This window comes from Plectropomus leopardus, chromosome 19 (genome assembly GCF_026936395.1).
Source record: "Plectropomus leopardus strain MGB_pleo_1.0 chromosome 19, ASM2693639v1, whole genome shotgun sequence".
Classification (NCBI taxonomy): domain Eukaryota; kingdom Metazoa; phylum Chordata; class Actinopteri; order Perciformes; family Serranidae; genus Plectropomus; species Plectropomus leopardus.
In genome coordinates, this window is record NC_142194.1 from 27,432,521 (window position 1) to 27,504,609 (window position 72,089).

The window sequence follows — 72,089 nt, forward strand, 5'->3', positions numbered from 1 at the left end:
GAGGTTGCTCTGATGTTGGTTTAAAGCTAATGACTGGTGTATGTGGAGATGGGGACACAGTGGCCATCCTGACAGTACAGGGCATGGTAGTTCACTGAGACATTCTCTCCTTAAAACTACTGTGTAATATCTGCAGAAGCAGTAAGGGGTCATGCTTTGCTGCACAGCTGTATTATAAACTTTATTGGCAGCCCTGTCTCCTAAACTAGGTTTTAATAAAACTAATTTGAAAAAGGCAGTGGTTTTTGAGGGAAACATAGTGCTGTGCAAATCATGTTTTCTATTAACATTATGAGGAAATGTTGTTGATTAATCATAGGCTGTAAAGTGCTGTTCAAGACTGCATTTTTCCACTGGATTTTGAATAAAGGCAAACTGTGGCAAATACATGTTTATGACATTTACACGTTTTGTTCTGTAAGAAAATTTTTCCAAATGGACACCACTTTTAGGATTTTTGAAGTCTAAATGCAATCGCCAGAAGTAAAAAGCAATTGCTAAACAAACCACGCGGTCAGGGGATTTAATGTTACCAACATAATAAGGCTGTAAAGACATACTCAGCATGGTTTGGCATCTCATGTAGCCACTTGTTAGCACCGCCTTTTTTAAGATAAAGAAAAGTTTTCAAAATTTACAACTTTATGTTTTTATTGATATATTTGATGTGGTAAAACAAAAAATGAAAGTCTCTTCAGTTTGTCTTAACCACAGACCTTATTTCAGGCATCAAACCAAAAAGTCACTCAAAAAACCCATTGACTTCAAGACGAGGGAACTGAAAGTGCAAAAATGCTAATTCATCTTAAGGTTTTAGGACTGTTTATCTCTGCTGTAAAGCAGGGCATTTTAACATAGCTATGGGGATTGACTTGTCTTTAGAGCCAGCCTCAAGTGGCCATATGAGGAACTGCATTTTTGCCACTTAATTTTTCTACTTATAATTAATGTAAATTGCAAGTTGCAAAACTGTTGATACTGAACATATCAGCAAAATTTTCATTGATTTAATTTGTTTTTCACCAAAATAGGCAATGGTCTTGCAATGGTTTGTTGTCTTTTCTAATTTTAGGTCTGTTTGGTCTCTGCCAACTACTGAAAAAAAAATTAAGAGCAAAAAGATGCACAGTTGGATAAAACAAATGCTCATAAATTAACCACTACAAGCTACTCTTTACACATTTGCAATCATTTATATAAAATGGTTATTGTGGTAATTTTAATGTAATTATGGATATCAAATTGTAAACCCTGAGACAAAAAGTTACTTGAACAAAAGTAATCACATTACTCCAAAATGCTTAACACCGATCATGAATCCCAATAGTGTGTACACATGCAGCTTACACAACTACTGATGTTTGGAGGGTCTTCACATGGCCTACGGCTGCTCTAACTCACTGAGAATACAAACAGAAATACAAAAAGCTGTGAATAAACCATCTGAGGTACCAAACAGAATAGCTGGCAGAGATATATTTAAAAATAAATCAATAAATAAAACCTACATGCTCAGCAACATTTCCTTTTTGGAAGAAAAAGAATCATTTTAAAAAGCCAAGAGAAGAGAATGTCACTCAATAACTGTTTAGGGATGTCTGGCTAGAAAATTGCCCTGAAAAGAGAGGAAAAATGATGGGCTAATTTTTTTCAGTAAGAGTAAGGAATTAGACTTTAAAGAGCCATTGACTGTCGTAGATGTTCTCCTTTTTATTCTCTCTCTTAAGCTGCCTGTCCAGGTTCAAGGCCAGAAAGAGCTGTATGCTACAGGCTCTGTAGATCTGTCATCTCTCCTTTATCTTGTTTCCTTTCTTTCACACTTTTACAAGCATTCTAGTCATTAGTACTATATATATTTGATAGATAGATAGATGGTAGATTGCATTTCATTTGTTATTTACGACATCTATTGCACATCTGTCCGTCCTGGAAGAGGGATCCCTCATCATCCTCTGCCGCTCTTCCTGAGGTTTCTTCCTCCCCCCCCCGGGGTTCTTTTTCAGGAGTTTTTCCTTGGGTGATGTGAGGGTCTAAGGGCAGAGGGATGTCGTATGCTGTAAAGCCCTCTGAAGCAAACCATGTTTTGTGATAATGGGCTCTATAAATAAAATAGTTTAAACTTTTTTCTTTATAATTTTTCAAGCATTTTCCCTTGTTTTTGAAAGAAATCAAACTATCAAACTAATCTGCTTTAGGTTCAAAGGGTTAAGACAAGAAGGGCTTCCACATGCCAAATCACCAACTGTTATTGTTTGTTGGAACATACTCAAGGCGAAAGAATACATCTCTTGATTTCCACCCAAGACAACAACTTGAAGACAAAACCCAAAATAAGCATCCCTATTAAGACATAATAAATAAAGTAATTTTTAATCATTTTCCAAACTCCATCTATACCTCTCTTGATCCTTACATCAACAGCAAAGTGGTTTCATGGGGAGGTATGTGCTGAAACTATTGATGTACAACAGCTTATGCATTCACTCAGTATTACTGTGCAATGTCTCTGTTGGTTGCTTGGCAACCTCACTGTGATGACAAGGCTTAGAAAAGGCACTGATGAAACTGTTACAACACCCGCCTAGAGTCAACAAACTTAGCTGATATCAGGCAGAATTGTCAACTCGTTGCACTCCATTTCTATCTTCAGTCGGACAATGTGTCCACCCTAACCAATTTCTGTGGGGCGGTGGATTCAAATCATAACTACAGAGCAATGTATCCACCTGAATCTAAAGTCATTTTAAGTCCATAATGATAGCCAGCTTTGCCGATATACTGGTTTTAGGGGTTTTGAATGTTTAGCAGAGCAAAACAAAGTATGATGTGAGGTGATAATTAGAAGACATGTAGATTGTGGTGGGAGAAGTATTCAGATCCCTTACTAAAGTAAAAGCACTCCACACTGAAAATACTCAAGTAGTGGAGTCCAGCATTGAAAATGTTAGTTAAGTAAAACTAAATAAGCATAATAATGTCCTTAAAGAATTAAAGGTAGAAACACCAGTGTTGGTTGCCATGTGCTTTTGTTGCCTAAACATCACCACACATACTATCATCCCACTTGGTGCATCAACCTGATTCACGAACGGGCAGTGTCACTTGAGAACGAAACCAGGCGGAACTGCTCATATTGTTATTATATGCCATAGAACGGCATCAGGTTGAAACACTGCTGGTAAAGCCATAATATAGGAAGTGAGAGGGTGCCAAAAGGGCAGGCAGGAGGGTGGTGGATGGGTCAAACTCAAGACTTTCATGTGACAGTCTGGTGTTCACTTCCCATCTGAATGTGATGGGGGGTTTTCTCTACATCTTACCATGTGCCCCATTTGTCTAAATCTAACCTTTAATGCCAGCATGTGTGTTTGTTGACACCCCAGTGTTGGTTGCCATGTGCTTTTGTTGCCTAAACATAAAGACCAGATGCAGAAGGATACTTGGAGCATAATATGTAGACGCAGAATTCCACTGCAAAGCAGCCATAAGTGACAACTTGGGATGGGTATAAGTTGGAAAGGTTAAAAACTGAGTAGCAGGTGGCCACCAGTGTAGGAATGTGTGTTTGATTTATGGTGTGAAAGCACTTTGAGTGTCAAAAATGACTAGAAAAGCACTATACATGTGCAGGTCTATGTACTATTACTGTACTGATGATTCAGTAGGGAGAGTTTCATGTCTAACCAATTGCTCCAATTTCCAGTCAACTACCATTGTCTAGGTAGAAATGAAAAGGGCTTTCTCTATTAAAAGCCCTGGAATAAAAAATAACTCCCACTTTGCTGCTTCTTGGTACAAACTGAACTGATTCATCTAAACAGTGTATCTATAGTCATGCAGCATGAGCACATGCTAAGACATGTTCTTAATCTATCCACTGCTAATATGTGATCTAACTATTGGTGTTCTCAGCTCAATCAAGCAGCTGTAATCCAAACAACCCCCCCACCCCCCCGAGGAGAGGAAAATGCTGCCAGGGCCTCCGCAAGACACTGTGATATAACACCATGTTAGGTGTGCCGCAGCTGGGATGAAAGAAGTGTACCTGCTGTTCTCTTAACAAATCTTATTTGCATAATGTGATAATAAAGGAAAACAACAGTTAATTGCCAAAAAGGGAGGGAGAAAGAGCTCAAATAATCGTATGTGTCTGAACTTTGTTCTTGTAAATGTATTCACAAATGGACAGCAGGAAAACAGCAACATAATTAAATGGTAACTCTCCATACATAAAGGTAATTAAATCACAGGAGTTGGTACTTTAAGGTAATTGACGAGAGCAGCATGGTAAGTGAATTATTTAAAACAATGCTCAAACCTCACTGTTACATAATTGTTTAATTGTTCTTGTGTGTGTGTGTATGTGGTGTGTCTGTCTTTTGTTTTGTCATTGGTATGCTCTAACCAAAAAAAAATTTAAATTTTTTAAAATAAAGCTAGTTTGTGTGAGTGTGCTTCTTTTGCTATCTTTGTGAGGACCACTACCAGTAACAATAATAGTGAGGACATTGCTGCATTGTTAGGACATTTTGGCTGTTTCATACTACTCCAAAGAACTGCAAGAATTAGGTTTAGGTTTTGGCTAGGGAATCGTTATGTCAATGGGGGTCTTCACAGGTGTAGATAGACAAATGTATGTCTCTGTGTGGGTTGTTAAAATGGGAAATTCAAGGGTAATTAGTGTTTTATGAGGCTATTTGGCTCCTTACAGTTTCAATAAAGATATATCTGTGTGTGTGTGTGTGTGTGTGTGTGAGTGTGTGTCTTTTTGTTTCGTTATTGTTAACAAAAGCTGGTATGCTTAAGCCCAAAAGAAACTTAGTAGCAAAGGACAGTCAGTACTTTATCCCAAAACATTTTGGAGCTATATTTCATTTCATAACTCATATTATCTTCTAACAGACAACTAAGTCAAGCTTATTGACTGTCCCTGTGGAAATATGGCTGCCTCAGCTCCTTTCTGATCAGCTCAAAACAGCCCACAGCTCAACAGGAGGGAGACAAACTGAGTTAACTTGCTGCAGAGGCACCATGGAAGAAAAAAAAAAAAAAAACTTCTTCACAAGGCCTTCAAGCTCTTATGCAATCTTGATATTGTATTTTTCTTTTTCAGTAAGAGAGTCTCATCCAATGGAGAAAGGTTTCCAATGTAACTTTTCCAGTGTTAAAAATTAAACAAAAAAGAAAAAGTTAGTTACAGGGCAGAGTGAGACTCCTCTTTTCCAACATCAAGAAAATGGTTTGTGAATATTCATGAAACGAGCTGATTTAAACTGGAAACATGAAGTTATTTCATTCCTTTGGCAGTTTTTTCACTTGAAGTGTATGAAGAAAAGGTAATGCCTGCAAACTAACTGTGTGCTACTAAAAGTTAAAGATGTTTCAATCAAACATGTTCTTCTCCCAAATCACCAAGTGTTGCCACTTTACAGTGAACTTCTGCATCTACATATTATGTTCAAGGTATCCTTCTGCATCTGCTTTTTACATTTTAAGATGCCGCTTATGTGTAGACAATGCCTGCATGTCAACAAACACACATGCTGGCACGGATGGTTAACATTAGAGGAAGGAGGTTCATGGTAAGGTGTAGAAGTTGCACACCATTAGGCTGACAAGCTCTATGATAGCAGGTGTGGTTAAAAATCTAAACTGCAGGATATATATTAAAAAAATGACAATAAATAATTCAATTAAATACATAGAAAATGATACAAAAAACTGAGATGTTAACATTTCAAGATTTTTTTTTTAAAAAATTGGTAATACATCAAATGACTGTGTACTTAAAAAAGTCAAGGATCTGTACCATAGCTGACAACGTAAGCAGCCAATCAGGGACTGTGTTGTAGTTAATGATTTAATATGCAGGCTAATGCTTGCAGAACAGTAATGGCAGCTCTTGAAGCAAGAAGCGCTAACTGTAACCTTAGTAAATACAACATTTAGTGAAGTTATTGCAGAAATAGAGTCGATAACAACCATTTAACAACAAAAGCATATTTTTCCATTTCTTATGGATGTGAAATGTGTGTCACAAAAAAATACTCACAGAGATTGTTTTTGATGTGGTACACGTCACATACAAATGGTAAATATTTTAAAAAATTTAATTTTTAGATATACTGTTACTGTCTAATGAAACATCAAATTTGTGTAATAGAGTCTAGTGCCATTGTCAGGATTGGTTGAAGGAGTTTGTCTGTCAGGGCGAGAACTCCCACAAATGGAAAATGTTTAGGGGAAACGAGTCCAGACTGATATGCAGAATGATAAACAATGTTAAGCTCATGCCATCAGGATGGTCTTACTAGGGTTACTGTCTACTACTTGCTCAGACAGAGAATTGTATTCCGTATTTTCAAGTTTCATTTTTTAATATTCAGACCATGTATTCAGAATTTTATTTTTTTTATTTTATTTTTTTAAATGTATTTATTTATTTTCCAAGGTCAATATATATAAAGTTGACCTTAAGAAGCAGAAATTACTCAGTGAACTGAGAAGAATTTACTGTTTACCGTGGTTTCACTTCCTCTTTCAATTAAGTTTGCCTAACCTGGGGGTTTGTTTACAGCCTGTCTGATTGTTTGACTGCTCATGCTCTTGCCCTGTCTGACTTCTTTTTCGCAAATTACCTTGTTTCTACATCTCAGCCATTACTGATAAGAATGATGGGATTGAATGGAATGAGGGAGAGGATCTTCCAAAAAAACAAGACCTATGTTCCAGGAAACTGGAATTACCTGTAAAAACCACAGGACTGATTAGTATGAATACTTTTTTTTGCAGTGGTTTCCTGGAATGCCACCATGGGCAGCACAACAGCAAGCAGCAAGCCTGAATGAGAATACTGAGCCTCTCGCTGTCCCAGGGTGTTAGACTGCTGTGTAATGCATTCAGAGATATCACTCTAAAATTGTTTGGGGGGTCACTGGGAGTCAGGGTATGAGCCTTCACAGATTGGAGAGATTGTCAGACTCCAGCAGACTGTGAAATGGAATATGTAGTGTGTGTGTGTGTGTGTGTGTGTGTGTGTGTGTGTGTGTGTGTGTTTTAGTCTCCCTCTCCGTCATGTGTTTGCACCAGAGCAGGAGTTTATTGTATTGGACACTCACACCCACTCTGCTGAGAGACAGGCTGATCGCCTGGACCTGTCATTGTGTCGGTCAAACACAGCTGCAGCCATTTTGTAAAACACTACTCCTTGATTTAATTCTGATTTGCTCACTTTTGCAGAGCTACAGTGATAAGTTCATGAAGGCAGATAATGGTATTTTGGGACTGAGGCCTGTTTTGTTTCCTATACTCTATTGGCTCAGTGGTTTTATATCTGTGTAGAGAAAAGTCTTTGGAACAATTACTAATGAAAAAGAGAACAGCTTGAGTTGTTTGTCCAAATTCTCACAGTTGACATATATGACAGTGATGGGCGAAACTGAGCAAACTAGAGATGTCCCGATATAATCTTAAACATTTGTATCAGGGGCCGATCAAGGCATTGACTGGGATTGGGAATGCTAAATTTATAGAGCCCAATCTAATCCTTTGTTTTATGTCAGCTATCACACAGGTGTTTTTACTTCAATGTACAGCAACATCAGCCACAAAACACCACATACCATAAACAAATTCTCATTACGAGACTGTTTATTTACGTTTCTTACTGAAGTTATGAACACTCATTTAATTTCAGCTCAGTATTTGAGTCTTGTGTTTTGCCTTCAACTATAGTGATGTTTCTGCACCCTGCTCAGAGGAGAGAGGAGGAGAGGCGAGCAATGCAGAGCTCACTACAACCTCTCTCAGCATTGCAAATTTGTGAGCTCTGTGAGCAAAAATCCAACATGGCTCATGTTTTAATAAAGTATAATCCACCCAAAATATATGCCCACGACAAAACTAAACACTCAGTAGAGTTCAGTTCATTTAGGTAGCTCAGACATAGTCTCCACAAAAGCAACAAACACTCTTTTACTGGGACAGAAACTCCCCCGAGACAGGACAAAAATATTGAAGGGAGGGTTTGTCATTTTATACTTTATTTTGTGAAATAAAAAAATAATATTAATAAAATGGCTGATGCATTGCGGGACTATTCATTTATTCATATTGTCAAACATAGGTTATACATTGGATTGGTTTTAATACATTTAAAGAGGCTTATTCAAAGTGTGCACTGTGCAGCTGTATTATCTAGAAAAATAGAAGTGTTTTCTCCTGTTCCCCCTCCCTTTGACCCTCAGTGTCTGTGATTTTCTCCAGCTCCTGCAGAGGAACACACCTGTAACTCATCCCAGCTCATCACTGCAGTTCTATTATTCCCAGGCTCTCCACCACTCCTGTGCCAGATTGTTCCACTTCATTGTGGTAACTACTCAGGCTCTCAGTTTATTCACTTAGTGTTATTTTCCTCGTGCTCATTTTTCAAGTGTTTTTGCTCCTTGGAGTTTTTTGTCTCTAGTGTTTTTGGCTTTTGGACTTAGCCGCGTTTCTCTGTCTCCAGACTCCCCGGTGTGAATCCTCAGCTCTCCCTGGCTCATCCACTCCACTCCACTCCTCCAGTTCAAGTTCTCCGGTTTGAGGTCATCTCCTTGATGGGCTTTCCATGTCTGTCTTGACCACTCTACCTCCACCCTAGTTGTTATGTAAATAAAGATTCTTTACTAACCTTTTCCTTGGGGTGTTCCAGAAAGGAGTTCCAAAAACTCTGAATCTAACTCTATCACTATCTCAGGGTTAACATACTCAGAGTTTTCGCATAACCTGCTTTCTGGGATACCCCCCTGGTCTCCTCTTCTAACATTTTTGGATCCAAAAGAAAAATACACTAGCCTTAACACTCTTTGGGGAAGATTTCCATAACAAGCTGCACTGCATGTGGTTGCTTTCTTATGGCACCATAAAATGGCTAAAATGTCAGCAAACAGTTGCCTACAGTATATGCACATCCAACAGACACAGAGCAATTTTAACATCCAGTTTGTGTTAACATGTCCAATATTCACTTTTGGAAATGCTCTGCAAAAGTGATGCCAAAACATCTTGCTTGTCCCTTGTGGCTGGTTGTAGTAGCAGTAATAAACCATACCCCCTTCCATGAAAGCAGATGGGATATGAGCCAAGTACACATAAAACATTTTTTTTCTCCATAATTGGTTTCTGTCATTGTGGCAGAAATGGAATATAATATTCAAATCCGTGTTTTCATTAGTGTAGCCTATAATCACCTGAAATTAAAAATAATTGTGTTTCCATTACCTCAGAATAGGGGTTTCCCTAGAATAAGCTGTTTCAGGTCCTTGTCCACTGTCTGCCAAGCTGTTTCTACAGTAGGTCAGAATGGACAAACCACTGACTGTATATAGGGCCTATGAATGGCCGGCCACCATAGTTGATGCTAGCACATTTCCTTCTCTTGCCACAACAACACATTGCATAAAACACTTTTCGAAACATTCCTCTTTACAGACACTGAGGCTCTAGAGATAACATCACTGACAGACAGCCAAACTGGTAAAATAAATAAAATTTTCCACAACTTAAAGATAACTCTAAGCGACATCCAGTCATTGTCAGATATAAAGATGAAGAGCTCAAAAGCTCTTCTTCTGACTGCACTATCAGCCACTGTATCACGACAATTTGTCACACACTCTCGGTTCTGGTTTGATCACTCGTTGTGTGTCAGGGCGAGTGTGTTTCCGTATCAGCTGCACATTATGTTACACTTGACTTCCTGTCAATCACCTGAGACCCACAAGAAGGGGGAAGTCTCCCCCTTGGAATGAAATGTAACTAAAAAGCATGTCACCTTACACACTGTACTGTCAGATCTGTGTCTTCTTATATACTGTGCCTTTGTAAGCTGACCCAGCAGCTCAGAGTTTGTGTTAGGGCTCAGACAGAGTAAGACAGACTGTCAGCCAGTGCTGGATAGTCACTCATTTGTAAGTCAGAGGCTGTTTGGCTTATTCAGCATTTTGATTAGCAGTAGAAGCAGACAATCGCGATGACTAAAAAGGAAAGGTCAACGGTCACCAATATTATTAGCCATATCCTATGGGGACTGTGTATGTCTACAGCAAATTACATTAAATCTGGTTATTATTTGGTTTAAGGTCATGCATGACATTGTTGGTCAAGAGAAAACTTGCCCTAAAAGTGGTAGAGAAAAGGTCAGGGAGTCACTCAAAACATCCAATGGTAGCATTAATACAAATTTCACAACAAACTGGCCAGTACTGTAGTGATCTCCACTTCCTATGGACCAAAGTGTTGGACAGAAGAACAGGATGAACTAATGTTGGCCTAAAATTTTGCTTACAGTTAGGATGGCAGCATTTCAACTGGAAGTTGTTCAAAATTTATATTTGTTCACCAATTTGTATAGGTCTAATGCTGTGCTCATTAGCACCTGGTTGGAGAATGTCAGCGGACATACAGTACTGTGCAAAAGTCCAAGACCGACATAAATTTGTTGTTTTAACAAAGCTGTAACATGGATATGTGTCTTGAGTCTATGAGTCTTTGAACCGAAGTCAATATTTAGTGTGAATCATGAAATCGTACAACCATAGCAAAAGATAGCCAAAACAATCAATATTAAGCTTTGGATATGTCTTGAATGCAACCTGATGTGAATAAACCAGAAGTTTAGAATTGTAAATCTCAAATCGTCTGCCCAAGAAGTTCAAGACTGGAAAAGGAGGTCACAGTACAACTTCAACCTATTGAAGTCGTTTTATTCTGAAATGTTTGTGTTTTTAATGCTCAATACAGATTTCCTGTATGTTGTGGTTATATTTTTGTAATGAGACTACTGGGAAATCAATATTTATGACTGTTGTAACATTGCAAAGTAAAGTTTAAGGTGGCCTAAGACTTTTACACAGTGCTGTATATATTTAGCTGAAAATTTGTAATAAGTTACAGTTACAAGATACCTCTCTCAAAAGTAATTTTACTACTTTGCCAGTTATAGCATATAAAATTATTGGTTACCAGAGGTGGGACCAAGTCATTGTTTAGCATGTCACAAAGTAAGTATATGTTATTGCACATTCATAGCATATGGCACTTTTAACCAGTACCACAACAGATGGAACTTCCCATGTTTCTATCCTGTCTCTATATATTTATCTAATCTTATATTTGAAAAATGTCTATAATCTTCTATTCCTAAATTAGTAAGATATTTTCTCTGTGATTATTCTTCCTTTAAAGTGATATTGGATGCTGTTGAATGTTTTGCAACTTTCAAAAAGCAATTACAGCAAATTATTTGTAGCAACACTTCTTTATGAAGGCTCAATGAACAGTTCAAGCTCTACTGTACTGGAGGATCTATGCATCCCAGTCTGTATTTCCCTTGCAAAGATTTCCCATAATTGCAACTGTATTCTGCAGTATTTTGTGATTTTTGGCAAAATTATGAACAAATACATCAAGATACGAAGCCCTTCCCCTCAATACTCAAGACACCCAGATGGTTCAGTTTCTTATCCGTTATGGACCTGAGACCTGAGGTAAATTTTTATCAGCTTCAGCACTGAAAAACCCAGTAGTCACTGGGATCGTGACTGCTATTTTGCAGAGTGTGAACAACTCAGAAAACACTTCTTTATACGGCTCGATGAACCGTTCCAACTCCACTGTACCAGAGGGTCTCTGCATCCCACTCTGTATTTTTCCCTCTAAAATTCAGCTCAACTGATGTAGTTCATGTCCCAAGTCATCAATATTTGAATGATACAATCTTGCAAATGAAAAACACAGCTGTCTCTTTCAGAAGTGCATCACTTTTGGGGTTTAGAGCTTGGATGCTATTCTTTATTGTTTTTGAAAACCGTCTGGTAAGCTTATTAAGCGTCTAAATGAAGGAGACAAGATGGCAGCCGAGGGTTTGCGTGGATTGTTGTGCTCCACTCTCACATCGGTGAATGCGAGGCCCAGGGTTATTTCCTCAGATATGTATATCTTGTAATCTATTCAATTTTTAAGTTAAACAGAGTCCCCTACGACACACCAAACAAACAAAACACTCAGAGGAGAAGCAAGCAGCACGCTCATCGTGTACTACTGATCCAGATTTTATTTTTATAGCAATCTTCTAACTACTCACTGGAACGGTTACCAGCGGGTGATCTGGCAGGTTGGCGGCTTTTGGCTGCGCATGGAACGATCAGCGGAGCGCACTCGCTTCAGGGCCTGCCAAGGCTGACTGCGCCGGATGCACCTTCTGGTGTGGCCAACCACTGAGCTCTCAAGCCACATGTCGGGGTGGGCTCCCACCTGGAGGGACATAGGGTGTCTGGTGAGTCCAGACTGGCGGTTTCAGCAGGAGCTGTGCGCTTTGGGGACACGTGTGGTCTGAACAGAGGGGAGGACTCGCCCTTGGGCCAGGCCGGGATGACTGCAACAAACGCACCTGGTGTTGTGACTGACCGAGACCTCATGTTACCAGTCAGGGTGGCTTTGGCCCAGGGAGTCACGAGGTGTCTGGCAATTACAGAGTGGCGACCTTTGCTGGCGTGGTGGACTCAACTGGGTCCGCAGAGTATGCGAATGATTTGATTGAAGTAACAGACTAATTATTAAGCCTGTCAAGGCCACCTGTTGGGATAGGTATCCATCCAGAAGGACATGAACCGTCTGGTGAGTCTGAACAACTACATTCTCCCAAACTTTCCACACCACTAGAACCAGTAATATATGCAGCGAACGGGCTCTTCAAATCAGACTTTAAAAAAGGAACTCATGCAACGCAAAAACAACAGGAATTAAGATTTTTCCAGGCTGTAAACCATGCAAAGGTGATATAGGACTCAATGTCAAAACCTACGGGCATCCTGGGAGGACACTTAAACATTTGGATCAAATTCAACACCTACTAACTGCAACTCTCTTCTGGCAGGCCTCCCTGCATGCTCATTCAAACCTCTTCAGATGATCCAGAATGCAGCAGCTCGTCTGGTCTTCAACCAGCCCAAAAGAGCACATGTCACCCCGCTGCTAATTTCTCTTCACTGGCTTCCAGTGGCAGCCAGAATCAAATTCAAAGCACTTCTCTTGGCTTACAAAACAATCACAAGAACTGCTCCAGCCTACCTGGAATCCCTGATGCAGGTCTACTCTCCTTCTCGCCCACTACGCTCTGCATGCGAAAGACACCTGGTGCTTCCAGCCCAGCACGGCTCTAAATCTCTAGCTAGACTCTTCTCTTCTGTTGTTCCCAAATGGTGGAACAAACTTCCAAACTCTGTGCGTTCTGCTGAGTCCCTTTCTACTTTTAAGAGACAATTGAAAACTCATTTGTTCCGAGAACACCTAGGCACTTAACCTGACTCTTCTCCTCTTTGCCCTTTGGGGTAAATTAAGTCAGAAGGTCCAAAACCCAGCACCTATTGATTATCTAGCACTGACAAAGTTGTGTGATGTTGTATGTTGACTGTCATCGTAAGTAGTGATACTGAGATTGTTGAATCTCAGATGCTGAGATCGCTACTGGTTATTACTTTGGTTTAAAAAAAAAAAAAGGGGGGGGGGGGGGGCTGTGCGGCAATACCTGTGACCAATCACACCTGAAGCACTTTTTGCACTTACTAAGGGTTTTTTCCTTAAGTCTAAATTCTTGCTTGTGTTGTACATCGCTTTGGATAAAAGCGTCTGCTAAATGAAATTGTAAAATTGTAGAATTGTAGAAGATTTTTCCAGGCTGTAAACCATGCAAAGGTGATATAGGACTCAATGTCAAAACCTACGAGCATCCTGGGAGGACACTTAAACATTTGGATCAAATTCAACACCTACTGACAGACTCCAATCTAGATTTTTTAGCTATGAGTGAAACTTAATTGTAACATTGCACCCAATCTGACTGATGTTCCGTGCTATGCCTGCTATAGAAAGGACTGAACCTCAGGCAGGGGAGGGGGTGTATTATGCTATGTCAAAGACAATTTAAATGTAAGGAAATTAAACTGGATGCTTCTCTTGAATGCTTAGTCTTGAATGTCATTCCAGTCAGTACTATTAAGTTCATTTACAAATTCTGGTATTCATCTTGTCACCCAAGATGAATACTGATGAATGAATCATTTAATATTGTAATCCTGTATAATCCACTATCACATGACATCTCATTTTATCATGACCTAGATGACTTATTTAAATTGACACCTTTTTGCTCTGAAAAAATCTTTCTTGGAGATTTTAATATAAATTGGTTAGATAAAAGATGCAAACAAAAGCTTAAAAGGGATATTTTCAAAACAGAATTTTCACCAGATGGTAAAAGGACTAACAAGAATCACCCGATTGAGAAAAACCTTGATTGATTTGATTACCACAAACAAACTCAAATGAGTCACAAGGACTTATAATTTGTTAACGAACTTGTCTGACCATAACCTGACCTTGGTTGTCAGAAAACTAACAAAAAAAGCTTAACAAGAGTATGGAGCGATTCCCAATAATACAATTCCAGAATTTGTAAATGAACTTAATAGTATTGACTGGAATGACATTCTACAGTCTAGTGATGTAAATATCTGCTGCAAGACCTTGATAAAAAACACTTATGGAACTGATTGAAAATTTTAAACAAATTTTCAAATGCAAGCAAAGAAAAATCTCACTTACCCTGGAGGTATAATGATATTCTCCTGTTAATGAAAAATGAGACGTTGCACTAAAGAAGCCACTGACCACCAGACTAAATACAGACCTTCTTATCTGAGAAATGCAGTAGTTAGGGAAATGCGCACGCAGCTGATAGCTGAAAGTTAAGGATATAGCACCTCACTCTGGAAACATTTAAATAGTCTTACTAAACTAAAATTCTATCAACAAAAGTCAATTACAGAGCTAGAAATAAACAGAATAGTTAGCAATGATAGTACAGAAATTGTGAATGGATTTAGTAAATACTTAATATAAGCTGAAAATTCTGACCCAGTAGACTTATCACAGAGCACTATGCCCAGCTCCCCAGAATCCTTCTGTATTGACGAGACAGACCAAGAGGAAGTATGCAAAATTATTAATAAATTAAGCAATTCAAAAACTAAGGATGTGTTTGGGTTTGATACTGTTTTTCATTAAAACACATATAACACATATGATAAATGTTTCCATCAGAACAGGTATATTCCCACAAGGATGGAAAACAGCGATCATCGTTCCAATATATAAAGCAGGAGCACCAGATCAAGTATGCAATTATAGACCAATTACTATTTTACCTGTTTTTTCTCTAAGATTCTGGAAAAAGTCATTGCAGGACAACTGGTTGATCACCTTGAGAGCAATGAACTTATTTATCCTAAACAGTTCGGATTCCGGCCAGGATACTCAGCTGAAATGGCAAACTGCTATCTCTCTGAAAACATCAACAGCTCACTAGTTAAGGGCAATGTAGTGGGAGCTGTCTTCTTAGACCTGAAAAAGGCTTTTGATACAGTTAACTACAACATACTATGGAGCAAACTAAACCCCTTTAATCTTTTAGAGGAAGCAATTGGCTGGTTTGCATCATACCTAGAGAGCAGAGAGCAACTGGTCAAAATCAATGCCAACTATTCAACCTCCTGTTGATCCAGAATGGGAATCCCACAAGGCTCGATCTTTGGGCCCCTGCTATTCAGTTTATGCATAAATGACCTTCCAACAAGCTGTACAGCAGCTGTTCGTCAGATGTACACTGATGACACAGTCATTTATATATTGGCTAAAACCACTAATGCAGCTGGTGAGATTTCAACAAATGAAATGGAGGGTGTTTTTCAGTGGCTTGAAAAAATCATATCACTTTAAAGCTCAAAAAGACTGTATCAATGTGTTTTTCCATAAGAAGAAAAGCTGAAGACAAGCTCACAAATTATGTAAATTGGAAGAAAATACAAGAAGTTAGTGATTTTGAATTTTTAGGTTAGGTTAGGTTCAACTTAAATTTGATAAACATGTTAAAAAGCTGTGCAAGAAAGTTAAGACAAATTTAAACTACTTTAAAATGATAAGACAATGCATTCCCATAAAGGCAGCCTAACTGTTCATGCATGCCATGATATTTTCCTATATATCATACTGGGTTATTGTTTGGGGCCAGGCCTCACAGTCAACTATCAAACCTGTTACTTGATTGTATAAACAAGCTCTAATAATAATGAAATGGTATCATTGTACAATTCTGAAATATATATATATATATATAATATATAATATAAATTGCTCAGCTTTGACAGCTTTATTACATTTTCTTTTATTAAATTAATATTTAAATGTGCGAACAATCTTGCACCAGCTGCACTTATGTTTGTATGTATGTTATGAAAAAAACACCAATAGAATCACAACTAGGGGATAAGCAAATGGCAACTGCTGAGTTGCACAACGCAAAACTACTCTTGGACAGTCATCCTGTTCTGTGAAAGCAATACTTCTTTGGAACACACTACCAACAGAATTAAAAACACAAAGTGAGCTGAAAACATGTAATGGAAAGTTGAAACACTGGCTGAAGCAAAACCAAACCTGCGATCATTGGTTACTGGTTATGCACTCAGGTACGCATACACAAACAGGGACACAGACAGCATAACTGACACTCACAGACAGATGGACACACATTATTTTAAAGACAACACTCCTGCTTATAGAAACACATACACATTAAGTAAAACATACATTTCATGAAATAGTGAACATACACTCACACACACATAACTACACAACATTAATTTTAGTGTGATGTATTTATTGTCAATTCTATGAGATCATGAAATATATTAATGTAACTATTTATTATGTGCCTAAGTTGATGTATGTTTTTAAGATGTTATGTTTTGTGATTTGTTTTGTTTTATTCTTAGACAGAAAAGCCCAACCAGGGACAGGAGTTGCAAATTAGCCTTGGCTAGAAGCCTAATATGCTACACATGGGTAAATGTTTTTTCAAACTTGCTACTATGTTCACTGCATTGTCCCTGGCAAATAAACTTATAAATAAAATAAATCAGTGATGAGGTTCCAAAAAAAGCTGTACAAAACCCCTTTTTATCTGGTTCTGACAGTCTGACCAGTGGTGTAGTAGTAATTCTACAATTCTACAATTCTACAATTTCATTTAGCAGACGCTTTTATCCAAAGCGACGTACAACACAAGCAAGAATTTAGACTTAAGGAAAAAAAACCCTTAGTAAGTGCAAAAAGTGCTTCTCGGAACAATTGAGTTTTCAATTGTCTCTTAAAAATAGAAAGGGACTCAGCAGAACGCACAGAGTTTGGAAGTTTGTTCCACCATTTGGGAACAACAGAAGAGAAGAGTCTGGCTAGAGATTTAGAGCCGTGCTGGGCTGGAAGCACCAGGCGTCTTTCGCATGCAGAGCGTAGTGGGCGAGAAGGAGAGTAGACCTGCATCAGGGATTCCAGGTAGGCTGGAGCAGTTCTTGTGATTGTTTTGTAAGCCAAGAGAAGTGCTTTGAATTTGATTCTGGCTGCCACTGGAAGCCAGTGAAGAGAAATTAGCAGCGGGGTGACATGTGCTCTTTTGGGCTGGTTGAAGACCAGACGTGCTGCTGCATTCTGGATCATCTGAAGAGGTTTGAATGAGCATGCAGGGAGGCCTGCCAGAAGAGAGTTGCAGTAGTCAATGCGTGAGATCACAAGAGCCTGAACCAGAAGCTGTGTGGCCTGTTGGGTCAGGAAGGGTCTGATCTTCCTGATGTTGTAGAGGGCATAACGACAAGACAGAGAAACTGAGGCCACATGAACCTTAACGGTCAGCTGGTCATCAATCATGACACCCAGGTTTCTGGCTGAGTTTGTGGGCACAAGTAGGCTCGAGTCTAGTTGGACACTGATCCGAGGCTGAACAGATGGACAAGCTGGAAAGACCATGAGTTCGGACTTAGACAGATAAACTAAAGCTTAAACTGAATCAACAGTATTTGAATCAAGTGACTATAGAAGGTCCTGATTTCTAAACACTTTACTGAGTGTAACAAGATACACAATGAATTCAAGATCTTTGTGTGCCAGCAGACCTTGAGTTTTAATAGATCTTCCACCATTGAACTCTGGGGTTATTGCTTGAATTTCCTGAAGTGAAGTTAATATATAATTTTATGCAGTGCCATAAACTGACATACCTATTGACATTAACTTAATTGCTGGAGTCCTCCTGTATAGTTCTCTTTGTAGTAGTAATAGTTAGCTATTGAGGATAGACATATGACTCAGATGTAAACCCATATAGTTGTAAAGAACAGTACAGCTTGACTGTATTTCCCAAAACTAAGTGTGGGCACTGCATTGGATGTCAAAAGCATATTTCATTTGATCTTCGATTCTAGCCCGAACTCCTGAATGTTTACCAGTCATGCGAGGAGCTCCATTAAATGCTTGCCCTACAAGGTTGTTTTTGTATTCTAGTGCACAACTTTCCAACATGTGGATTATTTTTTTCAGTAAGCCCAGCTGTATCTAGCCTCTCAACACATTCAAAGTGAAGAAAATTCCCATGGATAGCTTCACTGAATTAGTACCTGAGTACTAGAGAATGTTTTTTGTTTTTTTTTATGAAACATCTCTTTTCCATCTGCCTAGATTACAAAATACCCCCTCTCTGTAGGTTGCTTTCAGTTTTTGAATCCAGATGGTGAGTCAAATACTGTTTGTGTGTGCTATTTAAGAGGCTTTGTAACAATATACAGAGTCTTTTAGTGTGGAATACAAAAGCCAGGGGTGAGTGTTGTACAAGACCCCGTTAAAGCTCCCTCTGCCATCCCCCATCAAGGTCCTTGGAAACAGTTTCAAGTTGGTCTTCATCAGTGGGCCTCCTTTACATTTGCTGATACCTGCAATTAAAAAATAGCAATTAAAAACATCAGTGACATGAGGAGACCTTGATAAATCTCAATTATAAGACTTTTCCATGGAAACACCATATGAAGAGTAATTATGCTGCTTTTCAAGCAGGCAAATATTTTTTCAACATTACAAGCCTGATAGTTCCAATGCCTGTGAATGCACATGTATCTTCTGTCTGTCACCCTCAGCCTCACTCTTGGGGCCTTCATCTATTTCTCAACCCTCCTCCAAGCCCTCACTTTGAAAACTAACAAGTCCTCTGGCTTTTTCTCGGTGGCACTCACAGCTTCCTGCTGTTTCCCTTCAGCTCTCTCAACACCTGCATCTGTCTCAATGTCTGCCCCCTTATTTTCCTTTTTATTTCTGGGGGTGAAATAGGACATGTCCTTTTTTCCCTTCATTTGATGATTACAATAAAGAAAAACCCATAGGGAGGAATGCACAACACTTTCAGCAACCCAAATTGTTAATATAAACATTACTGTTTCTGTTTAATGACCATGATACCTGACTCTCAGCAGAATGCATTGTCACCTACAGAACATGTAAGTGTCCTTGTGAAAGCTTGAATTTTACGTTAATCAGTTATATATGTACTCATCTGCATTTCCTTTTTGCCCATTAATTGTTTTTATTGGATTACAACACAATTCCCACACACATATACATTTCTAGAATAGCAGCCCAAGATGGACCAAAATAATTATAGTGCTGAGAATTAAGTTTCATATAATTTAAATAAAAAGCAAAGATCCCTTAGTGCTCAGCTGAGATGTGGTATTTTACCACTGATGGCTGAAATTGGATGGTATATGAAGATTTGTTGTATGTGTTGTTTGGCTGATGTAGACGAGTGTTGCTCTTTTTATGTGGAACTGCACACATTTTTGTTTAGTAACATGAAGACAGATTTTGATTTAGTACATATGGATGACACACAAAGATTATGTTGGTTATTAACATATGACACATTTAGATTAGAGAAAGCATGGAAGATGAGGAAACAAGCTCTTTATCAAGATAAAGTATCGCTTTGTTAAATTTATTTCTCACTGTACAATTCATATTTTGCAAGATTATTGGTCATACATTATATTGTAACTTAATTTATGTACCTACTTGTTCTTTTGTTTTTGCTGATATCTGTACAAGTGGAAGATGGCACATGCTTTGAATTGTGATGTTGTCTTGTAATACCATGTGGGATGGGCCAGAAATGGCATGACACTGTCAACATGTTGATGAGAAATCTCCTACAGGTGTTCTTTTGGGTTGAGGTCTGACGACTAAGTCGGCCATAGCATGTTGCTCCTATCATTTCCATCCTCATCAAAACATTTAATGAGACCTTGTGTCCTGTAGCGTCCGCATTTTTCGTTTCTCAGCTCATTTGTAGCGTCATTGAAATTAGTATTCACCACGTGCAGTGTTGGCTGCCGCTCCCTCTCTGTGAAGGCTGTAATTGAAAGCTCCCATAGAGAGTGTTAACACCCTTCCTGTCTGCCCACAGAGTAGCATGATCTTCTTCATCTGAACTCAAACCCCCATGCAAGAAGAAATCACCCCAGGAGGGAACTGTCCAGTGGACCAGCAGGGAAGACAGTATGAGTTTTGTGGAGCTTTGGTAAGGGATATACTGTAGGCTCTAGTATACATATAGTCTTTTATAATTAATTTATCAGTGCGTGTGTGTCCTTGTTAATCAGCACTACAGGGACAAAGACATTATGAATAAGATTATGTTGCTTATCTTTTAAAAATTGCAAGAAATGTGATAAAGACTTACTACAATTTTAAATTCAGATTTAAAAAGATAAAAAAGATAGTTTGTATGTGCTTGTTTTGCAATCTTTGTGAAGACAAATTTAAGTAAGCATCGTATTGAAGATGTCACTGCATTTTGAGAACATTTTGGGCAATTCACACTATTTTTAAAGGATTCAGTTGGGTTTAGGTTAGAGCTTGGGAGTGCATTCTGTCAATGAACGTGTGTCTCTGTGTGAGTCATTGAAATGGCAAACTCAGGGATAATTTGTGAAAAAATAAAGCACATTTGATCAGGCTCCTTACTGTTTCAAGAAAGACCAGTGTGTGTGTGTGTGTGTGTGTGTGTGTGTGTGTGTGTGTGTGTGTGTGTGTGTGTGTGTGCGCTAGTGTGTGAGTTATGAACTTGTCATGACTGTCGGTTCCTACTGGGTCCTGTCAGCTTTGCAGAACAGACCTGTGAATTGTACAAAGAGATGGCATTGCAAAACACACACACACACACACACACACACACACACACAGAGAAAAATATGAATAGCATCACTGACAAGAAAAAACTCAAATTGCTTTGAGCAGAGAGATGAGTGAAGGTAACAGCAGACAATTCATATTTCAACACCAGCATGATTGATTATATCAAGGGAAATCATTATCTAACAGGTATACATCCTCTCTGAACTGACACACACACACATGCACACACACACGCGCGCACTACTATTAAATTAGCATTCTCTGGGCTGTAAGGAGAGCTGCAGGGCTCCGTGTTTGGCTCCCCCTGGGTTTCTATGTAATCTCTTTCTTACAGCCTGCTTCTACTCCCTCCTGTACCAGCTCAAACACAAACCCGCACACACACATAACCAAGTATGCATGCATCTACACATTCTGTCAAGCATGTGCACATATACACACACTGGCCCTGCCAGGGCACCAGTCTCTTTGATTGCCCTCCAGTTCTCTGATGAATAATTTAGCTCCAAATACATTCTGACACAGTGACACACAGATAAAGTAAGTGAAGGATGGAGTGAGGGAGGAGGAGCAAGGAAAATAAGAATTAGGGCACATCCACTCACCGGACTGATATAAGTGTGTGTTGTGGGGGGGCATCCTTGGAAGTGCTGAAATTAGGAAAGATGTTAACGTGAAAAGCGATTGATGTGATGCTGGTAATGTTATTATTATGTCATTCATTCATTGTCCGTAACCGCTTGTCCTCGCAAGGGTCCTGGACAAGCAAGCTGTCATCAGGCAGAAGGCGGGGTACACCCTGGGCAGGTCACCAGACTGTCGCAGGGGTGACACATATAAACATTTTAGAGTCACCAATCAACCTGACCTGCATGTCTTTGGAATGTGGGAGGATGCCGAAGACCCCGGAGAGAACCCATGCAGGCACACGGAGAACATGCGAACTCTGCACGGAAGGGCCCCGTCCACAGACCAAACCCCGTTCCAACCCGGGATCGAACCGGGGACCCTTTTGCTGTGAGGCAACAGTGCTAACCACACTGAGCATCAACAGGATATACAAATATTAAAGTTGTTAGAATGTGAACAAGAAGTAACATAAAAACAGAGAATGGCTGCAGGAGTGGTACCGAAAGTGTCAGTGGATATTTTGGTACAATTTGATATATAGACTTGCAGTGAAATATTCTTTAAGGGTACCCTTTAGAGCAGGGGAACTCAACTTGCTTTGCTAGGGGGCCACTTTTGCAAAATGACAGGAGGCCAAGGTCCGGTCACAGCAGCCCCATACATGTTTCTAGGATTTTAGCACATTTCTCAGATTTTAGCAAGTTCCAGGGAGTTTAAGATGTTTCTAGGGATGTGGGACCTTATTGGGATTTTAAAACATTTCTAGGATTCTGGGTTATTTCTAGGATATCATAGGACACCTTTAAGACTGAAGCAAATTTCTAGTATTTCAGGATTTTTCTCAAATGTTAGGACAGTGGAGGCTCAGATAAGACCACTGTCAGGGGTGCAGGGGATTCCCCACTTTTTTCATGCTGTTTTATGCACTCTGGAACCTTATATACTGTGTGTGTGTGTGTGTGTGTGTGTGTGTGTGTGTGTGTACAGACTTTTAAATATATCATAACTCTTATTACAAATATAGTATTCTAGTATTATAATTTGTGAAATATTTCTTGCCAAGATGGTGGTTTTCTTTTTCCACAGTTTTAAAAAGAAATCAAACTAATTTCAACAGATTTCAAAGTGATGTCATTCTGGGTTTCAAAGGGCAGTGTGTTCGGTGTAGTATAATGAATTACAGAAATGTACAGAAACCAAATTAATTTGTGTACTTTAAGATCTGTGTGAACTCTGTGAGCACTGTAAGAATCCAACAGCTAGTTTAAAATCATTGAAGGGCTATCTAACACCGATCCATCATCTGTAAGCATTGCCTCATAAATGTAAGCTACAGGCCACGCTCTGAGCCGTCAGAGCAGCACCATTACCACAGAGTCCATTGATTATCCAGTAATAATGCAGGCCTGATGGCCTGTAGGCTTGTATAAATCTCTGAGCAGAGGAGTATTCTCCAATGGCTTCCTCATAACTCAGTGGGCAGGCAGTGGAGGGGAGAGAGCATAAGTGTGTCCGGCTATAAAACCTGACAGAGGATGTGGACATTAAAAGCCGGAGTGAAATTATGTTAAGCTGTGACAAGCGTCTGTCGGCTCATATTAGCTTTAACAACACTTCAGCATAGATACAACCGGATATCTGATTCATGTAGGTCACAGAAGCACTATCTTATCACTGTTGTCATGTGGAATGTCTAATAGGTGAGAATTATTATATGACCCCAAGGTGTCTTAAACATTTTAAATGCTGCTGCTGGAGAAAGAATGCAGCTGAAGACTGTTTTCTTGAGCTCTTTAAAAGCCTACTTTTTAAACAGACAATGTTTCACTGAGCGTAACATTATGTTGTATTTGGACTAATACTATTGAAAAACTTGAGCAAATTTGCTTAATTTCTTTCAAAACATGGGGAAAAGAAAAAAAAAAGATCCAACAGTTTGCAACAAATAAGTAAAAAGTACAAGAAAATTGCCCGATAATTAGTAATAAATAAATAAATATATAAATACATTACATTAACAAAACAAGGAAGTGACCCTGAAAAAGTGCTTAAAAATTACAATAGTTCTTTAACACTTTTTTTTCTTTTTAAATCTACAAATTTCTTGCATTTGTAAAACATTTCTTATCAAGTTGCTCATTGCCTTTTCCCCATGTTTATGAAATAAATCACCCCGATTTGCTTTGGGCATAAAGGTTAAATACTTTTGACAGGTGAAAGCAGCACAACAAAAGTGATGTCGCCCAGGTTTCAAAGAATTATATGCATACTGATCAATGAATTTAAATGCAACACTTTCGTGTTTTACGCATTCAGTGGACATATTCCACATGTTTTTGTTGGGAATTTCTTAAAACCATGTTACTGAGCATTGCTGCTTTTCCAAGATAATCCGTCCCCCTGACAGGTGTGGCATATCAAGATGCTGATTACAGAACCTGATTACTACACAGGTGTGCCTCTGGACCGTCACACTGAAACACTGACTGCAGGAATGTCACCAGAGCTGCTGCCTGTAAAGTTCAATTCATTACTATCAGCTGTCAGCAGTGTTGTTTTTGGCAGTACAACTAGTATAACTGCAGACCATGTGTAACCACACCAGCTCAGGACTTGGAGTGTCAGTGGAGCAGCCCTGTCTTTGAATCAAACTGTTACCTCAGTAAAAGTATTACAGGCAAATCTACTTCAAGGATCAAAAGTAGTCATTATGAAGAATGGCTCCTTTCAAAGTATCATAACCGTGCAGATATTATTTCTCTTTAGGTTAGGTTATAATGGTGTTCACACAGCATTGTTGCTGTGATGCTTCCACAGGGCTGCCTGCTGCTGTGAGTTCTGTATTTCCACATTTATAAGCACATACTGAACTCATTTATGAAGGATCAAAAGTAGTTGTGCAGCTCCTGCATTGACAACAATATGGTCCTGCAAATGTTTCACAATAAAATGCCTCGTGTCAACAACTGATGAGATTCTCTTGACAGAAAAGTTGTCAGAAGGATTTTATTTTGAAACAGAAATGGGAAAGTTTGTGCAAAAAAGATAATATTGTACTTCCTTATATTTGTAACTGATAAAGACACTGAAACTGCAGTAAAAGCGTTAATATAATCATCAAACACCATTTTCTCTGTCTAGTTCTGCAGATGACTGAGCACAACACTCTAGATGTGCCGCGGCTGACAGGCAGCTGAGACACGTTACATACTGGTTACAGTATTTGTGCAGGATTCATGTGGCATATGACAGTGGGTCCCAATATGAATCCCTGGCAGCACCTCTGCACACAACACTAAATATTTTGATCATGTGTACTTTACTTTATTGAAACAACAATAATGTTGCTTTTATACAATCCACTTCCTCTGAATACTGCAGGTCTCAAGTGTAAATGATAGGGAATGTGCAAAAATTTAACTGGGAGATTTTCTCTTCTTTTCTTTTAAATGAATGTGATGTCATACGCTTGGTCATTTGTAGTGGAAGCACTGAGTCAATGCTCTGTTGTTCTTGTTGAGAGGAGACACTCCACTGGCAGACAGACCAGACAACAGCCAAAAGTTCAGCCAGCAATTATGTTGCTATAGCTGATATAATTTGCTAAAAAACGAAAAAAAGAAAAAAAAATTTTTAATTTAAACAGACCCTCAGGGCCTCATAAAATCAGAAGCTGCTACCACAGTCCAAAATTTCCCTTATTTCTACATGATTCAGAGGTACAGCAGCCCATCCACTAAATACAAAGTTGGCAGTTAGATCCCCAGCTCCTCTTGTGTTGAAATGTCCTTGGGCAATACACTGAAAAAAATGCTAAAACAGACAGACCAGCACCTTGAAGGGTAGTTGGCTGCCATCTGTGTGTGTCTGTGGGTGAATGAGGGGCAAATTGTAAGATGCTTTGTATTGAAGCTCTATACAGTAACTATATTTCTGTTGTGTAGTAAAAGAGCAAGAAAAAGACCAACTATAAAGAATTACCGCCTCCCAGGTTTATGTCTCGACGCACCACTCAACTTGTACTCAACAGAAGAGTTTTTGCAGGGCATTTTGATGTCGAAGTGAGGTTGCCCTGTCACTTTTTGCATACATAATGTTAGCACTTATTTTATTTTATCCTTTTAGGCATTTGTGTGAAATTTCAATATGATTTGCACATGAATTGTTGAGTTATAGCTAAAAGCATGTTTTGTAAGGTTGCAGTGACCTTAAGCCTTTGACCATCAATATCTAATCAGTTCAACCTGCATTGGTGCATTGGTACCACATTTAAAGAACTTCCCTCAAGGTGTTTTTTTTTTTGTGATATCACATTCATGAGAATGAGACAGAGAATAACAATATGGTAGGGGAAAAAAGAAATCTCTATTGATATTTTTGTTCTCTTAATTGCATAATTGTGTGGGACGTCACCAGATGAACACCGTTGTTACATTTAGCAGCGGGATACCAGATAAACATGAATATGCATGCAGTCAAAGACACACACACACACACACACACACACACACACACACACACACACACAAACACACACTTGTACACACCAGTTTCTGTGAAGAGTTACCAAGTTTCATAGAATCAATAAGCAGCCAGATCAAGTGTGCTTCATAAAGCACTAATTACTCCTGAGTGGGTGAGTGTTCCCAAGTAAGTGGCTGTAAAAGCTTTTTGTCATCTGATGACTGATTTTCCACTCGGGTGCAGGCATTACAATCAGACGTGTTCCCTCCCATTACTCAATGACAAGGCTCCTGCTGTGTTTGCTTGATCTTAGCCACTTCTTATGGCTTTGATTATTTGTTCTGTAGTTGAGTCTCGCCACAAGAAGAATACAGCAGCAGGCAGCGTCATTTTATGTTGAAACATTGGCTTAGCGTGCACTACAAGACCCTCTTAGCTTGTAAAAATTTAAAGCATGGTTCCCAAGTCTGGTAGATAAGCATAACTTCAGCAAGGTCACCAAGCTATCAGTTTGATTTATGAGTAAGCCCGAGCTGCTGTGGCCAGTTATGCAGCGGTAAATAAAAAGATGGCTTAACTTTATGAAATTGTATACGTGAGGTCAACAATTAGCAATAGAATAAGAAAAACTACCTGCAGAATGGAATTCATTAGCATTTAATTTCCGTTACTTGTGATTATTGTATTATACCTAGAGATAGCTTGATTTATAATGGGTTTTATCTCATGCATAAAAGAGCAGAATTATTCCATAAATAAGGCACAGAAATGTTCAAGCTTTTGTATTTTTTAATCACAGCTTGCTGTTTGCTCAGGCGTGTTGGTCATGTGGGGATTTAAAATACTGTGCATTGAGTTATATCTATTAACCCTTTCAAATCTGGATCAAAATCACTCTCATTTTGCTACATACATGTGCCTTTTACAAATATTTCAACCTCTGATCCCTGAGCAAATTGGTTTGGCAACACAGCAAAAAATGTGCCCCAAATTGCAAGAAATTAACAGATTTAGAGGTTGTTTTTTTAATAAAGCTAGGTAAATGCTAAGAAAATGTATTTACAATTATCATATTATATAATATTTTGCAGAATTAACTTAAGCAATTCCAGATATGTCAATGAGTTGTTGGAATGTTAACAGGGTGATCAAAGATGTGGTGAAGCTGCGTGATGCCTTTTTCTTTCTATTACATGCCTGTTTGAGGTGATTTATTTGCAGTGAAGTCTGGATTGTGCCATGTCAGTGTTTGTGTGGTGGGCAAGAATGTGGTATTTTCACTGTCCACCAAGCAGTCAGAGTTGTGACTATTGCAATGTTTTTGAAGCAGTTGTGTTTTTGGATTATGTCACTGATGAATGGTATGTCTGAAATTGCGATGTGTTGGCATGAGGTTTGTTTGATGGGTTGCGTGGATCCATTTGATAAGGTATTGTAAGTATTTTGCTAAGTGTTAGTGTTGTAAATTTGGTGCTTTTAGCTGTTTTGATTATCATAATGTGGATAGTTTTAGCCTGTTTTTTTTTTTCCAATAAAATTTTGTTATTAGTGAGTCTAGTATGTTAGACCATTGTGGGCTGGATTGGGATCATTGTCATTAGTTGAATCTTGGTAATACCATCATCTTTATGTGTCCTATAATGGAAAGTGGTAGACTCATCCATCAGTTTAGGTCATCTTCTATTGTTTTACATGGTGTAAAGTTTAGGTGGCATAATTCTGACAGCTTGGTGAAAAATTTTACGGTTAAATATGTGATGTTACCTGTAGTGGTAGACGTCTCAGTGTTGGTTGCCATGTAGAAGAGTGTAACATGTAGACGTGGAAGTCCACTTACAAAGCAGCAATATGTGACGACTTGGGATGAGAACGTGCTGTAAATATGCTGTCTTCTTGAAGTCCTGCATTGTTATGACCTTTGTAGTTAGTTTCCTTTTCTTCTTTTTTAGAATTCATTCCCACATTTTGGCTGTAAATGGCACAAAGATCGATATTTTAGGGTATAATTTGTCATGGTTTTAGCAGGAGGTTTTATCATGATTGACATGATTCCATCCCTAAGTTTTTACTAAGTAGTTATTTTTAGCTCAATACACAAGACTTTTGATCAGAGAGATTTAATTTAATTTTTTTTTATTTTTGTATAAAGCTGATGATACATTTTGTGTCTTCTTTTTAAATATGGACATCCAATTGTTACAACAATTTCGGTGAGATATATGAAACTGAGTCTGAGGCTTTTTTTGTGACCATTAACCCCTTTTCTGACCCTTTAATGTCACGTTTCGTTTATTATTTACAAATATTTGTGGTTCATTAGTAAATCCACATTTGAAAATCCTGTCAGAGTGTAAAATCCTCCCAAAAAATGTATTTAGACAATCATGGGACATTAATATTCACCATGAAAACAGAGAGAACTGAGGAATTAAAATCAATAACAATTAATGAATATGCAATTAATGAAACTGCATCCTATTAGAAGGACGACTAGCCAATTCTTTTTAGATTTTTTTTTATTTATGAAAAGCTCATTTCAAACAGGTGCAGGCATTTTCATACATACTGATAATATATTATTTCAGTATGCTGTTTAAAGTGTTTTCTCAGGGTCTCGACTCCAGCCGCTCCCTCCTGTGAAATGGCTGCCAGCTCGTTTTCATGGCTGTCGGCATCATTTGCCTCCCCCTTCATCTTATTTGTGTATTCTGGTTAATTGTCTCTGTTTATATTCTGCAATACGTTTCCTTTTTTTAATTCGGCCCGCACTCTTTTGCTATTCCTTCCTTTGTTCCTGTCAACTTGTTCCATCAAATCAGAAAGCCTCCCTCCCTCCTCCTCTCATCCTCCTTCCCTTTCACTCGCTCCTCTCTCACGCTCTCTGAAAACAAATTGTATTCTATAAATGTTAATTAGCATGCCATGGTCTAGGGGATAAGAGTAATGGTGTACATGGGGCGCTGGTGGAGAAGAATTCATTACCACCCGAGACACCTGCTAGATTATAAACAAGTAGCAAACACTGATAATGCTGCTGTTTTGCTTGTCTCCCTAATGGAGAAGTTTACAAATGGACTTTTAAAGGATGGGAAGAAAACTTATCACAAATGGAAAAGTTTATAGGCACAACATTTTTTATGGTTACTTTACAACAGTTACTGGCTGAGATGATCCAAATAGCTATTTAAATGTTGTCTAATTCAAGCCAATTGAAGACAAATTAAGTGAGTGAACTGAACATTAAAGAATAAAGTGCTCAAGGGATGATGTTTCCCTGTAGACTAAGTGAAGGTTTGCGTCGCCCTTGTTCCTGAGTCCAAAAGCTTAAAGGATTTTTCCATTGGATTTTGATTTTTTTTGCAGAAAATAAGCTTTGTGGCAAAACAATTATTACGATACTCATATGTTTTGTTCAGCAAGATAATCTTCACAAATGAAAACCACTTCTAGGATTTTTAAAGCTTAAATGCTGTTGCCAGATGTTAAAAGTTAACATTAAGCCATAACAAACTACGCTACAGTTGCATGACTCAACATCCTCACCACAACGAGGCTTGTGTTAACCACAGACCTTATTTCCAACATTTGCCAAAAACCCAATCTGCTGTCTCCATCTCTCACTCTGCTGAGCTCCCAGTGTGTAAGACAGGGGTTGAACCCTGCCCGCCACAAAACACCACCCAACATAAACAAAAACACAGTTTGAAACTGTTTCTATATGTTATTTACTGAAAGTAAGACTGCTCTTTTCGTTTTAGCTTAGTTAAAAAGTATCACCTTCAACTGTAGTGCAGGTGAGGTCCACACTCAGAGGAGAGAGGAAGAGAGGAGCAGGACAGAACAAACTCACCACTACAACAATTAAAGCCAAAAAGTTGCGAGGGTGACAAAAATAAACAGCTAAATACAGGTCAATGAGAAAACTCATGCTGCACTGAAGCAACAAACGCCGAGAATACTCGCTTAAAGGGACAGACACATTCACTCAAGACAGCAACAAGGTCAAAGAGATTTAAGTCAGGGTTTTTCATTTTAGACTTTCTTTGTAAATAAATAATTATAAAAGGATAATGCAGTGCAAAGCCATTCATTTATTTATTTTACTAAGCTTAGGTTACAATTGGATTCATTTTAATAGCTTTAAAGAAGCCTAATTAAATTGTGCACTGTGCAGTTGTATCATCTAGAAAAATAGAAGTATCGGATTGGGAGTTGGTATTGGAAGAAACTCAATACTGAATGACTTGCATTGGGATTAGGAGGGGAAAAATCAAGATTGGGACATCCTAAATTGCAAGACTTAACGTTTCCACATAAAAAAGGCTGTAAAATTGTGTTTGGCACAGCTCAGCGTGATGACGTTATGTAATTTCATTCAGCCACTTGTTAGCAATCACCTCTGTAAAACATATAAAGGCTTAAAAATATATATTTTATGTCATACAACAAAACATGAAAAATTCCTATGTTAACCACAGACCTTATTTCAGGCAACTAACAAAAAATGAATTTTAAAAAAACAAAACACTGACTTCAAGACGAGGGAATCAAAGGTGCTTAATTGCTGATTAATTTTGCCGTTTTGGGACTCATTACAGAGGCACCCTGTAGTAGTATGCATTTATGGAAGCGGGACGGCGTATGTTGGATTAAGTCAAAATAAATTACAAATGTCATCCAGTGCAACAGAGTGGCTAATTGATGGACAACAATAGAGCCCTATAGCACAGAGGAAGGAGATATAAAAGGATTTGATACACAAACAATATTTGTTAGTAGAAACACTCACTGTAAATTTTGGTATATTCCTTGTTGAACATAAGAAAACTATAGAATCTCAGCAGGCTTACAAGATGAAATAGAAAAATTATACAACAGCCCATCATACAAGGCATTTCACCCAAACATTATTATTTTAAATTCTTCGACTTCTCACCACAAAAGAAATTTGTCATAAATATTGCAGCGTGCAGCAGGGCAAAACAACAATGCAGCCGGCTACAGTTGTTTATTTGGCCTTGAACCCATATTGGCTGAAGGCTTTAGTGGGTCTTGCGCAACAGTAAAAAATGCTTCAGCACAGCCTAAATAAATCAGAACATAATCTCCACTTCAGAGGAAGATAGAAATGTAACGCACAGGCAGGAAGAACACTGCAGACGTCATGTGTTTGATCACACAGTCAATAATGTGAATAAAGAGTCAACCAAAATAGATTTTAACACCCATTCAGATGAATGAATCACACACTCCTTTTCTCAATGCTGCCTGCGGCCCGGAGATCAAGCATGGCAGCGCTCCAGTGATCCTTTGAGTCTGTGGTACAGATTTGTCACAAATGTAAGATTGGGGGTTGCGGGTGCTTCACCTGCAGCACACTGCTTCAGCAAGTTAACATAGAGTAGACATGGGGAGAAAGTGTGTGTTTTATTGTGTGTTTCAACAGAGCCAGCTGCTATTAACAAGTGCTGAGGACCTGCTGATCCCCGCCGCAGTTCTCAGCTCACAGGATGTCATTTGAAGGAGCTGTTCACCACCACTCGCCCATATTGACTTTCAGCTCGGTAGGTTTTATGTTCCTGCTGAATTCAGCACAGTCTCTGAAGAGACCCCCCGCTCCACCTCACCCCTTTGTTTTCAGTGCAAATGAAATATTGATGACAGGCCCCGGCCCTCCTTTTTTTTCATTTATTCTCTCACTCATTTCCACTCTGGCTCTCTCTCGTACTCACCCTTGCTGTTTTGCCTTTATTCTCTAGGTGCCTCTATCTTGTTTGTCATCACTTTCTCTATTCTTGTGTGTCTGGTGTGATCTTCAAACAGATGGCAGTGAGAAGGACAATGCACTGTTTATTTTGTGTCTGTGTGTGAATACGTGTGTTAGACCAGCAAAAGATTCTGATGACGGATCTTACAAGAATCCTTACATCTCATATTTCAGGACTGTGTTGTTTTTGGAAGCCAGTTATATACCAGTGGTAATGTGTACAGTGTGTGTGTCTGCTTTTAAGCCTCCCTGTTGGCATTATGTTTTTGGGTTGTGCACCTGCTTGACAGTTATCCCATTTCTGTGAACACCATGTCTCAGGACCATCTAAATTAAGAATTCAAATGATATTTCCATGGTCTAGAAAAGTTTAATATGTGAACATGGACTATTCTCTCTTAAAGGCAGGAACCAGAGAGGGAAGCCTAAACTTTTGATGTCATAGGGTATAAAGTCTGGAGCTGCTCCATAGACAGTTACCAGCAGCCTGATTTTGTGGGCCCGCAGAGTATTTGTTTCCTTTTTTTATACCAAATGAGCTTGAGGGGCTTTTTACATAGCAACGGTTCTTGCATGAAATGTTAAATTTTTGTTACAGTTTGGCCATTGCCTCATAAGACAATGGCGTTCTGGGGCCTGAAAATGCAAACTTTTGAAACCGGGTTGCGAGCATAATCTTGAAATTGTAACCCCTTCTGTTGCCGTGTAAACTGGCAATCATGGCTGCACTTTTTGCATGCACTTGGTGTTCTTTTATGATGTGTCATTACAAAGTTACACCACCAACAACTGGCTTGGGATGCATACTAAAGTGTTTTTGATTGTTTTTGCAGATCTGTGTACACAAGGATCGTTTTCATAAAGTTTGTCATACAGTACAGATTTTTTTAAAAACACGAAGGAATGACTTTTCCACTTTTTTAGTAGGGCTGTTCTCATCTAAACGTGGCCTTATTCCTTTGTCTTGCTGTCAGTTCTAAAACAGAAAATGGGCTCATATACTCAGAGCATTGGTACAGCAGCTGGGTACTTTCAGCGTCATCTACAATATCTTTTCCAATATTCTTTCCAATTCATTCGCCTATATCCCCGTAAGAATCCAAACAAGTTAAATTAAAGCGCCTGTGTGACAGCAGACAATAAGCAAAGGATCGGATCACTTTATAAGCTAAATATAGTCCATCCTGATCAGTCAAAAATTGCCTTGATCGGCCCCAAGTCCAGTGTTTATGATCAGATCAGGACATCCCTACTTGTGACTTTGTAGTTTGCGCAAGGCTTAACATTGTGTTTTTACCTCTGGCGATTGAATTTAGGCTTAAAAAAAATCCTAGAAGTGGTGTTCACTGAGATTATCTTGCTGAACAAAATGCATGAGTATCATAAATGTTTGTTGTTTTTCCTTTTAAGAATTTTTGTTATTATTTAAATTTATAAAAAAGTATTTACATTTTTTTGCATGAGTTTACTTTTACTTTTGTTTTTTTAATACATTCCCCTGATTGTACATACAGCAACATTTTCTTAATTTTAATGCTTTTACTAGTAACTACGACGGAGGATTAGGGCCACATTAAGGGAAATTTTTTTTAATTATTTACGAGATTAAAGTCATTAGTTACGAGAAAAAACTCATTATTAATGAGAAAAAAGTCATTATTAATGAGAAAAAAGTCATTATTTACGAGATTAAACTCATTATTAACGAGAAAAAAAGTCATTATTAATGAGAAAAAAGTCATTATTTACGAGATTAAACTCATTATTAACGAGAAAAAAAGTCATTATTAATGAGAAAAAAGTCATTATTTACGAGATTAAACGCATTATTAACGAGAAAAAAGTCATTATTAACGAGAAAAAAGTCATTAACGAGATCAAACTCATTATTAACGAGAAAAAAGTCATTATTTATGAGAATAAAGTCATAATATTCAAACCTGCTGCTTTTGGAGACACTTGTTAACATGAGGGCTACGGAGGATTTGGTTGAGTTGTATTTTAGGATAGGTTTCACAAACAAGGAGATACTTAATCTTTTGGCACATCAGCATCACATTATCATAAGTATCAGGACTTTAAAAAGAATATGCAAGAAATTGCATCTTTTCCGGCGAAAGAACCAGTCAGACTTGGAGGATGTTGCTGCTTTTCTGGAGGGGGAAATGGCTGGAACTGGTCAACTGCAGGGTTATCGTTGGATCCATACACGGCTATTCAGAGGGGTTTCGTTGTGTCTCAAGAAACAAATCCTCCGTAGCCCTCATTTTGACAATGGTCTCCAAAAGCAGCAGGTTTGAATATTATGACTTTATTCTCATAAATAATTACTTTATTCCCGTTAATAATGAGTTTAATCTCGTTAATAATGACTTTTTTCTCGTTAATAATGACTTTTTTCTCGTTAATAATGACTTTAATCTCGTAAATAATGACTTTTTTCTCATTAATAATGACTTTTTTTCTCGTTAATAATGACTTTTTTCTCGTTAATAATGACTTTTTTCTCGTTAATAATGAGTTTAATCTCGTAAATAATGACTTTTTTCCCATTAATAATGCCTTTTTCTGGTTAATAATGAGTTTTTTCTCGTAACTAATGACTTTAATCTCGTAAATAATTAAAAAAAAATTTCCTTAATGTGGCCCTAATCCTCCGTCGTAAGTAACAGAGTTTTGTTTTTGTTGTTTTTTTTTACATTGTGGTATCAGTACTTTTATTTAAACTTTGGTTAAGGATCTGAATACTTCCTGCTGCTGACACGGTAAGTGTTTCTTCATTGCTGGATTTTTTTATTGCCCTTTACCATCAGTACTTGCACTCTGGAAAATCCCATTTACTTTGTTTACATTTATTGAACAGTACATCAATCTGACTACCACAGATGTTACAGCCTTTTTGGTAGCATCTCCAGTCTTGGCGATGTGCCAAGTCTTGCCAAGCACATGGCACAAAATCTGTCCTCATATGTATAATGATTAGGGGGTGGTACTTATGCAAATAATGATCAGGTTCAGCATTGAGCACAGAGAAGTAAGAGCAGATTCCGGTGGTTAAGGTGCATCTTGAATGGAGTTCTCTTATATTTTCTTTTAAAGAGAAATATAAGTTGATGCATGAGGCCCTGTATGTCCCATAGAGCTTTATTTTGCTACTGTTTAAAAGAAGATTAAAAGATTAAAATTCTACACCATACTCAAAGATATGACTGCAAGCAATATTATGATGTTCAGTAGAACCAGGTCAGCTCTTATACAGACTTAAATCATACATAACTTGGAAACCCGGCCACTACTGAGCTATTAAGTCCAATCAAGTAATCAAAGAAAAGTCATATCAGGGGGGTTACTACATGACTGGACAATATTCAGTTTTTAATAAAAGTTCACTGTTAGCCTCCTACAGCGTATTGCAACATCAAACTACTCCTCCAGTGCGGCAGTGAGAGCGAGCAATTGTGCAGTGGCCTGTGTGCCTCACAGACTGAGGAATCTTTCTTTCACAGCAATAATGAGAGAAACTGCTCAGAATGTCAAGGCTCCGACAAAAATCAAATATTCATCGTGGCAGCCACTCTTTCATTGCATTATAATTGCATTCCAATAAACTGCTCTTTAGGAACAATGTCATTTCTTCAGTTTCTATATAATCTTTAGACCTCTGCATTGTAATGAATTATTATTATCAGTCCTGACACAGGTTCCCTCCTATCCTCTCCCACTGTTCCCTCTCTCTGTGTAATGAATAAATAGACTGGGATTATCAGCTCACTTGTAGTCCACCCACATTTTGTATTTGAAATGAGCCACACTTTGTGTTGGCAATTTGCCTTCATGTAGCTGCAGTTGATAATGCAGAGCCAATTAAATGGCTACAAATTGTTGCTTTTGGGGAAGTCACATGGATGCAGAGCGATGAAAGGCATGCATTTTATATGAGGTGTGATAGAGATTGCAAAAGCCACATTTATACAACTGCAGGAAAATACTAGGAATGATTATTAGTCTGAAATCATCATTCAAGTTGCGCAGCCTGTTTTTGTAACCTCCCTTAGCTAGACAGTCATTGACACAATCTGATAACAGGAGATTTGGATGGCAAGTAAAGCATACCAAATGTAAAATGTCTTAAGAATAACATATATTAAATGATGACAGGCAAAGAATAAGCAGGTTCAAATGGGTTTCAGCTGTGACCCTTAGCCCTAATTTCCACCAGATCCAAATAAATTATACTCTAATCCATGCATTTACTTCCACTGGCTCCCCTGCGCTGCAAATCGAGTCCATCCCAGCTCTAGCAGTATGGAACCTTGCGGATCAGCTATGCAAGGCTTTTATCTTTGCTGGATGCCGGAGTGCTTCGCATCATTTCAGTCGAATTAAGCACAGAGCAGAGAGGAAGTCAGACAGTGACACAACATTAAAACGTCCGGTTAATTTTCAGAATAAAATGCTCTGTGTTGACATCCGATCATATTTCACGTAACTACATCAACAAAACGTCAGGATGGGCGGACTGAAGCACCTAAATGAAATGCAATTAACATTCTAATTCTGTTGTGCCTACAGCTTTTCGGTTTTCATATGTGTGTACCTGGGAGTAAGTTTATCAGTGTACAGCAGTATGTGAGGTGGAGGTGGAGTATGCATCAGCCTTTCTAAAAACTAAAGCAAAGCAGTAACACAGAGTGCTAAAGGTTAGGTAGATGCAATTTCTTGCTCTTGCTAGGGGGAATTGTGAGCTGTCACTCGTACACTGGAGGGAAGAGGTTAGGAGGTTAGAAAGATATTAACCCTTGAGTCAGTGGCCAGCCTACACATTCATATTGCTGCAAACTGGAGAGAGAGAGAGAGCAAAGGGAAAAACACTAATGAGTCACACACACATAACTGAGCTGAACCCTCTACAGTCCTATGAGACTCCGGGACTGCATTAGCTTCCTTGCTAGAACAGCAAGTACAACTGCAGAAGCCCCTGACGATAAAAGTGGTCAACTGGACAATTGGATATAAATATATATACCACAATGGATATAAAACTAAAATATAAAAATTCATACTATGGTTGATTTAAGACTTATTTATACTTTCTTTATGTATAACAATAGATCCATTCATTCCAAACGTTACAATCATCACTGCCCACACACTTGTATGCATCCTCTATGTTGACATAGATTTATCCACTGAATATGCAACAAACCCTGGACTTTCATGTGGAAGTCCTGTGTTTACCTGTGTAAATGTGATGTTTTTTTCAATACCTTTCAATTGGGGGTGTGAATCTTTCAGTATCTCACAATTCGATAAGGGGATTCTTGGGGTCACCATTCAATTCAGAATCAAATCTCAATTCAAAACGATTTCCGATTCAAAATTGATTCCCGATTTAAAATATAGGAGGTGTAATTTTAGGATCTACTCTAGTCTGTTTTGCCAGAGGCATATTATGTTATGAAAGTGTGTATGAACCTTTCTCCCAAGTGTTGAGAATCATAAAGTAAAATTAAACATTGTAATTAGTATAGTTCAAAAAATGGACATGCTTTTCCAAAAAAGGTTCCATTGTTCAGTTTTTACAGTTGTTTGTGTATCCTGTTATCTGTGCCATTCTGCAGACTTTTCTGAATGATAAAAATTTTAGAGGGAGAATAGACTATATTTAGCTAATATAGTCTATAATCAATGTTTAGGATTTTATTAATCGATTCTGAATCGTTAAAAACGAGAATCAAGATTCTTATGTGAATCGATTTCTTCCCCAACCCCTACTTTCCATGCACCTCCATCCCTTAAACCTTCTGTGCCAGAATGTGCGTTTGTTAACATCCCAGCATTGGTTGCTATGTGCATATGTTGACGTCCCAGCATTGGTTGCTATGTGCATATGTTGACGTCCCAGCATTGGTTGCCATGTGCGTATATTGACGTCCCAAGTCAAGTCAAGTCAATTTTATTTATAAAACCCATTATCACAAAACACAGTTTGTCTCAGAGGGCTTTACAGCATATGAGATCCCTCTGTCATTAGACCCTTACATTACCTAAGGAAAAACTCCCCCCCAAAAAATCCTGTAATGGGGGGAAAAAATGGAAGAAACCTTCCTCCTCAGAGTCGCTGAGGCGGGATCCCTATTCCTTGACGGACAGAAGTGCAATAGATGTCATAAATAACAATTAAATAAGAATAATAAGAAAAAAGCAAGAGAAGGAGAGAGGGGAAGAGAGAGGGAGCAAGGGGGAGAGATGCTCAGCAATAGCGGTAAAAATAGCATGTCATATTACAATAGCGATGGGTGTAAAATTACTAAATGCACTCCATGATAGCATGTGATGTGACGCGCAAATATTGTCTGTGTTGATAAGAGTGCCATGTGTATATTGATAGTGGAGGCATGATGCATGATAATGGCAGTAGAAGGTCGTGTCAAGCAGGATCATGGCATCAGCACAACCAGGACCCACAACACAGGCACAGCTTCAGACAGGACCACAGCAATGGCAAAACCAAGACCTCCATCAAAGTGAGCCAGAGGTATAGTATCAGTGCAGCCACAGCACGAGCACGACCAAAGGCAGGATCACAGCATCAGAGCAGCCATCACCACGATCAGGCGCAGCCAAGATTGTAGCCAGGATCTACAAAAAACTAGGAAACAAGGGAGGGCAAATGCTCTGGAGAGGCAACAGAGTTAGCGAAATGCAGTTAACAGTGTTTGCAGATAGAGGGAGCAAAAGAAGGAAAAGGAGATCAGTGTATCTTAGAAAATCCCCCGGCAGATTAAACCTGTGTCAGCCTAACTATGGGCTGGTCCAGGCAACCTGAGCCAGCCCTAATTATATGCTTTATCAAAGAGGAAGGTCTTAGCCTACCCTGAAAAGTGGAAATGGTGTCTACCTCCCGGACCGAACCTGGAAGATGGTTCCATAAAAGAGGAGCTTGGTAACTGAAGTCTCTGGCTCCCATCCTACTTCTGGAGACTTTGGGAACCACAAGTAACCCTGCATTTTCAGAGCGCAGTGATCTTGAGGGTTGGTAGGGAATTATGAGCTGCGACAGATAGGATGGAGCCTGACCATTTAGAGCTTTGTAAGTAAGGAGGAGGATTTTAAATTCAGTTCTGGATTTTACAGGGAGGCAGTTCATAGAAGCTAATACAGGAGAAATATGATCCCTTTTCTTGGTTCCCATTAGAACATGTGCAGCAGCATTCTGCACCAGTTGGAGAGACTTCAGAGATTTGTTGGGGCAACCAGATAATAGAGTTACAATAATCCAGCCTAGAAGTAACAAATCCGTATATTAGTTATTCTGACAATCTGGATTTTGGCTGAAATAAATTATATATTATTATATATCTCTACCTAACTGTGATCCAATAGCAGTCTGATAACAGAGTGGAGTGACTTCCCACTACATATCCACAGATTTCTATAACATTTTAAGACAAAGTTCACTTTTTAGAACAGTGTTAAACTTGTTCAAAGTCTGACTCACACATTATTCAAACAAATTAAAGGCTACTGGTCTCGATTACATTTCCTTCTGTAGCTTGAGACGACTGACCACTCACCACCCACTCTGCACTGTTTTACATAATGATGATTGATGTGTGTGGAAGAGCAGAGAGTGGTAGTGGGGCGCATGTCAGCCAGACACCATTTCACCGTCAGTCATGCAGAGGTGAGCTAAACTAAGAATGAGTGAACTTTTAGTCTTAAATTCAAGATATTCTGATTAAACAATAGAGACTTAATATAGCTGACCATTTAGTGTTCAGACACTGATGTCATGCAGAGCTCAGTGCAGCTACCATATAATTAACTGGGACTGTTCCAGTCACTGTGCAGAACACTTAATGTCAATCTAGGACTTTGTACATTATTTATAATGATGGCAAAAAGTTTTTAAAGCAATAATGCCACCCCGGACACAAGAGCTTTAACAAAATTAGTAATATTGGCCACCTAATCTCTAAAATGAATAAATTGCCATTTCTTTCAAAAACATAGGGAAAAAAGGCAACAAGCGATTTAGTAAAAAATGCTCCACAAATTTAAAAAATAAGCAGATTTAGAAAAAATACTTTTTTAAAAAGCTATAGGGAAAAATAAATGCACAATTATTATAATTACATATTTAAAATTATGTTACAGACTTATTATAATTTTTAAGCACTTTTGTTTTGTTTGTTGTGGGGTTTTTTTCACAAATTTTTAGGTAATTGTCTTGTCCTTTTTACTAATTTCTTGCTTATTTTTGGATAATTTCTTCTTTTGTTGCTCATTGCCTTATTCCCATGTTTTCGAAAGAAATCAAGTCAATTTACTCAGGTTTTAAAGAGTTAACTGCCTTGTGAGTGTAAATTGCCGTGAATTTATAATGATCATAAGGTCTATAAAGGTATAACACACTTACCATCGCTGCAGCCATACATTGTCTATGCTGTGGACCCTTGCCAGTCTGAAACTTTACATGTCTTAACCCTCCTTTAAGGAAATTTAAGGAACAGTCAATGATGTTCTGGATCAAAGTGCATGTTAAACCATCTAAAAGTAGTATTAGTAGTAGTATATTTTTTTTCCATAAACATTATCTTAAGCTCAAGTTAATATCAGTCTTATAAAGAATTAGTGAAAAAAGTTTTTCTCTTCTTACAGATCATGGTTTACTGAAGACAATTTTTGTTTTCTATTAAAATGTAATTTTCGACTGCTTTTTTTTGCACACTAATAAAAAAAATGGACATTTACAATATTTATTTCAACGCATTTTTTACCAACATTTCTTAATAATCAAACAACACATTGCTTCTGTTAGGTGTCAGATTGACCCTTCAAATTCAAATTTACAACTTAAAACAATGTTTTTTATGTCTTTTTAGCAATGCAAAAAACAAATTCAACAGAACACCTGAACAAAACGATAACTGTATATAAAAAAAGCTATGTTATTAATCAAAGATGTTTTATTTCACTTTTGAGCAACAGGCTAGCATTTACCATTTGCTTCCAGTCTTTGTGCTAAGCTAGAATAGATATATCTCAGCCCTATTTCTGTACTGGATGCATAGACATTAAATTGATATCAGTCTTTTTTATTTGGTTGTGGGATTGTCCATGTGATGTTTTGCATGTACTTTTTTACCCCAGTTTATTAAGTAATTGCCTGCCTGCCTGTCCATCAGTGGACAAATTTTGTTCACGTGATAACATCAAAACCATGCATGATGCAGTTTACAGGTTGAGATCCAAATGAAGGCAGAGTCTAGAGACAAACACAAACACACACACACACACACACACTTTACAACCCTGGCCAACATTTAATTTAAGTCTTGGATGACTGTATCATGGCTTGAGTGATTTCATTGCAACCACATCCACCCTGCAGCTAACACACCATAGCTCACCAGTAGGCTTGTTGATTATTTCCTAATTGTAATCCCATTACTCTCAGTCAAGTCATCTAATGAAAATGTATTTAAAGCGAATCACTAAAATAAATTAAAATCTGTCATTACCCTTTAATTGCCTCTTGGGGCCTCAGTGTTAAGTGTTTTAACACAGTCAGAAATTAATGCTGCACTAATCATTTTTATTCACAATGGATCACATAACTGCTCTTAATATGAAAGGCCTTGCTCATAGTTCAAATCTGCAGAGAATTCTCATCATTTTATGGTTTGATGGCTCACAACTTTACTGTTTTGGTTCAGTGGTGCAGCTCTTATCAGCCTGGAGTTGGAGACAGATGTACAGTTAAATAATATTACACAAGATGTGCCAGCGCCTGGTCTTGGTCGCATCACTCTTGTGCCACAAATGATGTTAAAACACACCCTCGAGTGTAATGTTGGGATTATACAACTTTTACCAACAAAATAATTTCAAAATGTATTTAGGTTGAAGGACAAGTACCTCACAAAATAAAAAGCTTTTTGTGACTGTTGTCTCTGTTTTCATGGAAACACAACTGGAAAACAATCAGTTGTGCTAATATACTCCTATACGTAGTGACAACTAGATTACTGCAAGTCGATGGAACCTTCGTAAGCAACTTTCAGACACATTATGTAGTCCCTGTTGAGTCCGCCAGCCAAACTCTACTTATACTTTCTATAGATTGCGTGGTACTCCAAACTAAATAAATAAATACCAAGATATTAACACAAAACTATCTTGCTATCTCGGTCTTTTTATAACTAAAATATCTGCTGGGAGAAAAAAAATCCATGTACAGATTTGGCTATTACATCTGTAAACGTTACCTGCGTTTCGATGGAGGACTCTTTAGGATTTTTAAACAGATGTAATCCTTTCCAAAATTTCCAAAACATTTTGTTATCACAAGATATGTTCTGCTTCAATCCACATTTGTTGACGTTTTGCTTTGCAAAAACAACGTCTTCACTGTGGTCACAATCACTTGCTAAATAAGTATTGTAGTGATGCCCACATTTACCATTATGCCTAGATCTGCACTAAGTAGTTTTTAGTTTGCAGTTAATTCTGCTGTTTTATGTTCATACAAATATCACTTTTTTTTATAATGTGTCTGTTGAGAACATTGCACCATTGGTGAGTTGACTGTTACTTTGCATTTGGTCAGCTAGTTTGGTTTTATGAAGTCTTCACTGCTTCATGTAGTAAAGCTGATGTTCATTGATACTGTTTTAAAATATCCCTTGTCCTCTGCTTGGAATGGTACAATAATCATATGATTTCTTCAAAAGCAGTGGTTAACATGAGGCAGAGTAATTCTTTTAGTGATGAGGAAAGTGTACTGACATGCATTATTGAGCAAATTCTAAATGTCTTGAAAACCAATCAGATTGCTTGGTTGGAACTACGTGATATGTAATGGATATAGAGTTACATACGTAGACATATAGATTGCAAGACAAAACGACAATAGGTGGATTTCCATTACAGATTTGTGCAAAAATTTAGCGATATTTTTGAAATGTTGATGAAAAACAATTGCTAGATAACTGTGTTTCCACTGAGTGATGTTATGTGACTTTTCTTGCGATGTTATGCACTTCTCCTGAAATACCACCTCATGTGAGTGTAAAAACTTTTTGGGGATTTTTTTTTTCTATTTTGACGTGTTCCATTTGGTGTATTTCACATTTGTAATTTAAAATTGCACAATTTGATGGTTAATAGAAACCCATGTCAGGACAAAGAAACATCTGTGGAAAGCTGTAAAGACTTAAAATTGGTCTTCATCACTAAACGATCCTTCTCCAATTGTCTCCATCATTTCCAATAACAGCTTCGATTTCAAATATTGCAGCTAATCTGATAAGGTCTTACTTGTAAAGCCTCAGATGTGCAGCTTCATGTGTTCCTTGAGTGAAATGACTTTTCTGGTACAGCAGCTCTGTATATTCAGCACCAGACATGGTGCAAAATCTCTTCCTCTCCTTTTGTACATAGATAATACAATGTAGCCGCAGGGTGCATATTGATACAGAGTGTGGGTTAGTGAGGGAAATGAAAGAAGGTTTTTTTTGGGGGGGGGGGGCAGCATATTTTCTGTTTTGCTATTTCTTTTACATCAGGCTGCTGCTGATGCAACAGTAAGCAGCAAACATGTAAGGAGCGCAAAGTGAGCACAAGAGTGAATATTATTGTTTGACTGATTCCAGCACTTGTTTACTGTATGCAGAACTGAGTCAGGCTGGAGGGATATTTACAATAAGACTTTGTTTGCAGGTAAAGAGGCATTTAGGCTATTTAGAATGCAGCTCCAGACCTCTTTGGATGTCTGTGTGCAGCAGCCTTGCTTTCAATGCCACTGACAGCCTGAGGACACAAAGCAGCTCTGTGAAAAATGAACTCATGCCACTTAGTCGCTGTAGAAAAAAAGAAAAAAAAATACACCCACGAGCAGAGGTCTGAAGTGTACAGGTTTGCTAACGTCGCTCTTCAGCATGCATAAAATGACCCCTGGCTTTAAAACAGAATAACATATAGAAGCGAGAAAGGTGCACATGGTGAGGGCAGATCTCCAGCAGGTGTGTCCGGGGGCATGTGGATGGAGAACAAGGGAGTGCAGGGCAGACTGTGTTTCCAGGGACCCAGAAGCAGCACCAGGCTTCTGGCCAATTTCACATAGTATTGAAGTACATTAACTTCCCAGTTCGAACACATGGCTATCTTTTATATCAGTTTGTATATCTTTGTACAGACATGTATGTCCATGGCACAAAAACAGCTCCATAAGCTCTGTGTTCAGCCCACTCTCAGTCCAAAGTTTTCAAATTCTGCCGCTTTGACAGTCAGTATGTTCTCATCCCAACTCCTTGACTTGTTTATAAGTTTTGAATGAAAACGGGCTGCAATAGTGGTTCTTTCCGGGGTATGATTCAGATGGAAAAAGCAACTTTTTGTATCCACATGATGTACACCCGGACAGCATCAGCTGAGAACAGAGCTGATAGCAGTGGTATTATGCATGGCTGGACGACCAGACGGATGATACCTGTACAGGCTGCAACTCTTGAAATCATGGCAGAACGGAATCTGTCAGGTCTGCATGACAGCTACAGGATAGCATCGGTCTGAGACACTGTCCTGTAAAAAGGATATATAAGGAGAGCTAGGGTGCCTAAAGGGCATACGGGAGGGGAGGTGGATGGGTCAAACAAGCCCTGGACTTTCATGTGGGAGTCTGAGGTTGGTTTGCTGTCTAAATGTTATGGGGTTTTTTTCTACACCTGTCTTGTGCCTCCTTCTCCTAATCCCAACCATCCGTGGCAGCCTGTATTTGTTGACATCCTGACGTGGGTTGCCATGTGCTTTTATGCCTAAACATAACCACATGCAGCATCAGCGGCACCTCAGAACATAAAGAGCAGACGCAGAAGGATACAGCGTAATATATAGATATGGAAGTCCACTGCAAAGCGGCAACATGTTACAACTTCAGATGAGGACATGGCAGCCAATGCCAGGACATCAGCAAACACACATGCTGCCATGGTTAGGATTAAGGAAAGGAGGCACAAGGTAATGTGTAGAACCCTCACATTCAAATGGGAAGCGAACACCAGACTCAAACATTAAAATCCAGGGTTTGTTGGACCTATCTACCTCTACCTCCCACCCACCCTATAGGCCAGCATTTTAACCTGACACCATCCTGCCGCGTTTCATGCGTTTGCGTCAGGTTGATATAATATTGGGCTAATGAGTCCAGTAGTATACAAAATTAGCTGTGGACAGACAGATACATACACACACACACATACACACACACACACACATGACCGAATGCTTGAAAAAACAAAGAAAAGCAGGAGACAAGAGGAAGGGAAAAGGTGCAGGAATAAAAAAGTCATCCAAATACTCTCCGACACAGAGAGAATGTACGATGAAAGAACACACATACGTGCAAACATGAAATATGTAGGAGTAAGCATGCACACACATTCAGCATAAATGAAATGCCAGGAGGAGAGAGAAAAGAAGAAACAGGAGTACAGGTTTCAAATGTGCCCTCACATCTTTAAAGTTTCAGTGGAACGAGGGTTGGAGCGTCTTTGGCATCTCCACTGTGACGTATTTCCCAGTGAGACAGAATATTTGAGCGGTGTACAGGAACAAGATGAATTAAAATTCTTCACATTTGAAGAATTTATGCCAAATTGTTGCAAATCTATTCATTTTAACTCAAATCATGAGTTTTCTGAACCTTTTAAAGAAATTCCTTTCTGGCAGAAAGCCCTTCAGGGACTGGACAACACCAAATGCGTCCACATGCAATGCGCATGGGCGACGTCACTTGAGAACGTGGCCGGACAGGACCAGTCATGTGCACATAAAATGCTGAAGGACAACGTCAGTTAATATCACTGCTGCTAACCACACAATGTAAGGAACATGAGTGGTCAGTGGGGAGGTGGATGGGACCCACAAACAACTGATTTTTATGCGTGAGTCTGGAGCTTGCTCCAGGTGTTCAAGAATTGGTGTTTTTCTACACCTTACCTGTGCCTCTTTTGCTTAAACCTAACTGTCAGTGACTTTGGTGCCTAATACCAACCTTTGTGACAGTCCATGCTGTTGTGTAAACATAAGGACCATGCTGCTTCATCCCATTATATGCATTTGCTGACATCACAGTAACAGCACCCTGGAGCTTAAACAGCTGACACAGAAGGACACCTAAAACGTCCTAAGTAGATGCCACAGGTAAATGACAGAGCGGCACCATCTGACGAGTTGGGATGAGAACCTGTTGAATTAAACAGAAATCAAATTCCTAATGGGCGTAAACATAAGTGGCCAATTATGCTGGTTTGTATACTGAATAGCAGAGCTATTCAATATTTGTATAAGTAATGTTAAATTCTGAGGTCAGCTGTGTATAAATGTCACATTAAATTATTGTAATTAGGAAGTAAAATACTTATGTGTATTTATATTTGATTCAGTATGTCAGAGCTGATTAATAAGTCTGTAATTTCAGACTTAACTGACATTGACAGTACCACTGAACTGACAATAAGCGCTGGTTGAGAGCAGCAGTCCTCCATGTGTTTCATATGAACTGGGCGTTCAGTGTGGCAGGGCCAGCAGAGTTACTCTGGTGATATCCGGCAGCGCTCTACAGGGCTGAGACGGCTGCACCACGACATGACTGTGGCGAGGCAGAGGATACGGGCTAGAATGGGGTGAAGAGGTGCTTGCACGCAAAGCAAAGGGAGCTGCCACAGGACTCAGCCATGCAGAACTGACACCCCCCGCCCCCCTCCCCTCCTCTGTGCTCTGCAACCTTCAACATAACTGCATGTCAACTCTTTTTGCATCTTGACCCCAAGCTGACCTCATCCACAAATGGTATTAAATACATACATATTGACCCAGTGGATCACCAGGAAAATAAAACTTAGAAGAATTAACAAGCCAATTATTGGAATGAATGACGAACTTTTCATACCCATTGTGTGCGCATTTATCGCGTGGCAATAATGCTTTCAGTTACTATGTAATATAAGGAGTGTGAGTGTGCTTATAGGGCTGATGAGTGTGGGGAGGTGGATGGGTCCCACAAACAGCTGACTTTTGTGCTTGAGTCCAGAGTTTGCTTCCCGTGTGGATGTGTGTGTGTGTGTGTGTCTGTGTGTGTGTGTTTTTCAACTCCTTACCACGTGCTTCTTTTGCCTAAACCGACATCGACAACCATCATGACAGTCCAAGTTAGTTGCCATGTGCTATTGTGCGAACATAAGGACTGTGTTACTTAAAATGTGCATTTTTTTGACATCACGGTAATGGCATCCCAGAGGGCAAACAGCTGACACAGAAGGATACCTAAAACTTCGAACGTAAACACAGAAGGTCACTTACAGTGCGGCTCCACGTGATGAGTTGGGATGAGAATTTCTTGGTATGGATACCTTAAATCCACTAAGATTGAGTCAGAAATGTATATTACACATAAGGAGAACTAGTGACTCATTCAGCATCAACCATATTTCGGGAAGGACTAAATAAATCCAGTCATAATGCTAATAAACTTCATATAGGCAGTAATTACGTTTCTACAAAAAATTACTTATATATATATATATATAGATATGCTAAGAATAGAATGGGAGATGTGTGTCAAAAAGGCTTTTAACGTTGTGCGTCATCAGTGTGACTAACATTCACTGAGGATTATACCACAGTCAAAATGTCAACGTGCAAAGCCATGTAACATGATGCATGATTAATGACCCACTGTGCAGCGGGGCTCCGCATTCACCAGTCCATGTTTCATTAACATGGACTAGATAAAAACTCATGTGGAGAGCACATATTTGTATTTTGTATTAAGTGTTAAATGATGTTTAATAAATTCATTGCTCTCAGTGTAATCATGTGATGAATTAGTTAGAGGCGCACTGTATGTGTAAAGCTTGCAGACTTTTTGAAATTATTGCTGTGACTGCCTCTAAGTTAGCCATCAAAACGTTTCATTTCAGATCAGAACTTTAGAAAACTTTAAACCAACAGGGAGTTTTTAATAGCATGTCCAAGGATCTAGGGATTCCTCTAAGTGCGTGTGCGTGTCCCATTGTCAAAAACATTTTCAGAGGAACAAGAGAGGAAGGAAATGTTCTTGGATACTTACCTGCAGGTAAATAGGTTGTCTGTGTGTCATATGGAGTCCCTCAGGATGTCATTAAAGTCTTACCGTGGACACTGCAGAGGTATAATGTACATTGAATACTAAAATCTAGATCGACATTGCTTTTTAATGACCTTTTTAATGCATTCCATGTTGAATAAATCAGAAGGTTCCTTTTAAACTTTGTCATAACATTGACTACTTGCTAGTTCGAGAACACGCACACTGAACAGTTTGCTTCTTTTGTCCTCTGCCAACATCAAATTTACAAGACTGATTGTTCGGCTGAGCCAGTGATAGCAAATTAAAGAGCACTTGTGCTTCACAGCAGTTGTTTGCCAACACCACCATTATCCGTCGACGGGCTGATTGTCTTTGCAGCGCGGGGTACATATAGCTCCACAGAGAGAGGGAAAAACATAATATATACAGTATACAAGCTGCGAGGAACCTGCAAAGAATGGGAGGATATTTTGGTGTAAAGCCGCAGGCAGGAATTTCATTCAGAGCAGCAGAATCTACAATACGTAATTAATAGAACAATATCCCGCTTCCATTCAACATGGTTTCTCATTCGAGCCCACAGAGTGAGCTGTAGTTGTTTCCTAAACCTGGGACGAAGAGGACAATTTGCCAAATATATGATCACAGCCGGTCATTGCCTCGAGGGGGCTGCGCTTCAAAACAGACTAAATATACAAACAAACAATTATTTTTAAATTACAAAACCACTGCAGATGGAATGCAAAAGAAACACCTTAGCAATCTGTGGGTAGTAATTATATATTTGGACATTAGACACTTTTTTTTAAATAGAAAATGAAAGGAAACTGCTAATGTGACTCGCTGTATTTTCACACTCAGAATACAGCCCAGTGAGTGACCAGTTGTAAGTCTGTGTTGGTAATCCTTTAGAATCCTAAAACGGGACGTATTATGTGCATTTTTAGGTTTAATTTTCTTTTTAATTTAATTTTCTCACACTGTTTGTACTGGAATACCTGTACTGTCTGAGCAGCAATTTCCCATTCCAAAATCGTTAAATTCCGCCGCTTTCGTACTGCTTTCAGCATGAGATCCTTACACCAAAAGCCAGCTTTCGTGTGCACATGAAATGTCACTGGAAAGTGTCAGCTGAGAACGTGGCCGGACAAAACCGTTTGCATTGTTATTATTCAATGGCAGACGGCCGGGTGACACGCTGCTGATGACAAAATAACATAATGAGCACAAAAGTCCCTATTGGGCGTGAGGGAGGGAGGGGCAGTGGATGGATCCAACAAAACCCAAACAGTCTGGTGGTCTGAATATGATGTTTTTTTCCTACTGTTTTTCTACCATGTGCCTCTTTTGTCTTAACTTCCATCGTGCCAGCATGTGCATTTTTTGACATCCCAGCGTTAGTTGCTATGTGGTTTTGCTGCCTGAACACAACCATGTGCGGCTTCATCTCACCGTGTGCTTGTGTTTACATCACAGTAGCAGCATCCTCAACACTTCCTCATATTAAGTTGTAACATATTTTACGGTTTGCAGTGGAGTTCCGCATCTCTAGGAATCCTTTCAGCATCTGCTCTTTACATTCTGGGATTCTCCTACCATCATGTCAGCACAAGCACATGGCGGGATTGCACTGCACGTGGTTATGTTTAGGCAACAACAGCACATAGCAACCAATGCTAGAACGTCAACATACACACATGCTGGCACAGATGGTTCAGTTAAGGGGAAGTGGGTACATGGTAAGGTGTAGAAAACAACATAACTTTCAGACAGGAAGCCATCACCAGACTCCCACATGAAAGTCCAGGGTTTGTTGGACCCACCCACCACCCCTCCCACTCACACCCTGAGGCTCCTTACATCATGTGGTGTTTCAACCTGATACCATGCCACGTTTCAAGTGGACTGTTTGAGGATACATTGCAAATTGCACTTTCTACGCAATAGCACATAAAGTATATGAGTGAAAAGGCTGAGTAGTGAATCAAGCGAGTGGTTGTACCAAAGAAAAAGATCTTTATTTTTCTTTAAACTGGCAACAGCTTTAAAAAATGTGAAAGAAACACACATACACAAACACACAAAGTGCTAGCGGCTCCGGCATTTTTGTCCTCTAGAAACTTTTGCCGATGCCCTTCCCGTGTGAAAGCTGCGTTACCCCCTCCATGTTGGTGTAACTCAGGGAGAAACTGCCTCCCAGTAGCCTCATGAAACACTCGCCTCAGGCCGTTTTGTCAAACTTCTCCCACTTCAAAGTCTCTTGGCATCCACCAGAGAGGCCACTGGGGCTTTGGCATCAATTTTAGATCATAAAGTGAAAGAGAGAGCAAGGAGGAGAGAGACTAAAATCTTAACAAAGAACCACCAAGAGCCAGGCATGTTATTACTGCCGATAAAGCCCGTTGGCTCAACATGAACTGGGGTTAAAAGATTGGACTGGCCCAGGCTGAACACTTCAAGGTGATTCTACTCAACCCGACCGCTTTCTAGTTTGTACATCAGTGGAATCAAAAGCAGCATGTTTGGCTTCTGTGTTCAAAATGGAGAGAGACATGATCCGTCAGACCCTGCTCGGTGAAATTCTTTAAACCAGCAGAGGAGGCGTGGCCCCACCACACCACTGGATTTACACATCAAGCAGCCGCACATCAACCAGGCTGTTTCTCAGGATTAACTTCCCAGTACACACTGATGGTTCACTCATTCACACCAGTCAGACCTAAAGGGACCAGTGCTTAACCCAACTTTTCCTGTGCTGCTTTCAGATGCTTTTCTCAAGTATTTAAACTAGCAACCCCAAGCAAATTGGTGCAATTTATCTCAAAAACATGAGAGTAAAAAAGCAGCTTGGTTAGAATTGTTCCACAAGTTGCAACAAACTACTACATTTGGAAAGATTTTTAGCTAGGGCGGTAAAAAAGCTAGGGAAAAAAATCTGGTGGAAAAAACAAAAAAGCTGGGTAAAAAAAACTATTACATATAACATAAGGTAGCAGAATTATTAATTTTTTTTCCCAGGCCATATTTCTAGTTTGTTTTCCTTTTTTTTTCCTTTTTTTTTTTCTCAGCTTAATTTTATACTTTTTTCTCATTTTGGGTAATATCATCTTTCATTGCTATTTTTTTTTTGTTCTATGTTTTTGGGATATATATATACAATTTTTGAATAATTTCTTGATATTTTTCTTGTTAAGTTGCTTATTGTCTGCTTTCTATGATTTTGAATGACATCAAGCCAATTTGCATTGCCATTGGTATAAAATTTAATTCTAAGTGGTCTTAAAAGTCTTAAATTTAATTTTGAGAACCTGGAAGGTAAACTGCCAGCTATTAAATAAATACAAACAATAACAAACAAAATAGAAATAGAGAGAGAGAGGTAGAGACAGCTAGACTGAAAGGAATGTGGACAATAGAGGAAACAAAGATAATGTGATTGTTGATTTTGTACACTGCACTGTATGTGACATTAAGAAAATGCCTGAGCTGCATTGATTGTGTGGCCAATCAATGCAGCTCAGCTGCTGGGTTGAGCTCCAAAGGTCCACATCAAAGTTGTGTATTACTCTGTGACTCAACCCTTGAACTCTCCATACTGAATATTGATCAAATGCCATACACCACTGACAATAACTCCTCTCTGCTCCCACTATACAGACACACACATGCACACACAAAATTGAATTCCCCACCGTCCTTATCAAAATATAAACGTGCCCCGGGCAATCTGCGGCTGAGCCTCAATGTGATAGAAAGAAAATAATATATATATAAAAAAAAAACATTCATATTTGGAGACTTTATCATTTTGGTGAATGAGTAACATGGTGACGGGCGCTCTCATGTTGGCACTGGCGCATCAGTCAGAGCCAGATTTAGTCTCTTTTATGGTAATCATCATCTTTATTACTCACTTCAGGGAGAGGACACACACACACACACCCTGAGGGAGATGGGCAAAGGAGAAATCATCCTCTCACTCCTCACACACATTGACATTTTCCAATACTTCTTCATGGTGCAGGCTATATTCAGGTTATTTGTTTTCAGCCCTGTAATTTCTTAAAATCAGATTTAAAGCTTTACATTATTACCACTCTTTGTGGTTCTTGTATCTCAGTTTAGCAGGATGAGATACTTTTGTCAATGACTTTATACAGAAAGATGGTAAAGGATTAGGCCCAAGGTTGATGTATTGCTGTTGTTAGCGACTGTGCGTAAATTATTTGGTGTAGGGAGGGGTGGAAACAGTCAACATGTTTTCATTCCATGTTGTCACATGTTGCCACTTCTCCTGTGTCTACATATTACGTTTCTGCATCTTCTCTTTACAGTCCTGTAACATATTTTTATATATATAATAATATTGTTTTCAGGTTATTTCATTGAGATTTTTTACTAATTGTTTGTACGACATTTGCACATTATCTTTTTATTTACAAAAGAAATCAAACTAATTTTCTCAGTTTTTAGAAGTTTAAATGCAAGTGAAAGGTGATGCAACACAAGGAAAACTTATGTCAATTAAGGTGTTAAAGGGTTAAAGATGCATCCCACATAACCACAATGTGCGTTGTTTGATGCATACCAGGGACCTTTGTTTCCCGTCTCTTAACACGTGACTGTTAGACAAGAAAAGAATTATAAAGAAACTGCATGAGTCCCTTTGTATCATTTTGTGTCTCCTCTCTAAATTTGGTGATTTTTGCGGCTTTTGCTGGTGCAAGTGAATGCAAACTATTAGACCCAACAGAATAAGTTTTACTTTTAATAGAGTGTCCTAAGAAAGGGGCCCTTAAAACCTGGAAACATTAGAAACATTACACATTTTAACTTATCACATGGTGCTGCTCTGTTAGTGACCTCCAGTGTCTACTTATGACATTTTAGGTTTCCTTCTGTGTCAGCTATTTACACAGTGGGATGCCATTACCATGATTTAAGCAAATGCACAGGATGGGGTGAAGCATCACAATCCTTATGTTCACACAAGATAAGCACATGGCAACCAACGCCATGTATCACAAGGGTTAGATTAGGCAATAAAGTCATGGATGGTTAGGTTTGAGCAAAAGAGGCACATGGTAGGGTGTACCAGAAAAACCTCACATCCAGCATATAAAAACAACGCCACCAGTTCTGTCCCAGGGCATTTTCATCAGATGGCATCCAGCCGTGTTCCTGTTTGACACGAAAGGTGGGCTATTGGTGTTCCTGCTTGTACGCTGAAAGCACTGAGTGGAGCTTTTTGACAAGTTCCCTCCACATCTGAAAATAAACATTATGATGCACACTATGTTAAAAATGCCATGCTCTACCAAAGAGTGTACAATTGTTGTAGTCATCTGCTGTAATATAATGAATGGTCCAGCTCCAAAAATAGAAAATCTATTTGTGGTGGCAGATATTTTAATCATGGCAGGCCGCCACAAATAAATTAATGTGGGGGGGGGCCCTTACTGATTCAAGGTCATTATCAGCATTACAATTTGCAAATTTAGATGAGCGCATACACTGTTGAGCTTCAAGATAGATTACCTTATCCAAACTTTTTTGTCAAACATATAAAAATTCATTATGAGCAACAACTGTTCACCTCTGCTCCTCTGATAGGCCACAGTCCTAAGTCACTCTTTGCCTCCATCTGTGCCAAACACGTCCATTCTCTTTCTCTCTCACACACACACAAATATGTATTCATACCCTTTTTCTTCTTCTGATCTCTGTTGCCCAGCCTATTCATCATACGTCCCCTCATAAGCCACCACTCTCCTGCCTCCCCTCCAGCCCCTCCCTGCCCTCCTCCCAGCCTCTCAGCTGCTGTGTCATCAGCTGTTCATCACAGTGAAAGCAGCCTCAACGCAACAGCAGCAGACTGCCGCGATGCACCGCCGCACTAACAGCTGCCGTCACTACAGCCTCTTCTAACAAACATGCCAAAGCATGGATGCCGTGGTGAGGGGAGCTGTGGCTGCTGGTAATTTCACACAGAGACTGACACTGATCCCTTCACACAGATGAACACACACATCATATACATGTGTGTATTTCTTGTACTTCTTAAGGCCTTCTAGTGAATACATTCATCTACCAACCCCTCCCTGAGCACTGCAGGCCTGTTCAGGGTAAATGACCCAACTAAAAACAATTAGAGCCCAAGAATGATTTTCTTATTTTATTAAAAGTGACAGTGCACCTAGTAGAAATAGCATGTACTTTCTTCATATGCCAAATATGGAAAAATAATAATAATAAATTAAATCATCAGGTGGAAAATAGTAAAAATTACAAATTTAAAGGCAAAAGCCCAGAATGACACCCTGAAATAATACACTGCATGTTTTATGCCTTGATGGCTGTGGGATCAAAAGTTGCAGTTTAAATGGGTTTCACTTTTTGCACTCAACACTATTAACATAACAATTTAGTTTCCACAGTGTATTTTACACTTTATTGTAGGAGCTGAGCTGGAAATTCCACGATTAAACAGTAATACACAATCTTGCCAAGATGTATGCCATATGCACATCCAAAATTGTCAATAAACAAAAGAAGAAAAAAAGTGTGTAAAACGTGCTCAACAATCCCTGAGACTTAATGAGCAGTAGAATAGATATGCCCTCCTGTGTCCAGGTTAGACCAACCTTTCTGGTTCTGGGTTAAATGTGGATAAATGGACGAGGTGGCACCACTTATCACTTGCTTTCAGCTTATTCAGCAGCTGAGTGGTGTGTGAAGGCTGGTAATTGTCCCATCTCCTTCATCTGTGTGATCCCTGTCTGAGAGTAGCTTTAAAGGTCATGGGCATGAATGTAAATGAGAGTCAGACAGATAGACCTGTCAGCACAGATACAACTATATGCCCTATCATGTGCAGGTGACAGATGTTCATATGCTTTAAAGGCATTCCAATGGATATGTGCATGTGTGTTTGCCGATGTGCATTATTGTCCACTAATGACCATCACTCTGCCTGTCTGACTGCAGCAATATTGCCACTAAGCGGTATCATCCCTTGGTCCTCACCCCGGCGCGCCGCAAATTACCATCAATCACAATAACAGCGTACCAGCTTCTCGCTCGCATGCACACTAAAACCACAGCACAGTATTAAACAGCAGTCACAGTGAAGAGGAGCCCCTAAGTTTTATTTATTCCCTGCCTCTCCCATGACGATGGGGGTTTAATGGTATCGGCTGACAAGGTGTGCACTTAGCACGCCATGGCAATAAGAAAGACATAGAATTTCAGCCTTCGATCTAATTGACTCGAGCCAATTCATTAGATTAATTCATCCCTGGCAACAAATTGCTTGGAGGGTTGTTTAAACCCCTCAACAATCACCCATGTTGACTCAGGGAGCACTGGGAGCTTGTGAAGCGCATCCTGGTTAAACTAAAACAAATATACACAGAGAAATGAGGGAAGCAGGTTTGAATAACAAGGGTCACTGTTATGCAAACTCGCCAGCCACTTAGCTACACGCTGTAATCCGTGTAAATGGAGATACAGTGGCAGTTAGGACTTAGACATTGCAGTTTAAAAGCAGAATCCTGCAAACATTTCTAAGACAGAGAGCCACTCTGGAGGATGACCCAATGTCATTGGACGAATTTTTGGTTAGATATGTTGAAGTTTTTATTGGTGAATGAATAAGTCTTGACAGCTTTCAGAAATCATTATTACACTGAAATTTTTATGATTTAAGGCAGTGGGGGAAGCAGGACAAAGCAAGTAAAGCTTGAGAGTATAAATGTGAGAGAACAGACCTTCCACCGTGGACTTTCACATGAAGCACAACTGCACTTTCAATTACAAATCAATAGAAACTTTTTAATGAAATCACAACTCACAGGATGACTCACCAATGGTTTTTACAGCACCAATTTGAGGCTGCTGAAGCCCTAAACTTCAATATGAATTTAGACGATTCCTTTCTTGGTTTACACAACCTCCAATCAATCATTAAAGATGAGCCAAGAGGAAATAGCAAACAGTCTCCAAGAACATGGAAGTAAAGCTAATGGTTGCAGCTCAGGGTCAGGGACAGAAGGTTAAGGAGTGTACCGGGATGCAGGCAGAGCAGGCAAGTCTGAGAAAGGTGTGAACTGAGTTACCTTGATGAGGTGGGCAGGGTGGAAGGACAGGTCTGGGAAATGCATCAACTGATGATTGGTTGGCAGATTTAAGATGGGTTTAGCCTGCGCAAGTTGTCATTTGAATGTACCCATTCATCCATTTGGACTTTTCTAATATTGAAATTAGAGGGTCAGAATGATCGATTTTACAAGAGATTTCAAACGTACCAGGTATGGTTGTCAACTGAAACAATTAAAAGGCTCTAATTGCCTCTTTTTTGACATTACGTGTGGTTCAGTGTTGTTCCTTAATCCCCCTCCTAGATTTACTTAGATGCACAGAAAATGAATAGTCTCAATGCAAGTAAAGAAACCATGTGAAGCGTGTACTCACCACTGCTGTCAGAGAAAAAAAAGCAGCAGTAATGTAAGTTTGTAAGCTTATTAAGCTTTGACAGGACTGCTGCTGTTTATCTACACACTGTATGGGAAATGGGAAAAGTCAAATCTGTTCCACAAATGAATTTATAAATCAGGCTGAGGCATTTAGGTATGTAATCATCCGTGAAAGCAGCGACTCCCTGAAAGTCAACAACATAAAGCTTTAATTAGAAAATACAATTTATGGGCCTTTTCTCTGCCTCTTTCACTGTTTCCCGTACACACACAAACTTAAACACAAATAGCAGCTATCGGTTTCAGTAGAGACAATAAGACAGAGGGCTTTGTTTCAATTAAAGGAACACTTCACCTATTTCCAGGCTTATTAGCATGCATTATTCATTAGGATGGTGTGTCTGTAACATCTACGATAAAGTTCTCTGAATCATGGTGGCAAACTAGTTAAGCTCTGCCAACCACAGACATCTCAGAATGGTGAAGAACCAAATCTGGCCAGGAAGTGAGAAGCTGAGAAGGAAAGCTGACTGGAAGCTGTCTCTCTAACATTATTTGATTGAAAGCTTCCAGAGTGGTTTTCGAAGACAACACAGTGTGGAAACAACTCCCCTTCATGTGACATATGACTTGTTACTGGCTGCGGTCTCTGGGTGCTGCTCTGTCCTTGTGCTGCTGGACTTGAGTGCGGCCTTTGACACCACAGAGCACAAAAATCTCATTGACAGATTGAGGAAACTGGCCAGCATCAGTGGAGTTGCACTGGACTGGTTCTTTTCCCTAGAAAACAGATTTCTTTTGTCTCCATTTGGGATTTTAAATCATCAAAAGCTAGCATGACCTTTGGAATTCGCCAAGGATCTATTCTGGGACCGATTTTATTCTCACTGTACATGTTACCCCTTGGACATATCATTCGCCATATCAACATCTCTTTCACTGTTATGCAGACAGTTTTATGAGGATATGAGTTTCCAAACATGCTCAAAACTTTTTCAAACTGGGTATGTCCTGTACTTCATTACTCTGCTGAGGTTGGAGGGCTTTAAAATATCCCTGTTTTTTAATCCGTCCAAAACAATGTCATGAGATACTTTTTGGGTGTGCATAAATATGAAACAAACGTAGCTGTAGTCGGGGATATGCATTCGAAACCATGTGAGGTTCGCTGGAAGATCTGTATAGCCCACTTATGGAACCAGTTAAATGATATGGAAGAAAATAGGTTGGCAAAAGCCTACCCTTAATATTATTGTTTGAAGGTGTCTGTTGTCATTAGATTTCATAGTGGTCTTGTTTTTGTTTCCCCTTGTGACTATTTCATGTACTTCCATATCATTTTCACTTTATCTGTTTTAAATTCAAGAGCTGTTCCTTTATTGGCATGCTTTATATGAGCCCGTCTCCATTATAAGAGTCTTATATGCTTAAACACTTGGTTATTTTTTTTACTCTTAATTTTATCTGCTTATATGAGCTTAATGTTTTTATTCATGAAACTGGATTTTGCATTCACACCCCTCGCTGTTCATGTACAAAGTGCTATTTAACATTTGTGCTCTAATGTTCTTAATGTTCTTAGTTTTGGTATCGCATAAGGGGGTGTGGTGTGTTTCTGATATTTTATTTTTATTCTGTAAATCATTTATTCTGAAAAGCACTTTGTACTTAAGCTTGAAAAAATGTCCCATAAATAAAGTGTATTATTATTATTATTATTATTATTATTGTTGTTGTTGTTGTTGTTGTTGTTGTTGTTGTTGTTGTTGTTGTTGTGGTTCTTGTCTTAATGTTACTAACCCAAATAGTTTTACTGTTTATGGTTTTAAAACTTCAAAAGCACTAAGTTGGTTCAGTCTACACTGCAGAAGTTACTGATGGCATGTAAAATGTGCTCTGCTGTCATACAGGAATGCATTTCTTTTATGTTAAAATGACTCCTGGTGTCTTTACCACAGAAACTGTCGAGGGACCAAATCATCTGCCAAATAACTAAGAATTACCAACATCAGAGACTGCCAAGATGAGGACCTACTGGAGAGTAGACTATTTTTGTTACTTGAATTTGTCAGATATAGTCGGCTACATATTGAATAAAAATGTTATATCTTCCACTGCACGTCTCATTTTCAGATTGTAGCTGCCTGTTGTGAACATGCCATTCAAAACCATATTGCTTGTGCTCTCTCAACCAAAAAATATATGAGAAAAGCACAGCCAGATTTAGTAAGAGATTCTAAAATATTTGAATTCAATAAGTGGATTCAATACTTCATTTCAAGTTGATCAAATGCCATCAAATACTAACCCTATGAGTTGGTGATAACAGGGGCCTTGGAACTTTTTTTTAGAGATAAAGCAAACTTGGTTTTGCCTGTTTTTTTAAGAGAGAGAAAAAGAGAAAGAGAATATGGAAGTTAACAACTATCAATTCACATGCAAATGATATTTTTTCTTGAGTTTTTCTCTCTGAGTGCCACTGCTGAGATTTCTCAGAAAGAAACAAGGAAGCAATTTCTCTTGAGAAAAATAACACCCCAGACTGTGCAGTGATGGATTATGGCTTCAGATTGACAAGAACATCTGTCAGCAGGATATTTGATGGAATTTTGATGGAACTGGTGACTGATCGAGAGTCCATGAGCGGTAAAAAAGTAAGCTGAATTATATTTCTCACAGTATGCTATGTGCTATGAACAACAGCCTTGGTTTGTCAGCTATTGAATAGAATGTTTTCGATTTTAAATCTTTTGGTAGCAGTTTTTGGAGCACACTTCCAGTCTGGTTGCATTTGGAAATGTTGAAATTATCAAGTAATACTTAGTAAAGACGTTGTTAACTTAAGGTTGAGGTGGTAAATGTGGTCTGAAGATCAGCAGTTCACATTTTCAGATCAGCAAGAAGCAGCTAAGGAGTCAGAAGTCAGAAATGTATATTACTCTAGAGTGGGAGACCATACACAAAGACACGACCAGGGTCCGAGGATACTTGAGTTGAAAGGAAGCTCAACAAGATAGGGCCACAGAGCAGAATGTTATGGAACAAGGGACAGAAAGGTATACACACCAGTGTTAGAAAGCAAGTCCAGAGTGCTGCCAGAAATTGGGCACCTGGTCAGAAGAGGAAGCAGAGAGGAAAAGCCTCTGATACCAGGAAAGAGGGCATAAATGTACTCCAGGGGAAGATAAAATCCTCGCTGACAACCCTGAGATGACCAGAGAATCAAGCAACCAGACCACCAGTTGAACATCAGCCCCTAAAAGTGAAAGGATGTGGAAAATGCAGTAAAGCCGTTACAAGCACAATCAGGCCCCGGGCCTACTGGAATTTCTCACAAACTCAACAAAAGTGCTCCTGGTGCTGTGTTTCTAGCAGAGAATGATCAAAGTGGCTTGGCAGAAGGGAATCAAACCCAAAGCATGGCGCAGATCTGGTAGAGTACTTCCAAAAGAAAAGGAACCAATTCTGCCCCATCTTTCTCCTCAGTGTGGAGGGTAAGATTTTCTTCAGCATAGTAGCTGACAGGATGACCAGCTATTTGTAAAGAAACAATCTTGAGGGTATAGGGTAACAGTCTAAAAATCAGGGATCCCAGGGTTCTCAGGATGCATCAAACACACCAGCATGATTTTGCATCAAATCCTGCTTCTACAGGAGAAAACTATGACCTCAGTGTAATTTTCATCAACCTTTGAGATCTCTCCATCACAGTTTTCTTTCAGTCCATCACAAATCTTGCCAAGAACTATTTCCAATACATTCAGGTTTGTTTCCTCACATCAGATTTTACCACCACATGGCACTGCCTGTATCTGCTCTGCATCACAGCAACATTTTGGGCTACAGTCAACAAGGAATAATAGGCTTGGGGCTTGGTGAAAAGCAACCTAATTGGAGCAAGGCAGTGCTGCAAGCTAAGCAGGGCTAGTGGATGAGTTGGGAGCAATGAAAGATCATCTGGAGGGCAAAGGAAGCCTTGCAACTGAGGTTGCTACACCAGAAGACACAAATAAGTGCTCAAGTGTGTGGCAGCACCTCTGGAAATTAAGGTAACAACCATCAATATCCTGCCAACCACAGTAACTGACCCAGGTCGGCCAATCGCTTTCATCCAGGTAGGAAAACACTGCACTGTAAGCCTGCAAAGACACCTGGGGATCAATGGACAAGCCCAATGCCCGACCATGACGTCAAGATCAGGTGTGGCAGAATGGAGTAGCCTTGGGTGCCAGATCCAGCCAGTTCTCATTCTGAATTCATCAAATAGCTCCGTTCTGTCGGTGGTTTTTGCTTTTGAGTGCAACGCCAAAAGGCACCTGCCGTGTATGCCCAATATGCGAATGGGCAGCACCACTTAAGAACTCAGGTGGACGTAACCTGTCAGGTTGTAAGGCTGCCAGTAATGACATAATATAAAAAGCGCAAGTGTGTTTGTAGGGTGGATGGGTCCCATAAACCCATCTTGCCATGTGTCTCCTTGCCCCAAACCTAACCTCCATACTGCTGTTGCATGCGCAGTTGTTGTCCAAACACAATCATGTGCCACACCATTCCACCATGTACATTTATGACATCGCAGTGGCAGTAGTGGAATCTCGGAGCATAAACAAGCGATGCAGAACTATACTTACCTTGTAAAATGTTGACATGAAAGTCCACTGACAAAGCGGCAATATGTGATGAGTTAGGATGAGAACGTATTGCCAGATCACACTGCTGAACCTGCTGGGAATGTCATGCTTCCACAGCGCAAAATGTAATTCAAGGTTCATTTATTGTAATTGAACAACACAGAATTGCAAAACAAATGCAGTTGTAGTCCCTTTATGCTAGACAAAAAAGAAAACAAGACAAAAACAGTGGTGCATTCCTTTCGTTCCTGTAATGAATTCTCTGGGCAGAAAACAAATAATTTGACATCAGGGAAACATTGTGGTTTGACTATGTTTGAGCATATAGCATCACCAATGCAAACATGGATTCCAACACCCCTCGTCCCACCAGAGTCCTGTACTCTGTCAGCAAAAGTGCCAAGTCTTGGCAAAGATGTAGGCGCAACAGTCCCGCAGCTGGTCCAGCCCAAGTTTTGCTTCATCCATTTCTACTTTCCTGTGACTGGACATTAGCCAGAAGCAGGCAGAGCAGTGGAACAGCCCTCAGTCCAAGCTTGGCCAGCCTAGCTCTTATCTGCGCTTATCCTTACACCGCCCTCGGTGGGGCTTGGTCCGGCTGGTCTGGCTGAGTGATCAGAAGATGCCTTGGGCAGTGATCGTCACAAAGTCCACTGCACTTAATCCAGTCTTTGCACTTCCTTTTTCTGATGAGTGTATTTCTGTTATAGGCCACACATACTCCAATAGCAAAGGTGAAAGATCAACAAATTTAAAAAAAATAATGATGATCTTAATAGAGGCCCACTTGACAACCCTGATGATATGTCTGCCCAGCCCCTCTCACCTTGTCAAAATCATATTAACTATAGGTCAAGGCCTAAAACCTTCTATCATCACGGAGAGCACGGGTAGTTGAAGTGGCACTTTGGAATATAACATCATATCTGTGTATCTGGAAACAAAAATATGTGGATGTATTGTAAAATGAGGCACTTAATGCTCAAATGCTCCAAAGGAAGAGGCAGCTTTAAAAAATGTTTACTGGGAAACACCAAAATGTAAATGTGTAACAAACCACTGCAGAAAAACATTTAAATAAGCTCTTAGAAAGCACATCAGATGTTGCTGAAAAAGAACTATTCCCACTAAGCTATGCATAGATAGCTGTGAATAATTAATATTTATGGAAAAAAGGGGGTACTATTAAAAAGTTGTTTGGGGGCTGATTCCCATGATTTAATGTTAGCAGTGTAAAAATCACTTCTTTTTTTTATTACCATGCCCAATCTAATGAGTAATTGCACTGCATTCTGGGGTTGATGTTTTCTAAATACCGGCACCTCATTAGAATTTTCCATTAGAAAGTGTGATGTGTGATGCTGGGGCTGCTGCAGCAAGAATCGGCTCATGAACCAAAGGATTTCACCAAGCCCCGCCAGGAACACCGCCTTTTCAATAATGCATTGAAAAAAAGACCTTCAGCTTTGATTTTCTACTGAGATATGTTGATTTTTTTACTCGTCTCTTTCTATTTTATGCGTTTCCAAGAAGATGTCTGCTATCAGTGGGCCATCTTTTTTTATCTGTAAAAGACTCAATTAGGCTCCCACCTTTCATATATTCTCAATCTGTCTAGAGTGAGAGGTTGGATTTTGACAGTCTGGCAGTCTTCTTAAACACATTTGGTACGAGTAGTGTTCATTAAATAAAGACAAAATACTGCTTTTTTTGTCACTTTGAAAGCGAAGACAAACTTTCTATATAAATCCCTTATGACAAAGAACAAAACTACAAATTGGACAAAAAAGTAATTATAATTTGCATACATCTACAGAATCACACATAATATGGTCCTGGTTGGTCAGTATTCTTGGCCCAAAACTTTAACAGTACTTAAGAGAGAAAAAGATTCATGTATTATGTGCACCTACTATTTCACTCACAATTAAAAATGAAGCAACAAAAAATTGCTGTGAAAAAAAACATGCAGCATTTATAAGATGGTAAGCTAAAATGAACACAACATAATCAAGCAATGGAGAAAAGAATGGAACATCAACATTACTCTCAATGTAATATCTTGTGTTGCTGTTATATGGTCACCATATTCTCAACAATGGATTTTTACAAGATTAGGTACAGACATATTCATGATCCCCACAGGATGAATCCTATTGAGTTACCCCTCCATTAGCTCTAGCACCAGCAAAAGGTCAAAATTACTTACACTCTGGAACTTATCATCATCAGCCCTCTTGGTTTGTACTAAATTATATACAGATTTGTATCCCAGCGACTTAAGTGATCCCTTTATATAGTACCTCTAGTACTGCCAACACATTCTCATCCTAAGTCGTCACATTGCAGTGGAATTCCGCTCCTACATATTCCGTTTTATGTATCCTTCTGCATCTGCTCTTTACATTCCCAAATGCTACAACCCTGATGTCAACAAATGCACAAGGTGGGATGATACAGCATGTGGTTATGTTAACACAACCGAAGCGCATGGCAACCAATGCTGGGACGTCAACAAATGCACATGCTGGCACGAATAGTTAGGATTAGGGGAAGGAGGCACATGTTAAAGTGTTGAAAAAACCCCATCACATTAAGATGAGAAGCGAACAAGAGACTCCCGCATAAAAGTCTGGGGTCTGTTTGATCTATCGACTGCCCCTGCCTTGTAGGCACCCCCAAGATCCTCATATTATGCTGTTAATGGCAGCATTTCAACTTGACACCGTCCTGCCGAATATCATGTGGATGCAGCAGGTGCTGTCTGGCTGCATTATCACCTGAATTCTGTCCAGCAGCGTTTCATGAATATGTGAAGGTGACTTTTGGCGTCATGATCTTGAGCCAAAAGTACTTTCAACTAAGCTGTGTTTCACAAGTTTGTAATAAGAACGGGCTGGCACATCCTGCTCGACCTATGGTGACACAGAGCAGGTTAAAGAATTGGCAAGGTATCCCTTTAACACCATCAAAGTATGGAGCACAGGTGTTGTAGATAGAGGTTGGCCAGGAGAGACATAAAATGAGTCTGTAATGGAGAATCAGAAAGAGTCCATTTAACCTGCAGTCACTTGAATATGTTTGCTTGTGAAAGTGTCGATAAGTCTCCCCGGCTACGCCCCATGCAGATAACTCTAATCGAGTGGTAGCAGAGCCAAGTGAGTAAGAGCAAAATGCATCTGCTTTGCATTCATCAACACCTTCCTTTGTTGTTTATCTGAAGGTTTTTTCCTGCCTACCTGACACTGGAGGAGATTCATCTTCCTCTCTGTTAAATCAAGGAAAACGTTATGTAAACTTATAGTACATTCTGTACATCTCAAAAAGGTATTTCTATGCTCTTAAATAGCCCACAGTTTCACTGCACTCATGTTGAATTATATAAATAAACAATATCGTTGCAGCCCACACAACACATTCATTAACATGGCTCAGAGCAAGCTGTAGTCTGTACAACCTCAAATATGCATATCAACTATTTATGCAGTTGCTGCACACACCTTGGTCTATAGTATTTATTATGTATGAGGACAGCACGGTTGCTCCGAGTGTAGCGATGCTGTGGGAGAAAAATAATCACACATACATTAAAAGACACAGACGCAATGAAAACTGTTACACACACACAAAAAACAACAACAAAAAAAAACAGAGCCAACAGTAAAGTGCAGGCAGTGTGATATGTGTGTGTCCAAGCTGTGATCTGCTGAGATTTACATCATTTCCTTTCCAGAGCTGCGTGCCACATTAGCATCCGTGCAGGTCGGTCTGTCACTTCTCTGGTGACAAACCCTGCAGGGAGGCTTTATGAAGCTTACAGCAGCATGTGTGTGTGTGTGTGTGTGTGTGCGTGTGTGTGTGTGTGTGTGTGTGTGTGTGTGTGTGTACGTGCATGCGTGTGTATCAATCTATCTGTCTGGTTGAGTCACACCTCTAAGCTAACACACATGGGTGTAACCAGCACCAGTAAAGCCCACAAGGAAAGGACATGGGCGGCCTAATGCCGTTGTCAGTCTAACAAATGCTGCCGTCAGTCCGAGTGTGTGTGTTCAGGAGGAATAACTGGCTCGCTGCTCAAACACAACTGTTGCAGATTAGCGTGAAGGAGGGCAGAGCGCTGACAAGACAGTGTTTAAAGAGAGGGGGAGAGTTAGAGAGACAGTGTGTACTCTTTAATCTGGCCTCCAGATGACTCTTGTTCCAGGCAATGAGTACACTAATAGCTGATATATCTGGAGTGGAGTGACTCACAGTTGTGATTTTACAAAAGTACTGAACTATACAGGAAACACTTTATGTTGGAAAGGACTGATGACACTTACATACACAGTATTGTGAGTCATTTAATTAAAAACATTATATTAGCAGTATGTGTTTACTTTCTGCAAGTGAGTTTGAAAAGCATGATGACGAGGCTTCTTGAAGTCCTTTTCAGACAGAAATGAGTCAAACACAGTATGTTTAACTGGGGCTCAGAGTTTTATAGTGGATGAAATCTAAAAAATGTAGGGATGGCCAACATGTTCTCATCCAAAGTCGTAACACTTTGCTGTTTTGCAGTGGACTTGTGCGTCTATATGTGTATTGATGTTTTGATATGTTTTCTGAGTGTGGTTTTTATATGAGCCAGTATATGGTCATTGTCCCTCACATGTACTTTTTATATGTTTTATCTGCATTGTGCTTTCTATTAGGTGAAACAAATAAACAAAACTCTAGATATTCTTCTGCATCTGTTCTGTGCGCCCTAGAATGCCACTACTGTGATGTCAACACAAGTACATGGTGGGATGATGCTGCACATGCAGCACATGGAAACTACATGGCAACCAACACCTGGATGTCATAAAACGCACATGCTGGCACAAATGGTTATAATTAGGCAACAAAGTCATAGATGGTTAGGTATTGGTCACATATTGCCCCTTTGCAGTGGATTTCCGCATCTGCATATTACACTCCATGTATCCTTTTGCATCTGCTCTTTACATTTCAGGATGCTGCTCACTGTTATGTTTAGGTAAAAACATGCCAGTATGTCAACAAACACACCTGCTGGCAAAAAAAAACATCACATTCAGATGGGAAGCAAACACCGGACTCTTGCATAAAAGTCCGGGATTTGTTGGAAAAGTTACTCGCTTCCTAACATAAGTCTCCTGGGGAAAGTCCCTTTATTCCAGTTGGTGCATTGGTCACATGATCCCAGCCTTCCCAAACACAATTACTGGCTCATGATTATGTAGGATATGTACAAACTTGGTGCATTACTTATTTGTAGGAAAATGTACAAACAGTGCATGACAGCAAGCCTGACTACTTAGCAATCAACACAAAGTACAACTGGGGCTGATGGGAAGGAGATTAGTTTTGCAGGTATGTGGACATAAGCCAAAGTAGTGGGAAAAATTACAATTTTGACCTGCCAGTGGCCCCTTGAATAAAAGGTCAGGGGATCATCCAACTCTGTAAGATTCATCCTTTGGGGATCATGAATGTTTAAGCAAAATGTCATGGCAGTTACATAGTTGTTGAGATATTTCAGTCTGGACCACTCATTTTTACATAGTAGTCTGACATAAGGAGAGTGTCCTAAACATTTTTACACATATCTTCTCATTGACAGTGCCTCCTGGTTTATTAAACAGAAAACATATCTGCACAATTTGAGCCACCAACTTAAAATGTTCGTATCAAATATGTCTGCTAAACTTTTGGCAATTATGTTTCTGTTGAAATGTTTGACTTTCTGGAAACTGTAAAAAGTAAAATGCTACTCAGTGCATCTCATGATGGGTTTTACCAACTACTTTTATGCATATATTCAGGATGAGTCAATAAGATTACATGATTTATTGAACATTCAAAACTCTGATACACTGCTGCCTTCTACATGGCATGATATTAGCATATTTATTGAATTTTTCTCCTCTAATCCACACAAAGTGATGATTTTGCAATATTTGGTTATTTCATTATTTATAGTATTTCCACTCAAAGCTTTAAAGCATGAGTTGAAAATACGCAGAAAACTAACTGTCAGCATTTTCACTTGTTTCATCACATTCATTAATGTTATTTTCAGTTATGCTAAAGGGATACTTTGTCGATTTTCTTCCAGTTTTGTATCATGACAATGTTGGTAGTATGTGTAAATTAACTGTGGTAAACTTCCCTCCATCTAAGCAGTGCCTAGCTCTCTCTGCAATCCAGAGTCAGAGTTGATGTATTTTTACCAGAGCAAGCATCTGTAACTGTGTTGTAAAGCGCCAGGTCAGTGATACTCAACTTAATCCTAGAAATGTCCCAAATTCCTAGAAACATAAAAAAAAATCCTGGGAATGGCCTAAAGTCCTAGAAGTGACCTAAGAAACGGGCAAAAATCCTAGAAATATCCTAAAGTCCTAGAAATGTCTTTAAATCGTAGAAATGTGCTAAAATTTTAGAAATATCCTAAATTCCTAGACACATCATAAAATCTTAGAAACATCCAAAAGTCCTAGAGATGTCCTAAAATCATAGAAACTTCCTAAAATCCTAGAAATGTCCTAAAGTCCTTGAAACATGCTAAAATCTCAGAATCTGCCTAAACTCTTAGAAATGTCCTAAAAATGTGCTAAAATCCTAGGAAGGTCCTAAACTCCTAGAAACATTATACAATCTTAGAAACATCCTTACGTCCTCGAGATGTCCAAAAATCCTAGAAACTTCCCAAAATCCTAGAAACATTCTAAAATCTAAACATGCTAAAATCCTAGAAATGTCCTAAAATCCTAGACATATCATAAAATCTTTAAAACACGCTGAAGCCCTAGGAATGTCCAAAAATCCTAGAAACATTACAAAACCTCTACAGTGTCTTAAAATCCTAGGAATGCAATAAATTCTATACACATCCTAATATCCAAAAAACATGTATGAGGCTGCTGTGACTGGCCCCTGGCCTCCTGTCATTTTGCAAAAGTGGCCCTCCAAGCAAAGCAAGTTGAGGCTCCAAGCATTAGGTACTAAGGAAACTACAAGATGCCAATGCAAATATTTTCATCTTGAATGCACCCCAGATAGACTCATGTCCATCAAGAAAAAGGGAAAATGTTAGCAGGTGGAAGCTGATCAGCATGGAGGAAGGAACACTTAAGTAACCACATGCCACATCACATTTCTTCTCCTCTGGGATAAAGTCCATTTATGCCATCTGTCGATTAGATTTGCCTTATTTGCTCTCTGCAAACATCAGGAGGAACATACTGTTTGACACAGAGGAGGAGGAGAGTGTGTAAATGTACGTGGCTCGGAGCCAGATCCATGCCAATTTCACTTTTATCATCCCAAGACAAAGGTTACAGCTCTGTAATTTGACATTTCGGCCTACACTGTGACAAAACATCTCTCACAGAGAGATTTAACCCCGTCTTTATCCTCTTAATTGGTCAAATCCTCAACTAATTGCCTGTCAGTCCGTTATGGCATGGAAATTAATGTATGATGGCACAAAGAGAAGAAAAGGATGGAGGAAGAATGGCGAGAGAGAAGGAGAAGGGGAAAAAGACTGGGGATGAGCTGTAATGGTTCCATCTTGGTTGCAGATTAGGCCCGCAGACAGTTTCTCCTCTGATAGTCTGTCTAATGAAAGAACACTAAATGGAGACACACTGTGAAGCTATAGGGTGGGTAATTGAAATGCAATTACAGTACTCTCGATCTTCATAACATTAACACATGTAGAAAAATTACTTACTTCTTTTCACTGTCTTTTTCACTCTAATTTGTTCACCTCACCATCTTTTTTTTCTCCACACAGATCCACCAGTGTCTTTCTCACATATCTTCAAATGCAATTCAGTTTGCAAAAGAAACAAAAATAGTTCTCACATAGACTGATACAGTTTTAAGAGCAAACGTGAAGGTTTTTTGTTCAACTGCCACAAAGAAGGATATATTGTTAACCTATCTGACAGGTCGCAAAAACCTTTATAACATATCTCTTGCTTTTGCAGTATCTGATCTTCCAGTGCGACATCCACTCTTAGCAGCTATAGTATCATTATCCTCTGATGTGGTTGTTTAGCCACTCACTGTTGGTTGAAGATGCAATGTGTAATACATGGCCTTATTATTTTTGGCAGTGAATTTTTCTATGAAAGAAAAGTATTTTTAATCTGGAAAAGAAAACTGGAAACATCACAGACTTTTAAGTGGTTTGCAGTTCAAATGTTATGTTTAAGTCTTTCTGGGTTTGTAAAGCTTCAGTGGGCTTAAGTCCCTTTGTCATTGTACATTTCTGCAAATCATGAATACATCACATCACATATTGGCTCTAAAGTGATGTAATATATGAACTGTCTTTGTCAAGCTGAAGGTCACAAAATTTAAATAAAATGGATTGTGTTTTAGTTACTGTCATCAAAAGCGTTTCAATTTTACCAAGTCATTGCTGCATTTGTAGCTAAGACCATGCCCCCAAAATCCAGTCCCTTCTCATTCCAAACTTACTGCTTACATACTACATACTGCTGCTTTGATAGTGTTTTTGGCATAAGATCGTGATGCCAAAAAACCCTGGACTTTCATGCAGAAGTCAGGTGTTTACTTCCCATTTGAATGTGATGGGTTTTTTTCTACACCTAACCATGTGCCTCCTTCCCATGATCCAAACCATCCCTGCCAGCGTGTGCATTTGTTGACGTCCTGGTGTTGGTTGCCATTTGCTGTTGTTGCCTAAACTTAACCACATGCAGTGAATCCCACCATGTGCTTGTGTTGACATTATGGTAGCAGCATCCTGGAATAATAATAAATAAATAAATAAATAGCAGATGCATAAGGATATCTAGAGTGTAATATGTGGACTTGGAAGTCCACTGCAAAGCAGCAACGTGACGACCTGGGATGAGAAGAGGGTGCACCTCACATGATGGTAGCTTTCAAAAATATGCAGGTTATGCACACATTTCTGATTCATCGTTTTGTGGGATATTTGTGTCCAGCCATGGAAAAAACAGGAACAAGTCGCCAGAGGGCATTTTGAGTTATTTACAGATTCTAAAAGTGTACTTTCTAAGCTTTCCAACAATGTCTAACACATGAAACTCTGAAAATATTTAAAGAAGATGTGACCTTTGAATGTAGGCACTCCGCAAACTAGTTTTGTGAGAAATCCAGCCTCAAAGTTTCTGAAAGATTCTCACCTACCTGGGGAGCCAGGTAACAGTGGCTGCTCATTTGCATCACATTTACATAAATCCAACCCCCTACCGATCTAGCTATTAGTGACATCTGTTAGCCCACAGGACAGTCAGTACTTTATTCATGTACCCATGGGTGAGTTATTCACACATTATTCAAGCACATTATCAGGTTGGTGTGTTATTCAAATTAATAGTAGATGCTCACAGTTTCGATGTGCATAACATTGCATTTTAAAATGACAATACGGAGCTAAACCATGTCCAAGTTATCTAGCTAGGATAACTTCAACATTAATGAAACTCACAGTGGATTATTAAAAGTTAGCTTCTCACATGAAAAACAGTTTGTAATCCCTGTATGTGACTTCAAAAGAACACTAACGTCACATAGATAACGTGGACATTAATGAAAACTCACCCCATAAGAAACTAGTATTCCTGCAGACTTCATTGCCACCGAATAGATAACAGGTTCGGGGGTGCTTTCTTTTCATCACAGGCTTCTTGGTGAATGTTGTCTTCTCAGAAGTAACTACTGTACGCCTGTTCACCTGAAGGTGTCAATTTATTCTCATGCCCTGTCGCTCTCTTTTGGCCACTAAAGAATCCATCCATGTTGTAGATAAGCTCTGGAGAAAGTTTGTAGCTACATGACTGTGTCCCAAGGAGAGAATTCTCCTTTCTTCTTCCGTTGCATTTTGCCCTCGTCAATTTCTTCAGTTTTATCTTCTAGTTTGGGTTCAGAATCAGAAGAGAGATCGGCATCGGCATGACCAGAAGCATCTTGCTTCTTGAAGAAGTACTGCCAAAGATTTGCGCTGTAACAGCTGCGATTTAGTTTTTCTGCAATGCATTTTTCCTTCTCCATCTTCATTCAGTGATGAAAACACACACAGCTTCCAGAGGTAGCAGTTACAGTTACTAGCCTACTTTAAATGTAGGAGCGGCTGCGTAAGTAGCCATGTGGTTCCTCTTTAACGTGCAGCTGATTGGCAGAAAAAACGAACAAAAGCACATGAATAGCCAAAGAAAGCCAGTATGCTAATATACTGCGGTATCACCACACCACCAACTAGGAACCAGCTTTTCCCCTAAAACAATGCAAATTCAAATACAAAGTTTATGTTTTAAGCCCCCAATACTGGTATTTGATGCATGGAATGGCTCCTTTGTGATTTCAACTTGCATATTCTGCAAAAAAACAAATATCACTAATTATAGGGAAAAAAAAAAAATTTTTCTTTGTTTACACGACTTGTGCCAGGTTGACTTGTTGTTGATTTTCTGGTGGCGAGTCACATATACAGATTATGGTGCATTACTTTTCATAGGAAGAATTGCAGCTTCAGGTCCTCAAAAATAAGTCCTCACCAGCACGTCTCACTCTGATTTAATCAAATACGGCCACTCTGTCACGTTCAGTGTACAAGCATGACGTCAAAAGCCACCTTCCGTGTCTGACTGGAACACGGCTAGAGAGCGTCAGATGAGAACACGCTAAGACAGAACATGCTCAGACAGAACTGTTGGCACTGCTTTTATATGCCAGCAGACAGACAGATGTCACACGGCGTGTCCACATGCAACGAGCACAGCCGGCGTCAATTGAGAACACAGCTGGACAGAACTGGTCACGTGCGCATGAAACATGGAAGGACAGCGTCAGGTAATAACACTGCCTGTCACAAG